This window comes from Ziziphus jujuba, chromosome 3 (assembly GCF_031755915.1).
Source record: "Ziziphus jujuba cultivar Dongzao chromosome 3, ASM3175591v1".
In the NCBI taxonomy this organism is placed as follows: Eukaryota; Viridiplantae; Streptophyta; class Magnoliopsida; order Rosales; family Rhamnaceae; genus Ziziphus; species Ziziphus jujuba.
The window spans coordinates 5,283,640-5,355,728 of NC_083381.1; the positions used below are offsets into that span (position 1 = coordinate 5,283,640).

General features: G+C 31.9%; 2 protein-coding genes across 10 annotated transcripts in view; both read left to right on the plus strand.

Moving 5' to 3' along the window:
• The first annotated feature begins 37,268 nt into the window (after nt 1-37,268).
• LOC107422006 (methyl-CpG-binding domain protein 4-like protein) lies at nt 37,269-44,470 on the plus strand. Of its 5 annotated transcripts, none has more exons than XM_048477476.2 (4): nt 37,269-38,282; nt 42,901-42,930; nt 43,463-43,655; nt 44,079-44,470. In XM_048477476.2, the coding sequence occupies exons 1-4, from the start codon at nt 37,422-37,424 to the stop codon at nt 44,159-44,161; spliced, it is 1,167 nt and encodes a 388-aa protein (XP_048333433.2). In that variant the 5' UTR covers nt 37,269-37,421; the 3' UTR covers nt 44,162-44,470. The 5 variants fall into 5 exon arrangements, with proteins under 5 accessions (XP_048333433.2, XP_048333435.2, XP_048333434.2 ...); XM_048477478.2 differs by having other exon boundaries at nt 37,270-38,282; nt 43,463-43,659; XM_048477477.2 differs by having other exon boundaries at nt 37,270-38,282; nt 44,044-44,470.
• An 11,380-nt stretch (nt 44,471-55,850) lies between these two features.
• The window catches only part of LOC107422004 (uncharacterized), a 16,783-nt gene continuing 544 nt past the window's right edge, over nt 55,851-72,089 (plus strand). The window contains exons 1-11 of one of the 5 annotated variants that reach the window (XM_048476736.2): nt 55,854-56,283; nt 56,710-56,900; nt 56,998-57,058; nt 57,262-57,310; nt 58,574-58,628; nt 58,703-58,790; nt 60,665-60,783; nt 62,486-62,611; nt 64,010-64,103; nt 67,862-68,016; nt 69,582-69,663. In XM_048476736.2, coding sequence (XP_048332693.2) covers nt 56,115-56,283; nt 56,710-56,900; nt 56,998-57,058; nt 57,262-57,310; nt 58,574-58,628; nt 58,703-58,790; nt 60,665-60,783; nt 62,486-62,611; nt 64,010-64,103; nt 67,862-68,016; nt 69,582-69,663 — 1,189 coding nt within the window. In that variant the 5' untranslated portion in view covers nt 55,854-56,114. Of the gene's footprint in view, nt 56,284-56,709; nt 56,901-56,997; nt 57,059-57,261; nt 57,311-58,573; nt 58,639-58,702; nt 58,791-60,664; nt 60,784-62,485; nt 62,612-64,009; nt 64,104-67,861; nt 68,017-69,581; nt 69,664-72,089 lie in introns of all 5 variants that reach the window. The other 4 variants (XM_060815495.1, XM_048476737.2, XM_048476738.2 and 1 more) reach the window with 4 other exon arrangements.

Below are 72,089 nucleotides of genomic sequence, written 5' to 3' on the forward strand. Positions count from 1 at the left end.
GACAATATCGGTGCTCCAGTGTGAGTAATCTTAGGATGAATGATCTCTTGGAAAGCCTAAATGAAAAACCGAATACCATCTGGCTTGTCATAAGCAAATGAGGGACATTATCGGGGTGCTCCAGAGGAAGTAATCCTTGGATGGGAGACCTTTTCTGGGAAGTTTAAACAAAAAATCCCATATCATTTGGAGTGCTGTGGGTAAATGGGGGATAATATTGATTATGTAAGAGAGTAGGGCATTACAGTTTTGGTAGATATTTTCTACAATGGGCTTAATGGCTACAGTAAATCTTAGATGGATAATTCAAGTGATCTTTCTCAAAGAAGTTAGTTGAAAAAGTTTTTGAGTTATTAGATGAAAGGCTTATAATTCCCATAATTGGCTTCTGAAAGTCAAAAAATTCAAAATGAACTAATGTTGTGAAGTTGGATTTTTTTTTTTTCTAATTTGGTTTCTAAATTATTTAATCAAGTACCTTCTTTAATTCATATATGTCTATATCTTCTAAGCTAAAGGAGGAGAATAGTTAGTTGGAGGAATTTATTTCTTCTTTTATTGGTGAGACAAGGAAAAGATTTAATTAAAATGAAGCTAGATTGGAGGCTATTGAGAGATATTGCAATAGTTTGAGTGGGTCTATCAAAAGCTATTTAGAAGCAATTTGGGCAAATGGTTGATGAAGCTAATTATTCTTCAACTAATTGCAATATCATTACTTTGAGAAGTGGAAAGGAAAATGATAAGCCTCCAATGCAAAGCCAAGATGAGTCTTTTAAGAAGAATGATGTTAATGAGTATGTTGACAAATGATAAATATGACTTGTCAATGAGAATGCTAATGCTAATAAGCCTATTATTTGTGACAAATTAATGATAAAAGGCATTCTAAAGAGGTTTTTAAAGAAAAGGAAAACTTTAAGGTTTGTCTGAGTAGAATTTCATTTTAGGACAATCCTCTTTAAGTTACACCTCCATTTCCTTATTAACAAAGATTTCAAAGAAAAGGAATGATTATTCTCAATTCTGTAAATTCTTAGAGATTTTCAAGAAAGTTCAAACGAATATGCCTTTTGTGGAAGCTTTGCAACAAATTACAAGTTATGGAAAGTTCATGAAGGAGATTGTTTTCAAGAAAAGGAAGCTTGAGAATCATGAGATTATTATGCTTATGGAGGAATATGGTACTATTCTTCAATAAAAGTTGCTTCAAAAACTTAAGGATTTTGATTCATTCACTATTCCTTGTGTTATTGAAGGTATCGCAATTTAGAAGTTATTGTGTGACCTTGGAGCATGCATAAATCTTCCAATTTGCAATGAATCCTTGATTGGTTTCAATTCTCCAACTCCTAATTTCCTGTAGAAAGAATAAGCTAGTAAATTAATTGAAGCACCTAAATCACATAAAGTGTTAAAAGTAAAATGACCGATATGATGAGGTATATTAAAACTTCTTAGATTTTGTAATTTTGGTTGAATACTTATTTTAACCCTAGCTTTCTTCACATCCAACAAATGAGTAGTAACCCATTTTCTTTATTACTCAATATTTCCTTAATAAATTTAGCATAACTAGGTATAGATCCAAGAGCATTAGTCATTGGAATATTAATACGTAATTGCTTAAATACATCACTAACTTTTTGAAACTCCCTCTCTAGTTTAGCTTTCTTCAATCTATTTAGGAATGATAGCAAATAAAATTGCTTACATTTTGCATTTTTATCCTTTACTTGTTTAGAAGACTCCTTAGATTGTTGAGAAATGTCATAGGACTACCCCATATCCTTGTTGCTTAGTCTCAGGTTTAGAACAGTTAAGGGCTTTTGCAAGCTATTTTGGTCATTTGAAGATGCATTTCGTTGCAGTTTTATTCTTAAAACTACATTGTTTCGACTCTACTACTTGAAAGGTTGTGGCTTAAGTGGTTTTCGCTTCCAAAATTGGTAACTCTTGGTTTCCTTGGTTCTTTGACATGTCCTGTCCATGATCAGGAAGCCTTTCTTGTTGAATTTGGTCTATACCTAACTTTTTTTCCTCTTCGCAAAACAATAGCCTGAGTTTGCTCATATTAAATATTCATAGATTCTTCTATTAGATAGAATTGTTGAAATTGTAGTTCTATTGCTTGAAGTGATTCTTTCATGACTTGCATACAAGAATTAACAACAGTTTCCATCTTAGCTATAACTTCATCTATCTTAGAAGAATAAGGACTTTAAGGATTGTAAAAATTAAAATTATTATCAAAGTTAGAGTTATAGATAGTGTTTGTCTCATTGAATGATGGTGCTTGTTATTGTTGCTGTAATTGATTTCCTTGCTACCAACCTTGATATCCATGATTGACATTATCATCTATTCACGAGCAATTCGAATTATTGTTCCTCCTGAAATTACACAATTGAAAATAATGATTTCTTAATTCACCCTAAAAATTATTATCACAATTCATGTTAGAAAATTGGACAAATTTATTTTTCACTCTACAATACTTAGTTTCATGATTTCCTCCACATCTTCCTCCACATCTTTGTTATAGCATAGATTGAATCCATAATTTCCATGTAGTGTTCAATAATTTTGTTGATGGTTGTAATTTGGCTACTGCATGGTTACTTTAAAAGACAGCTAACTAAGAAACTCACATAATAATAATAATAATAATATGAAGTTCAAACACAATTTAAACATTTCTTATATTCTAAGAAACAGAAACTTAGAATAACTACTTAACAGTATGCTAAACAAAAAATTTGTACCAACTATTGAATTTTCTATGTAATATGCAACAATGATTATAAAATGAAACAAAAATTGTATAAATGATTTAGATGCAAGATTTTTATCTTTAAATGTGAATGAGCTAAAGTGCAAACTATCTAAATCAAAATTTAACCTCATACTCACCTTCAATTTTAGCATTGACACTTTAAATCAAGCTAAAATTTGCAAAAATTCAATCTCAACAATCATATAAGATGCAGTAAAACACAATTAAGCATAAGAAAGATATAATGTTGATAGACCACAAATTAGAAACTCAATTATAGATGAACTAAGGTCTAATTGCAAAGTAGAAAAATAAAAAATCATGCAAATTTAAGGCTCTATGTGGTAAACACTACTAGAATGCAAATCTAGAAAAAATATTTTCTAGACAAATTTTGAAGGAACTAAGGTGCTGTAACATCAAACTAAACCTAATAAAACTAAGACTAAAATTATACAAAACAAAAATTGCAGCCAAACTGATCCTAGAACACAAAAAAAAAAAACAAAAAAACAAAAAAACAAAAAAAAAAAAACAAACAAACAAACGAAAATTGCAAATTCATGCAATTTGACACTAAGAATGCGACAAACACTTCTTAGCAAGAAAAAATTGAAAATTTTAACATACTAAGCTCTATTGATATGTGACAAACACTAACAAGACTAGAGTACAAATTAAAACTTAAAGTCAAAATCAATTTTCATGCAAACCTAAGATTGAAACCCAAAAATTAAAATTCTACACAAACAACTTAGCATGCAGCAACAAACTTAGAAGGAAGAAAATTTTGAAATTTTGATTGCCAAACACTGATAAGATACAGCAATTGTGTATGCAACAAAAAAATTGATTTTTGGAAAAATAAATATGCAAACCTAATTCTATATGAACCTAAGAAACCCTAATTTTGCAACCAAAGTGATAAAATCCAACAAGTTTATTTCAAATTTCCAGCAACCATTAGGAGCATGAACAAAATTGAAAACTCAATCAAACTAAATCACAATATGCAAAAAATTAAGTATGAACAGTGAAAAATTATAATTAAAAATAATAAATTCCAAAACTTACCCAAATTGAAGCTCAATACCGAAATCATAAATCAAAAACCAAAAGGTCTCCAATTTCAAAGCTTTGTGAGGCAAAGGAAGAAGAAAATTGTGAGAATTGAAAATTTTTCACATAATATATCTATGCATGGATGGCAATAGCGGTTAAATAAAGCAAATTCAGAAACAAAAAGTTAAATCTAGCTACTTTCTTGATCCTTTTATGACTAAATATGCAAAAATAAAAATTAAAGTAATGCAAAAAAGGAAATCTAAATTCAGTAACTATATGGAATTGAAACAAAAGTTTTGCAACAAACTTTCAAATTTCCGAATCCACTACCAAACCAAACTTAACCTAAAACACAACAGAGAAATTTTGTTTTTTGAGAATTGCGGCAATTAATAAAAATCAAACAAAATAATATATTTTTTTTAAGATAGGATTTGGCAACCCAAAAATTTTCAATACCAATTTTTTAGATCAAACCAGAAATAAAAAGAAAGCGAAGAAAATTGAAAATTAAAAATTAAATGAAACAATTAGAACAATTAGAATTAATTCTTAAACAAATGATCAAGCTAGTTTGAAAAATAAAACCTAACATACAATCTAATCCAATTTCAAAGCAAGAGAAGAAGAAGAAGAGATTTAATGTAATAATTAAAAAAAAAAACTACTTTCTCTGGCAATGTTGGCAAAAAATTCTTGTGAGATTTTTATTTATAGGCATTCGAATATTTTAAAATGATTATGAGAGTAACCAAATGTCAAACACATAGAGAAGAGTTGTTTTTATTTATTTTGTCTTGATTACATCCAATTAGTATATTAGAGAAACCATTATGGCATATTAAAATGCCTTACAAATGACAAAATAAAACAAAGTCTTAGCAATAATACTTGTCATATCAGTGGATTAGAGAATACATTACATAATTTGTTAAAAGCATTACCAAGTGCATGGTACCTTGTGCTATCAAATGAAGACGATTCGTTTGCATTAACATTATTGGCTTTATCATCTACTTTAATCTTCATTTTTCCTTTGTCTCCAATTGGAGGCGAAAGAATGATGATTGAATCATTTTGTACATGCTCATCGTCAAATTTCCCATCACCTACCATTCCATTTCCTTTGTTGTTTGCCTATCCAATTGGTGAGTTGACTATCACCTTTTCCATACATGCTTCTTTAAGCTCAACAATTGTATGGATTAAGGTTATGACCTTATCCATAATGTCCTCCTTGAATTTAGAAAACCTTCCTTTCCAATTTTTCATCTCTCCATTCAAAGTTGAAATATCTCTTTTCATTGAGCACATGCCTTCCATCAACAAACGAACAATGGTAGGTTTCCTTCCTAGGTTAACTGTTTGTGTATTATTGGCTGCCTCATGGACTACTCTTGGTTTTACCTACAACGTCATCCCAAATATGTTTGTGAAATGAATAATAATTACATGAAATGGTGGTTAGGTAATCATGATTTTATATACCTCTATTGATTCATCACCATCTCTTTTCTTCAAACATTGCTTGACCATTTTAACCTTATTATCACCCTATGCACATATTGGAGTGATGAATCTATTGATGATTGGCTTCCAAAACCATAGCACATTCATGTAAAATAATTATATCAGAATGAAACACAAAAAACAATCAAATATATATTTTGTGCTACATTTTTTACATCATAATATCACATATGTAATGAAATACACGTTAACTCATTGACATAGAGTATTCATCATTTTAGATATACCTGTAAAATTGGTAAGCGATCAGGAATGTAACATTGGTTGCATTTCTCCTAATACTGTATGCCATGCTCAACTACCCTACTATTGCTTTCGAATATAACAAGTGTTGCTCACCCAATGCAAATCAACCACATTTATGTACACAAAAGAGATGGAACTTAAATTTGTTACCATAAAAAATAGAGAGAACATGACCTTAAAATCATTATCTATGTTCATTGCTTCATTATGTAATCGAGCTTCTAGGTTAGCAATAAGGATTCTTAGTGGATCTATGCCATATTTCTTCTTAATATCCTTTTATGTAAGCTTTATTATGCAACTATCGTAAACTTCACTGCCAAAAGTGTCATTTAACCCCATTAATTGGCACAATACCTTTCATAGTTATTTTGTAATTCATACCATTCAACTTTATTATACTCTTACTATGATGAAATTGATCCACCAACTTATTAATTAATTGGTTATCAATATCACCAATTTTACAATGTACGAATGAAGCAAACCCAAATTTTTTAACAACCTTCTTTTTCACATCATTGAATCATGTGGCAACTGTCCATAAACAATCTGAGCAACATCTTATTTTCAGTGCCCATTTCTTAGGCAAGAAAACTATTACACCTTCACTAGATAATATTATACAATATTTTGCTTTCTCTGCCACATCTAGCTTTCTCCATTTCTCCCTAATTCCCTTCATAACCTAAAAAGCAACCTAAAAAGCATTGATAATTGTAATTTCTCATAGCTGATCAAATTAGTACATATAATAACTATTTAAATAACAAATCTCTTTACCAAATTTTTTAGTCTTCTTTTTTCTTCAAAATTGCTACCTCACTTTCTTGCAAAACAAATATATGGTAACAAAACTATACCAATAGGTTAACTAATCTTCTATATTTTTTCACACGACATGCATTAAGTAATTTATCGCTATTGCAAAATTTGTTTATATTCATACTCATAAAAAATTTATCCAAGGTCTTGACAATTGTTTGACATTGGTGCTTCTTTCGTATTGTCCTTATAATTAGATTCTTCTCTCTTTCTCTTTAAGCTAACATTATCGGTTATTATCTCAATAGTGTCTTCCATTTAACCTTTTCATATATAAGTTAGTTATGTTTTCAAAACAATATCTTACACATGGTTACTTGTTGTTTACTGGTTGTTCAATGCTATAGAATCCATTCATCACAATGCACCATAGCCATGGTAAGCATTAAAATAAAATAAAAAAGCCAACAAGTTATTATAACTTAACTGTTTTTAACCAAAAAATATAACTAGTAATCAATTTTACATTTTTGGCTAAACTCATTGTTACATTTTATAATTAAACTACAACTCTTTAACTAATCGTGCATATTATAAGTACATAACTAAGCCTCTTTCTTTATTTTTTCTCGGCCTCTTGTTGTTCTTTTATTCATCACTATAAACAATCATACACATTAACAAAATGGAAGAATGAGTTAGAGAAAGAAGAGAATCAAATATAAAACATATCATAAGATATGTACCATCTCTATCTATATACGATGTTGAAACCTCTATAAACAAAGCAAGAGGGAGCTTTATTTTTTTATTATTTCTAGTATTTATGTTCACTAGAATAAAAAGGAAAGAAAAAATGCAAATACCCTAACAACATGGAAGAAAGAGTTAGAAAAATATGAAATTAAAATAGAAGCCATACTAAAAGAGATTTAGGCTGTCCATCTAGGAATGCTATCAAAGGCTTGGGAATGATCTAGAAATTGAAGAACGATATATTTATTGAGGCCCAAATCATAAAGGTACTAGAAAAAACTTAAATCATTACAAAATCCAGAAAGATCAATACAAAGAGAAGAATAATAAATAATACAATTAGTTAAATTTTATTTTCACGTAACAACTATTCTCATTCAATTATTCTCTAAGGAAATAAGAATATAATTGGGCGAACCACATTGCCCTAAAATTCTCAGAACAAAATCAGAGTTAAGCTATACCTTCCCTTATGTGATTAACGAAGTTAGAGTTGAGATGTGCCTAACAAAGTTGGAGTTTAGCTACAACACCACCTCTTGGTGGTGAGAATTGAGAAAGAATGGTTTTCTCCTTCCCTATTCAAAAATATAATAGGTTTGTCTCTCTTTAAAAATGAATTTAATTTTTGTTAAGTTTATTTTTCTTTAAGTGAATATGAATTTCAAGCTTTTGCTTACCGATTTAATCAATTCCATTGCAGACCATTAAAAGAAGGGTTATATGCTGATTGGCTGATTTTTGAAATGAGATTGTAACTCTTGTTTTGTAGCATTTTCCTCTGTATAAAGTGAAATGCATATAGATCTTTTTTAGGCAATTATCTTTGAACTAGAAAATTATTTTTTAATTGAAAGCATAAAGTAATACGAATTGTCCAAATCAAGAAATAACTCACCTTCTTTATTTAATGGGAGCTCAAGCAACATTTTTTTTCCATTTGAAATATTTCATGTTCCTATTTGTTGTTATGCCAAAAGATGACTGATAGTTTGATAATTGTATGAACACTATTGTATCCTTAAATGTGGTAAATACTTGTATTATTAGTTTCCAGGTTTTGTCTCATAGACTTTTTTCTTCAATGCTGATTCTTCTTTTGTATTTGACATATGTGATTTCACTTGAGCTTTAAATAATAATTCTAGGTAATTTTGATCCAAGCGGCAACATAGATGCCATATTAGTGGGAAATCTTAGCCTTTGCTTATAATTTTTCACTTGTTTTTCCTTGGAGGCCAAACTATTCTATATTCTTTCTAAGTTTTGTGTAGGTCAATATCTTGCAATTTTTTTGCAATTTTTTTTAGTGTTTCATATTAATCCTTAAAACTACATGCTATGATTTATTAAAAAAGTGGTAAAAGAAATTTGGAAGTGAGCTCTTTTCTTGTTGATTTATGGACATTGAAAGGCTATAAGAACAAATATGGAGGAACTAATAATTTCATTAAGTATATTGAATTTGTATACATACAAGTTGCAATAACTAAGTCAATTCAATGTAACAAAACGATAGATTATAAGATACATATGTATTAAGGATGTATATCAGTTCCAACACTCTTGATTAATAGTATCACTATAGATAAGGCTATATACTATTTTATGGTTTATTAGGTCCCCTCAAATGAAACCAAGGCAAGTTTGTGTCTTAAGGAAACAAACTATAGAAACCACGTTTGCTAGAACACTCTTCACTAGGAATTTAACGAATCTATAATCTGCCTTGAATCACTCAATCACTAACAAAATGAGTATCAATTTCATGTGCTTCATCTGTTGATGGTAAGATTGATGACTTAATACCCTACACGAACATTATCACACCACAAGATGGTTTTCTTAACAACGGGACCTGTAACTCTTGAAGAAAATGCTATATCCACAACAACTGAGCTGCAACATTGGCCAATGCTCGATACTTAGGATCCATGCTAGAATGAGCAACAATGTGTTGCTTTTTAGAATACTAACATATTGATTACCACTTAAATAAATACCTTAGGCACTAGTAGATCGTCAATCATCAATATTATGTACCCAGTCAGCATAAGTGAATCCATAAGGATCAAGATGTGTTATTAGCTTGATTTGGATTCCAAGATGTAGCATGCCCTTCAAGATCTTAACATCCTTTTATAAATAGACCAATGAAAAGTTCTTGGATGCTGAAGATATTAAGTTAGTTTGTTAAAAATGAAAGTATGCTCAGGCCTCTTAACGATTAGATATTAAAGGGAACCAATGGTACTACAGTAGAGTTTGACATTTAGGAAAAGTAGTACCCACCTGACTACTTAATTAGACCAAAATGTTGGCTGACGTCGGACTGGAGTTACAGTGCTCCATATCTGCCCATTTAAAATTTCAAATATATATTTTGATTGAGATAAATAAAGACCGGTACTATCTTAAAAAGTTTGAATATTAAGGAAATATGACAGCTTGCCAAGATGTTTCCATGAGAAAGATGTATGTAGCTTATGAATGAATCAATCAAGATGTATGTAGCCATTAAGGTATGTAGCTTAGAAGGAATTAAAGAAAAGAAAAGTTGTGGAGAGAAAATAATATCAAGTTTCTTTTTACACATGAAGTTCATCCAACCCTCTTAATGGATCAAAAAAGATGTCTTGTAAGAGTCCCACATTGAAAACAAAGATATAGAAAGCTCCTCTATATATAGCCCGCACCTCATTAAAGGAATATACAAAAGTTTGGAAAGTTATTTAAGAGCTTTTAGAAGGCTTAAATAGAAACAAACCAATTTTTGGGAGTTTTTTAAGTTCTTTTAGGGGCTTTAGGATTTTTCGAGTTTTAGAGTTTTGAGAGAACAATTGGAGAGCTGAGAAGTCAGAGACATGGGTTTGCTCGGAGAAGAAGGCCATAGATTGGAGAGCTTTTGGAGGATTTCTTCAATAGTTTTTATTCTCTTCTCTTATCTCTTCAATTGTGAACATTATTGTTTTTAATAATTATGGATATTGAAGTTATTTTGTCTATGAACTAATTTTCATTGCTGGGGCTATGATGTAGCCTTAACTATGAAAGGTTAATTACTTTAAAATATGTTGAATTTTATTTAAGTAGTAATATGTTTTGTTAATAAATCATTGGTATGCTTAGTGCTTTCATAGGCAGGAAGAAACAAATGATTTTAATAACATTTGAGCTTGGAAAATGATAATGTTATGGATCCATAATGATTTATATGAATACATAATTAATTAGAAAATAGTTATGTCTCATGCCATATTATTTGCTTAATATATGCTTAATGAATTTGCATGAATTAATTTATAGGCTGGAAGGAATAAATTTGGTTATGTGAATATTATCAATTGTGAGTGGAAACTATTTTTGATTAATTTTGTGATTAAGTGTGATTAAAACAATTATTAGTTAATTAAATTCACATATTTAAATAATTAAATTGGAATAGTTAGTAGTGAAGTCAAATGTCCAGGTGTTCATAATTATTCTCTTACTTGAAATTGTTCCAATTTTAATTGATTGCTTTTGTTTAATTTAGTTTATTTAATTTTCAATTGTCATCTTAATTTTTAGTTCAAATATTACCAAAACCTAATTGCCTTTAGTACTTAATTCTTAATCTCTTAGGTACGACAGTCCTATTTTTTTCACTTTATTACTTGGAAACAATTTGTGCACTTGAGAGTTGATTTTACACATCACATTGAAAGTCCTTTTTTTGCCAATTACATTCATTTGTGAGTAAGAGCAACAAGAGTCCAAGTCCAATTCATCGCTTTAGTCCAATGTGTGGAAGAAAGTGTCTATTCATAGATAATGGCTCATTCTGTATGATATCAAGATGACATTGAAAAGTTTTCTTCTTAATGATCATAGAAGTGGAGTGGGTTTACACGAGATTCAATGAAGAATTAGCAAGCATGGGATGTTAGCAAAATATTGAATAGGAAACAAGGTTCCGTGAATTATCAATGAGTTGGGAAGGTTACGAGTTAAGGTGGAGTTAGGAAAATTTGGTATTTGAGATGGAGAGGCTATCGTACATTTGAAGAGGACATAAAATGCAGTGGATGTGAATAAAGATTAGGATTTAGTGGGGTTAGTACGTAATATTGGGTTGGCTTCGGAAACAAGTGTCAAATTGGTTGAAAATAAAAGGATCAGATTAGTTAGTTGGAGTAATCATTGTATTAGATACTGTTGATGTTGTGTTAGAGATATTAGGATTAAAAGCAAATGATAGTTATGGCATACTGGACAGAGACCTATCCACTATTGAATATTGATTCTATAAAGAAAAACTTATTGGAAGAGAAGAGTTATTATTAGACAAGGACTGTGTGTAAGGGATGGCATGTGTGGAAGAAAAGGGAAGTTATTTTCATTAAAAATAAAGTTGGGTTTGACATATATATTTTGCTTATCGAAAGACTTTAACTCTTGTATCTTTTATGATTGGAGCTATATCCAATAAAGATACATGTCTCAAATATGGAGAGAAAACTTATTTGCTCTACATGGTCTCAAATATGGAAAGCACTCACCGTGAAAAGAATTTTAAAAATTATAACCAAAGGATTTTAAAATCAAAGTTGGAAGGGGGATTGAAAATTAAGATTTTAGAAGGAAGAATATTAATTAAAAAAATAGCAGTTGAACAAGCTACCACCAATAAAGTTGAGGTAAATTACATTGGGCCAGAAGAGCTAACATTGTTTCAAATATATAATGATGTTTTTGTTCAACACTTCCATTTTGATTGTGTGTGTGTCCATAGAGGTGTTGGAAAATAATACCAAAATTTAATAAAAGTTTTTTAAAGGGCCTATATACACCCCCTCCCAAATCATATTGACAAATGTTTATTTTTGTGTTAAATAAGTTTTCAACCATAGCCTTAATTTGTAAAAATAATTTTGAAACATCATACCTGAATTTGATTGAAAAATCTAGGAGTACCTTATGTAGTCATCAATAAATAGAACATAATATCGACAAACTTCATCAAATTAAATTGATTTGGACCCCACACATCAGAAAAGGGAAGGTCCAAAGGAGTTTAACTTTTAGAGGGAGACTCGGATGCATATAATTTTTGAAGTTTACCAAATTGACAAGGAGAAAAAACTCTTTTTCATTTATATTAAATAAATTCATACGAATTTTATTATAACGTGTAACTAACATCCTAAGAACATAAATTGAGTGATGACCTAGGTGAGAATGCCAAGTCTTATTTTTGATAAAATTAAAGTAAAGTAATTAAAAGGACTTGATTTGTCAACAATAGAGGTTGGTGACTTTATTTTTTGCTAATTCCTGGGAGTTTCATATAATATAAGCCACCCTTAATTATGTGTTGTAGATTTACTTTCTTCAAAACTTGATCTTTCACCAAAACACACATAGAATTAAATTCAATAACTATATTATTATCATAAATTAATTTGGAGATGCTTTAAATATTTTTCTTTATTTTTGGACATGCATAATATCTTTAAAAATAATATTTTTTATATGAAGAATAAATATAAGAAGAGCTAGAATGGATAATAGGCAAACCTTGCCCATTTCCAACTATAAGTTTGTCTATCCCACTATACTTTGATTTTTGTTAAAGATTTTATTAATCTATCATGACATAATTAGTAGCACTATTATCTAGTGGCCAATCATGATTAGCAACAATATTAGGAGAAGAGATATAGTTAGAGGTATTTTGATTTTTATTGTTATGAAAATTCCTATCAAACCTATAGCAACAATTATGCAATGCATGTCTAGATGTTTTGCATAATGACAAAAAAGTCTGCTACGACGCCCTCCATCACCTCTCCTTCGGCCACTATGGCCTCTAGTGCTTCTATGTCCATAAGCTTGATTCCTATTTTCTGTCCATCCAATCTTGCAATGTTGATTATCCGTGCCTTTTGATTTATCATCATCATGGGTTACAGGTGGTATTTCTTTTGTTGTTTGTTGAAGCTAAATTACCTGGCTCAATAAGACTCCTTAAATATCCTCTATATCCATGGGCTTTCATTATGAATTAATATTGTTTATAATAGGATCATATTTTATTGACAATCCTTGCAAAAGATGCATAATAAAGTCATCTTTAGAGATGTGGCGTCCAACCATTTAAGTTGTCTATTAACTCCTCAATTTGAGAAAAATTGGCACTCATAGTGAGAGATTCTTTTTTTGTTGACTGCAATTACAACTTTAGCTGGATCATCTAGGCTTCAAAATGAGTTCCAAATAGTTTTTCTAAAGATTTCTAAAACTAGAAAGAAGTTGCAAAAAAGATTTGGTTATGTAGCTTTGAAAGGATGGAGGATATCATCCAAACGAAAAGAGCTTGATCAAGCCTATGCCATAAGGGACAATCCAGATAGGGTTGGCAACTATCTTGTTATCGTTGCCTTCTCTAGCTATTTGATAAGTGAGATTTTTACTCACTTATTTAGCCCTTAATGAATGATAAATGGCTTAAAGACTCAAGCTTTATTTTATTTCTAATGCTTTTTGTTAAAAATCTTGAAAGGAAGCTTTAGATGGGAGTTAATGGCATACTATTGAGGAAAATGACAAGTTTAGAGCAATTTTGGCAAAAGATGGAAAGGCTCCATGCCATGGTCCATGCTAAAATGGAGTGAACACACGCTCCATGCCATGGTCCACACTAAAATGGCGTATACCTTTAAGCCCCGCACATCAAAATACTCTAGTATTTTTTTTTATTTTATGAATATAAAAAAATAGATGATAAAGTGTCAAAAGGTTGGATCTTCATTCTTGGATAGGGTTTATTGAAGAAAGGAGCAGCTACCATGGTAGAAAAAAGGAGAGGTGAAAAAAGGGAGGCACAATTATCTGGGAAAATTTTAGAAAGAGAAGAAGAAGAGCTAGAAAGGGAAAGCTTATATTGAAGAGGATTGAAGCATTTCAAAACATTGAACCGTCAAGATTCTTCAACCAAATTAGTTTTTTTTTCTCTTCTATCTTTTATTCTCTATTTTTTATTGGGTTTATTGTTGATTATTGAATATTATATCTTCCTTTATGGATTTTCTTTTTTATTTTTGTTATGGTATTTACTATGAACATGTGTAGCTAAATTTCTATCTAGGATTTTGGTGGAACCTCTACTTGGATAATATTTAATTAATGATTTGATTTTTATTTTGCTTTTTATCCAATTTACTTATGTGAATCTTGTATTTATTGTTCAATATACTCTTGCATTTGGGAATTTGCTTGGTATTGGGTAGATTCATTATTTTAAACTTGGGAAGGTTTAATTTGTTGAATTGGTCATTAGATTGACAAAACCTAGGCTGTAGTTAATATTGGAAAATTTAATTAGGATTTAGGTAGCCACAAAAAAGGGGGTTGAAGGCATGAAGACTTAGGAATTTTGGGAAGGAATTTTTAATTTTTATTAAGGACTTACGGATTCTAATTTCACTTTGGAAAAAAAGGATTAGATTAAATTGGAATTTCTCTAGGCTAGAAATTGGGTAAAATTTGGTATTTTGTCAACCTAATTAATCAAATATAGGAAAGGTAGAGGGTACATCAAAATCCTAGGTTTCTAGTTTATTGTAATTCCACTTTAAGTTGTTGAATTGTGTGTTTGTGAGTGGATTCCTTTTCTCTTGTCATTTATTTAGGTTTAATTTACAATTCCATTATTTAAATTTTTGTCTTGTTTTTAATTTCAATTGCTACATTTTAATTGTGTGCCTAGATAAAAATAATTAATCAAAATTTTGGTAATTAGTTAAATATTTAAACCAATCCTCGTGGGAACGATATTCTCTTATCACTCTATTACTTTATATGACCTGTATACTTGCGGAATCGTCCCATCAAGATTTTGGCACCGTTGACATGGATTGAATGTTTTGATATTTTACTAATCTTGAAATTGTATTAATTGTTCTTAATTTAGGCTTTTTATTAGTTTTACTTAATTTTAGTTATTTTTGTCTTTGTTAGTGTATGCGAAGTACTTGAGGTGTTGAGCTTTTACCTCTTAACCTTGAGATTGAACAGGCTTAATATGCTAATCAGAAGCTAATAAGGGAACCAAGGAGTGCTATGGCGAACAACAATGAAAATCCACCTCAACAAAGGGCCATTCTGGATTATTTTTGGCCAATGCCTCAAGAGCATTATTCGAGGATAAGGCATCAACCAATCAATGCGAACAATTTTGACTTGAAACCACCCTTAATCAATATGGTCCAGCAAAACCAATTTGGTGGTGAGGCAAGTGAAGATCCCAATATTTACTTGACGATGTTCTTATAAGTAGTGGACACCATCAAGTTCAATAGAGTTGATGAGGATGCTATTCGGTTGCGTTTGTTTCCTTTTTCACTTAAGCGAAGAGCTTTAGCTTGGTTTCATGCTTTGCAACCCGAGAGCATTTATAATTGGGAAGAGCTTATGGATAAATTCTTGATGAAACTTTTCCCTCCATCAAAGTCCTCAAAGTTGAGAAGCGAAATTAGTTAATTCCGTCAATTGGACTTTGAGTCGATGAATGAAGTATGGAAAAAGTTTAAAGAGCTTCTAAAAAAGTGTCCTCAATATGGATATGCTGAGTGGGTCCTCATTGACATGTTTTACAATGGTCTCAATGGTCACACCAAGACCGTTGTCGATAACATTGCTTATGGATCATTGATGGCAAAGATGGTGGATGAAGCATATGCATTGCTTGAAGAGATGGTATCTAATTCTTTTAGTTGGCCTATTGAAAGGTCAATGGAAAGGAGACCTATCGGTGTACATGAAGTTGATGTGCTTACTAATTTGACAGTGAAGGTTGATGCTATTTCACATCAATTGGCTTCACTTGGTTTGAATGTTTCTTCATCTAGTTCAAGTATGGAGCCAACATCTAGTATGTCTTTTTCGATGGGTGAGCAATCTTAGGAACAATGCTCATTTATGGAACAAAATTGGAGCTATAATTTTAGGCCTAACAAGAATCTTCCCAACTATTACCATCCAGGGTTAAAAAATTATCATAACTTCTCATATACAAAACCAAGAAATGCATTAAATCTGCCACCGGGTTTCCAAAAGCCTAAGGAAGAGAAACCATCCGTTGAAGATCTGATCACATCAATGAACTCATTTATCATGGAGACTAAGGGAAGGGTTAACAAGGATGAAGCTAGGCTAGATGCCATTAAGACTCATTGTGCTAATATGGGAGCTACTATGAAGCAAGTACATCGTCAATGATCCCATAAGGATAGGTGAGTGATCTATCTGCCATTTAAAGTGTAATTTTCATATGCTTGACCTTTCCAATACCAATCCTTTTGAAAATCAACAAAGGCATAAGATTGATGCTAGCTCCTAAATCACACAATGCCTTATCAAATGTGATGCCACCAATATTACAAGGGATCATGAAAGAGTCGGGATCCTTTAGCTTTTTTGGAATTTTTCTTTGAATGATAGCACTATACCCTTCGGTTAGCTTGACGGTCTCATTATCATCCCAATTCCTTTTGTTGGACATCACTTCGTTCATAAAGTTTGCATAACTGGGAATTTGCTCAAGTGCATCAACAAAAGGGATGTTAATATGTATTTTCTTGAAAATTTCAAGGAATTTGGCAAATTGAGCGTCTAGATTCTTCTTTTGAAAACGTTAAGGGTAAGGTAATGGTGTTGGCAAAAGAGGAGGGTTATCCGTAAAAGTTATGGAACATGGACATACCTTTGTAGACTTTTTCTTCTTTAAATCACCATGGAAAGAAAACTCCTCATCAATTTCCTTTGCTTGATCATCCTTAACTTCCTCAATCTTAGATGACTCTTTTTCAACCACTTTCTCTTGAGAGACACCACCAGAAAATGTAGGTCCTTGGTATAATTTCCCACTTCTAAGTGTAATGGCCTTGCATTCTCTTGGATTTGCTTCCGTATCACTTGGAAATTTACCAATGGAATTTTCTTTTATTTCATTGGTCAATTGCCCAATTTGATTTGTCAAGGTTGAAAATTTTATATTTCCCGTTGACTTTGTAATTTTGGATATGGAGGAGGATTGAGAAATTCCTATCATTCGTGGCTGGCCATTCCTAGATACGAGAAAGGCATTGATAGATGTGTCCAGTGGAAACCTTACTTTGAGAGTGAATGGTGAAGAGGTAAGTTTTATCCTTTCTACTATGAAACTTTTGGATGATGTAAATAGTTATGATTGTATTGATTTTGTTGATGCTTGCATTGAATCATTTTTCCATGAGCATTATCCAATTGATCCTCTTGAAAATATGTTGGTGCATTCTAGTGATAGAAAAGAGAATATTTGTCTTGTTGATAATGAAGGTGATGATATAGATGAAATTGATGCTTGGTTTGAGGATGTGCATGTTGAGAAACCTTTAGAACATGATGAATATATTGATGCAATAGACTCATTTGATAATGAGGTTGATGATTGGTTTAATATATCATATGTTGTTGATGCATCTTATAAGAATATCACTTTTATGGACGTTTCTTTGAAAATGAAGGAAAAGGAGCCGGTCCTTTGGAACCGGAGTTGAAGCCTCTACTCAACCATTTGAAATATGTTTATTTAGGTCTAAATTTCTCATTCTCGATGGTGATTTCTTCATCTTTAAGTCAAGAAGAGGAAGACAAGCTTTTAAAAGTCTTGAGAAAGCATAATTCGGCTATTGGTTGGTCAATTGAGGACATTAAGGGTATAAGTCCTTCGATTTGCATGCATAAGATTCTTATGGAGGAGGATTATAAACCTTCTATTGAGCATCAATTTCGATTGAATCTGGTTATTCAAGAGGTGGTGAGGAAAGAGGTGATGAAAATATGGAATGCGGGTATCATTTATGCAATTTTCGATGGTTCTTGGGTGAGGTCGGTTCAAGTTGGTTCTAAGAATGGTGGCATGACGGTAATTAAAAATGATAATGAAGAGATTATCCCTTCTAGGACCATCACCGGGTGGCATTTTTACATCGACTACCAAAAGTTAAAAAGGTGACTTGGAAGGATCACTTTCCACTACCTTTCATTGACCAAATGCTAGATCATCTTGCCGGATATCAATACTATTGTTTCTTCGATGGGTATTCTGGGTACAACCAAATTGCAATAACTCAAGAAGACCAAGAAAGGACAACTTTTACGTGCCTATATGGGACTTCTGCTTTCCATTGGATGCCTTTTAGACTTTATAATACTCCGGGCACATTTCAAAAATGTATGATGGCAATTTTTTTGACATGGTGGAGAATATCATGGAAGTTTTTATGGATGACTTCTTCATATTTGGGACTTCTTTTGATCATTGTTTGCATAATCTTAATTTACTTTTGGAAAGCTGTGAGAAGACTAATCTTGTGCTCAATTGGGAAAAGTGTCATTTCATGGTGAAGGAAGGTATTGTCTTAGGGCATCGCATTTCATTTAATGGGTTAGAAGTTGACCGTGCTAAGATTGCCACAATTGAGAAGCTTCCCCCACTAACCAATGTTAAAGGCATTCGAACCTTCCTTGGACATGCCTGGTTTTATAGATGATTCATCAAGGACTTTTCTAAGATTGCAAAGCCTCTTTGCTCTTTACTTGAAAAAGATGCAATTTTTTTTTTATGCATAGTGTCTTAAAGACTTTAATGTGATTAAAGAAAAGCTTTTGTCGGCTCCAATCATGATTACATCGGATTGGAAGGAACCATTTGAAATTATATGTGATGCAAGTGACTTTGTGGTTGGTACGGTATTAGGACAAAGAAGAGATAAGATTTTTCAGGTAATCTTTTATGCAAGCAAAACACTTAATGAGGCTCAATTTAATTAGACAACCACCAAAAAAGAAATGTTAGTGGTAGTCTTTGCATGTGACAAATTTCAGTCATACACTTTTGGGTTGAAAGTCATTATTTACACCGATCATGCTGCCATAAGGTACCTCTTCAACAAAAAGGATGGTAAGCCTCACTTAATCGTATGGATCTTGCTTTTATAAGAATTTCATCTTGAGATTAAGGATATGAAGGAAAAAGAGTGTGGTGGTGAATCATTTATTAAAGCTTGAAAATCTTCAAGAGGAAAGCGGTACTCATATTGATGACTTCTTTCTGGATGAAAGAATATTGAAGGTGGATGTCAAATTGCCTTGGTTTGCCGATTTGGTGAATTTTCTTGCTTGTAAAGTCTTGCCACTGGATTTGACAAATCAACAAAAGAAGCGGTTTCCTCATGAAGCAAAAGATTACTATTGGGATGATCCTCTTTTATTCGAGCGATGCTCTAATTTGTCATTAGAAGATGCATACCGGAAGAGGAGGTTTCGAGTGTGTTGTTTCATTGTCATACTTCTCCATGTGGTGGACATTTTTGACCTACATGCACTGCTTCAAAGCTACTTCAATCCTGTTTCTATTAGCCTACCCTCTTCGAGGATTGTTATGCTTTTGTTAAAACTTGTGATCTCATAAATATTTTGGAGTTGGAAATTTTCAATGTGTGGGAGATTGACTTCATGGGTCCATTCCCATCGTTTTATGGCAACCAATGCATTTTACTTGCGGGGATTATGTATTAAAATGGGTTGAAGCAATTCCTACCACAACAAATGATGCCAAGGTTATTTTGAAATTCCTTCAAAGGAATATATTCTCAAGATTTGGAACAATGAGAGCGATTATTAGTGATGAAGGCTTTCATTTTTGCAATAAGTTGTTCAACTCTCTTTTGCAAACATATGGTGTTAAGCACAAGGTAGCTTTAGCCTACCATCCACAATCTAGTGGTCAAGTCAAAGTGTCTAATCGGGAAATTAAGCAAATTTTGGAGAAGACGATTGGCACAAACCACAAGGATTGGTCTTCAAAGCTTGATGATGCCTTGTGGGCATACCGGACGACCTTCAAAACTCCAATAGGCATGAGTCCATATCGTCTAGTCTATGGTAAAGCTTGTCATCTCCCAGTGGAGTTGGAGCACCTTTCGTTTTGGGCTATCAAGAAGTTGAATTTCGATTTCCAAGCAGTTGGTGAGAAAAATATTGCTACAACTTGATGAGTTGGAGGAATTTAGAAGAGATACCTATGAAAGTGGGAGGATTTATAAGGAGAAGACCAAAATTTGGCATGAAAAGAACATTTTGAGGAGAGAGTTCTTACCGGGTCAACAAGTTCTATACAATTCTCTTTTGAAGCTCTTTCAGGGTAAATGGAGACCAAGATGGTCAGGACCTTTTCGTATCAATTAAGTGTTTCCATATGGTGCAATTGAGCTCCAAGGAGATGATGGAAGATTATTCCAGGTTAATGGTTAACGGATCAAGCATTATTTTGGAGAAGATGAGCATATACAAATACGAGATGTGAAAAAGCTTGTCCTTAATCTTGATGTATCTTATGAGAAGAATTTGAAGCTTTCAAGGGACTGTGCACATGTAAATGAAGAATCATCTTTGAAAAATTGAACTCAAAAGAAAAAGAGTTCCAAGAAGAGGAAGAAGAATAAATCAAAGAAAGAACATGTGAGCAAGATTAAGCAAGAATTGTCCAAGCATGGAGATATGGAAAGGAAGAATGGTGATTTTGTCAAGCACTCCATTGGAGAAGAGGAACTTCAGGACCCAACTTAAGCAATACTTGGCTACGTCTAGCTAGAGATGTAAAACCAAGTGCTTCTCGGGAGGCAACTTGAGTTCTTTCTAACTTTTTCACTTTTTCTTTTGAAATTTTTAAATTTTATTAAGCCATAATTAGATTTAATATGCTTATTTTAATGTTTTAATGCTAGTTTTATTATATTTTTCCTTGCATTTTTTAGGATTCTTGATGATTGGAGGTTAAAATTTGTAATCTTGAAGATGTTCTCATATTTTGGATTAGTTTGGAGCATTGGAGTTCAAAGTGAAAGAATTGAGTGAACGCTGAAGAAGAACTATGCAGATGGGTCAACTTTGAAATTTTTTTAAAAATCGTAGAAAATGAATTAGGAAGTGGGCAATATATGGATGGAAATCTGTGGATGTCTAGTTTTAGTATAATTTTACAAAACATCATTTGGAGGTCTGTAGAGAAAGATATTTCCATTTACTTGACCAATGTGCAGTGTAGGAAAATTTCAGCGTGGACCTTGGCATATACCACCCAACTTTATGCCTCATTCAAGCCACAAAACAGAGAGAATGGCATGTCCCCATGCCATCTGGGTCCACCCCACTCCATGCCATTTTTCTTCATTGCAGCAAGTCCATGCTATTTTGGTGTGAACCACTTAGCCAACACACCAAGCAACTCCAATCACACTTGAAGAGACCATGTTTCAGTGTGTACCTCAGCATGGACCTCCATGCTTCATGCTTCATTCAAGCAACCAAAATAGAGGAAGTGGCATTGCTCCACACCATTTTGGCATGAACCACCCCATCCCACGCCAAATGGAAGATACACGCAAATAGCAACTTAAATTCAACAGATTTGTTGGCATCAGTTCATGCCACATTGGCGTATTCAATGGCAGCTTCACGCTAAGCTTCAACGACTTCATAGCCCAACTGATTTTTTTTTTTATTTTTTTTCATGAAGAAAGAACACCTCTCATAGATTGGCTGGCATTGTCCTGCGCCATTTTGGCATAAATTTGCAATGCTCCATGCTAGCTCTCCAACGACATCCTTTTGTTATTTTAAGAACTAGTATTGATTCCGTGCGATGCATGGTATGTATAACTGCAATAGATAATTTTGAAAATTAATTATATTCAAGTCGAATCAAATTAATTAAATAAATAATTTTTATTATAACAAAAATTAAAATTAAAAAGAAAATATTGCTCAATAGTTATATATTTGATTGATTGGAAGTTAAAGATCATTTGTTTCATTACTTATTTATAGGTGAAGACCTTCAAACCTGATAAGGATACAAATATTGTTCTGAAAAATAAATATAAATTTTTATCAATTCCTAAAATGAAGCAATCATTCCAAATTAAAGTCTTTTTCTTCATTATTTGAATTAACTTGAAAATTGATCATGTATGGTCACACCCCTCTTTTAAGAAGATTAAATAAGGAGATCAATTTCATTATTAAAATCTATATATTATAATATTGAATCATCATAATTAACTTCAACTAATTAATTATATTATGATATTGAAATCTATATATTATGATATTGCAATTAATTAATTTACCTATTAAATCCCAATAATATAATTTAATTATATTTATTATTGTTATTATTATTATCATTATTATTTACCATATAACCTTATAAGGTAATTTATTTATGATTATATATATTTTATTAAGATCAAATAAGAAGATCAATTTTATTATTAAAATTTATAAATTATGATATTGAAATTTCATTTATTGGACATATATATGTACATGTATTAATGTATGGAATCTAATTATTAATTACCATATACAAAATCTTTTTATTTTACAATAAAATAAATATAATAAACTAACAAAGATATTAATAAAAAAATTATAAATCTATTTTTAATATTTTTTATTCTGACTATCTTTTTTTTTTATTCCTTGCAAATAATTAATTTTTTATATTAAATCATTATAATATAATTTAATTATATTTATTTCTATTATTATTATTATTATTTACTTTTTACTTTAAGGTAATTTACTAATGATTACATATATTTTATCTTGTAAGATAATATATTATTTTATAATTAAATAAATATGACAAACGAATAAAGATATTAATATATAAATTATACAAATAAGAAGATCTATTTCATTATTAATTAGCGAACATAAAATCTTACTATCTACCAATAAAATAAATATAGCAAAACAATAAAAATATTAATATATAGATTATTATTTTTTAAAATATTTTTTTATTATAACTATCTTTTTAGACATGTTTTGATTCTAGAATTAAGAAAATCTATTTGAGAAAATCATCCATTATCACTGTATAATTATTTTTAGACACATGGCGCATACGCTTCTTTTTTTAATATATTATATAGAAAATAAGATCAAATAATTTATTTTGAAATAAATCTTATTTTGTTATGTTTAACAATAATTATTTATGATACTATATTTTTATATCCTAATAAAAAGATATCTTTATTAATTTTTATATTTCCATATAACCAATTTATATATGTAAAAATATTTAAAATATATTTAATTAAGAAAACTATTATATGCAAATACATTTTACGTATTTGACTTATTTGGTAAATAAAATAAAATCAAATATTTTGTTTATTTTAAATTTATTTCAAAATTATTACCATATATCACTTTATCAATTGTTTGATTGTTATATCAAATATTGATTTTATATATATTTGGATATAAACATAAAAGGTAAAATAATAAATAAAATAAAAATAAAGAAGGTGTTTTTGAAGACAATTTGAAATAAGTGTATCATGACACGTGATGCATATGCTTTTTCTTTTATATATTTTATAAATTATCGTCATTTTTATTTTTTCTCAGTAGAAAATCATTGCCCTTGTTTCCTTATTAACCATTAATATTTTTATTTTTTAATATAAAGCATTAGCCCTTTTTTTTCCAGGTAATTTACCACATATGCAGAAAATTAAATAAGTTCGTAAATTGCCAGAGAATTAATTCCATTAGTGAGGCCATAAATTTATGAATAGCCTGATTTGTCCCTTCTTTCCTTTTTCGGAGAAGTTGTTGTTTACATCTAAATTGTGTTTATGCTTCACTCCAACATACACCATTTTAAATAGTTAAATGCGAAGATAGCTTAATTTTCATACTAATTACTTAAATTAAAATATGCAACAAAAATAGAAAAACTTATTATTATTATTATATTGATTATTATTTGGTTTAAAAAAATAAATATATGTAACTTTACTTGAAAAGACCATCATATTCATAATTGTAATTATTAAAAGTGTGACTGTGGATGCCATTTAAATTAATAGATGGAAATTATGCTACAACAACAAAAACAAATATTATTTTTCAATAACAAAAACAAATGTAGAGAATAATTATATTAACGAACCACAAAAAAAAAAATATTGTCTGCCTAAAAAAACCATATTGTAATTTACACTAACTAAAATAAAAACATTATATTATTTCAATCCTAATAGAAAAAAGCATAATGATAAAAGAAAAAAGAAAGTATAATATCTAGGACAGACATTTAATCTCCGTAAGTTGCTTTTTGTTCAATAAAGTTATCTCAAAGTCAAGGAATTCTCATACCATTTGATTGCTAGAACGATTGTATTGCTTTTTCTTGCATGCCGTCAGTCTAAATAATCTCCTGCGTCTTCTCATTTTTATCTTTTTCTTATCCATCATCTTGAAAAAATTATAGATAAAGGTGAATCAATAAGCAAGGATTCTTCATCAGAAGCATCTTCTTCTTTGTGAAGTTTTTATGTCATATCTTGATTTAGAATCATCGATTTCTTCCAAAAATCCATAGCATGGCTCACATACATGCTTATGATTAACATGATCATGTTTAGGATCCAAAAAAAAAGAAAAAAATTTTGAAATTAAAGAATAAAAACCAAAAAAAAAAAAAAAAAACTTAAACCTAAAACAAAAATATGAGAGAAATAAAAACTAACAAAATATTGAATACCAAAATTTTAAAAAACCAGGAGGTGTCACTTACTAATTTATAACCAAATATGTTTAACTTATTTAGTAAATAAAATCAAATCAAATATTAAATAATAGTACATGCAAAGGAATATTCTCTAAATCTTTAATTATATATATGTTGTACATGTAGGGACCTATATCTTTAATTATGATTACACAAACCCATAAATTTATATTTGGTAAATAATATCAAATCAAATATTTTAAAAATAACAATTATATATATATATATATATTTGGTTATATCCATAAAAGGTAAGATAATGAATAATAAATAAAATAAAAATATTTCAAAATTATTACCATATGTAATAGAATTATATCAAAATTTAATTTTATATATATTTAGTTGTATCCATAAATGGTAAGATAATGAATAATAACTAATACATAACAGATAATAATAATAATAAATAAATAAATAAAATAAAAATATATATTTTTGGAGGGAATTTGGAAGAACGGTGTGCTAACACATAGAACATACGATTCTTCTTTTATATATTATATAGATTTTCATGCCCAAAATCAATCATGTGCAGCCCATGTGCTTCTTTAAATTCATTTCAATTTTACAATGTTCCATTAATTTGACATGTGCAACTCACATGCACTCACCAAACACTAAAACTTCATTTCCTCTTCCTCTTCACCGATTCCTACAATCACCCATTCAAATTTTATTTTTTTATTCATTTTCTTTTTCTTCTTCTTCCTCCTATTCATGAATACCACCTCCATAATTTCCATCTTTCTTCACCAAATCCATCATCAATTCTCACCAAATTTTCATCAAGCTTGGTAATGCTAACTCAACTAAGGAACATTGTCAATCAAAAGGTTGGAAAAATCAAGTTTAGGGGTGAATTTCACTCACCCCCCAAGTATGTTTTCTCTAACCCTTCTCTTTAATTTTAAACATTGGGGACAATGTTTAGTTTAAGTTTGGGGGAGGGAATTCAAATTTTAGAGCCTTTTTGAAAATTTTTGCTTAATTGTTGAAATTTGAATTTCTCAATCATCTTGTTAGAATTTTAAATTAGGTTTTAATATATATATATATATATATATTTTGGAGAAAAACTTTGAAAATCCATAAAAATTTGAAAAATTCTTTTTTGAAAATTCCAAAAATATTGCACTTCCTTTTATGTTAGATTTTTATTTAAAAAAAACAAAATCCAAAAAATATTTTAGTTGTTTGTTTTTAGTAGTTTTTGGTTTTGGTAGATAAAATAATTGGCCAATGATGAATAAATTAATAATTGGATGCATTTTCTTGTGATAATGGATTTGTAATTTGTTCATTTGATTACCAAAAGATACACTTGGATGTTGTTGTTCTTGAGAAATTTGAGCACTTAATGATTATTGGCACAATATAGCTTGTACTTTGATGAAAATTTGCATGGTTAGGGTACATTATTGGATTAGTTTTAGAACTTACACAATTTCAACTCGAGGCAAAATCCTAGTTTTATGTTGAGCTTAGGAAATACTTTAGGCCTTTCTTGTAGAGTTTAAGCCTTTTTGAAGCTAACCCTATCATTTTATATTCCTAGTACCCTTTTTGAGCCTTATGATACACATAGAGATACATTTAGAGCCTTTTTGTTGATAAACCATATTTACCAACCCTTATGAACCTAATTAATATTCATTATCCCACCTTTTTTCATAATTAAGGAATCTTAGTATTGAAATGAAATGATTTTTAGCTTGAGTATGGTTTAGGTGAGGTGAATGAGCAGTCTAAGTTTGGTGGAGGAGAAATGGAAATTGGATTTTAGTCTATTCTTCCTATGAGGAGCTTGAAGGTAGCTAAACAAGTAAAAGTTCAATTTTGGGGTACAAAGTGAAGAGTGATGAGAGGGAGAGTGTCTTTGAGTTCAAATAAATAAATGAAGTCCTAAACTAAGAGTTTGAAAACTCAAAAAGAAATGGAATTGTAATGTAGCTATTTCCCTCTTTAATTTAAAAAAAAATAAAAAATAAAAAATAAAAGAAGAGGGTAAAAAGGAAAAAAAATAAAAAAAAGAACAAAAATATGAAGAAAAAAAAAGCAATGAAAATAAGGGATTAGCTTTCCAATTTCTAATTTCAATACTTTTGTAATATTTCTAATTTTAATACTTTTGGGACTTGTATTAAAAAAAATAAACTTAAATATTTAGAGAAAGCTTCATTGGTGAGAAATATATTTTTCAACAAGGCAGTATAGGTTGATCATGATTAGTGAAGAGTATGAGTTGAAGTAAGAAAATGGAAAACTAAGGGTAAAAAGAGAGTAAAGCTTTGATTCATGATTTTTAATACTAAGAATCCTTCTTGAATATATATATCATTTCCTTTTTCTTTCTATAAAATCCCCACCTCATAGCCTTTTTATTACAAGCTTTTAAAGTCCTTTTGATCCTAAGCTTGACAATAATACTACATTAGTGGAGAGTATGAGATTGTGTTTTGCATATGAAGCTAAGCTAATTTTTAAGTTGTGGAAATTGATTCAATTCAATTTCTTGTTATTGAATGCCTAAATCTATTCACACACACACCTTGAGAACAATGATTTATAGTGAAAATAAGGTAATTAGATGACATATTACTTTGAAGTTCTCATATAGAGTTGCATTTAATTATTCCTAAGGCCATTAAATTATAATATCTACCTTAACTTGGATTTTGATATTTAGAAATTAATCTTTAATTTTGCCTTTTATATATTTAGTTTTAGGAGTGCCTTTTCATATAAATAAGTGTGTTTTTTTTACTTGACGACAACCAATTGATCAAGTTTGAAGGAGTTTGATAAGTTAGATTTTTACTCACTTATTTAGCCATTAATGAATGATTAATGGCTTCAAGACTCAAGCTTTATTTTATTTCTAATGGTTTTTGTTGAAAATCTTGAAGGGAAGCTTTAGATTGGAGTTAATGGCATACAATTGAGGAAAATAACAAGTTTGGAGCAATTTTGGCAAAAAATGGAAAGGTTCCACACTAAAATGGCGTGTACCCCTGCTCCATGCCATAGTCCATGCTAAAATGGAGTGAACCCAAGCTCTATGCCACCCTCCACGCAAAACTCCATGCTAGAAGGCCTCATTCCATGCTAAGCTATGCTCCACGCCACCCTCCACTCCAAGGTCCATGCCATCCTCCACTCCAAGGTCTATGACAAGGTCCACACCACCCTCAATGCTACAATCTTCAAGCTAACCATCAATTTGTCTCTTCACAAAGAGAGTGGCATGGATTCATGCCAAAATGAGGTGTACCCTTAAGCCCCATGCATCAAAATACTCCAGTATTTTTTTATTTTGTGAATACAGAAAAATAGATGATGAGGTGTCAAAAGGGGAAGGATTTTTGATAAAAAAAAAAAGAAGGGCAGATCTTCATTCTTGGATAGGGTTTGAAGAAAGGAGCAGCCACCATGGTAGAAAAAGGGAAAGGTGAGAAGAAAGGCACAATTATCAAGGAAGAATTTAGAGAGAGAAGAAGAAGAGCTAGAGAGAGAAAGCTTAGATTGAAGAGGATTGAAGCATTTCAAGACATTGAAGCATCGAGATTCTTCAACCAAATTAGTTTTTTTCTCTTCTATCGTTTATTCTCTATTTTTTGATTGGATTTATTGTTAATTATTGAATATTATGTCTTCCTTTATGGATTTTCTTTTGATTTTTGTTATGGTATTCACTATGAACATGTGTAGCTAAATTTCTATCTAGGATTTTGATGAAACCTCTACTTGGATAATATTTGATTAATGGGTTGATTTTTATTTTGCTTTTTATCAAATTTGCTTTTGTGAATCTTGTATTTATTTTTCAATATACTCTTGCATTTGAGAATTTGCTTGGGTATTGAGTAGATTCATTATTTTAAACTTAGGAAGGTTTAATTTGGTGAATTGGTCACTAGATTGATACAACCTAGGCCCTAGTTAATATTGGAAAATTTAATTAGGATTTGGGTAGCAACAAAAGAGGGGGATTTAAGGCACGAGGACTTAGGAATTTTGGGACGGAATTTTTAATTTTCATTAAGGACTTATAGATTCTAATTTCACTTTAGAAAAAGGGGATTAGATTAAATTAGAATTTCTCTAAGCTAGAAATTGGGTAAAATTTGGTATTTTGTCAAACTAATTAATCAAATATAGGAAGGGTAGAGGGTACATAAAAATCCTAGGTTACTAGTTCATTGTAATTCCGCTTTAAGTTGTTGGATTGTGTGTTTGTGAGTGGATTTCTTTTCTCTTGTCATTTATTTAGGTTTAATTTACAATTCCATTATTTAAATTCTTGTCTTGTTTTTAATTTCAATTGCTACATTTTAATTGTGTGCCTAAAAAAAATAATTAATCAAAATTTTAGTAATTAGTTAAATATTAAAAACAATCCTCGTGGGAACGATACTCTCTCATCACTTTATTACTTGATACAACCCATATACTTGCGGAATTGTCCCATCACTATCTCCAAAACTTCTCACAGTGGTTCTTAGATTTCATCTTATCATTCATTGCTAGCATCATGTGAGACTTCCATAGCCAATAATTGTTGTTTTCAAGCTTAAAAGGAAATTTATAATTTGGAAAGGTGACTTGGCTTAATTGTGGGATTTTAGATTCAGATATTGGAAGGGCCAAAGACTTTTATCTTTGATGGCTTTGATACAATGAAAGACTATATGAACAAATATGGAGGAACTGATAATTTCATTAAATATATTGAATCTGTATATATACAAGTTGCAGTAACTAAGTTTATCCAATGTAACATAAGGACAAATAGCAAGATGCATATATATCCTAAAGATGTATATTAGGTTCAACACTCTTGACTAATATTATCACAATAGATAATGTTATACATTGTTTGATGATTATCAAACACATTTGAATGAAATTCACCTAAAAAGATATAATTTCAATCTATACGGAGCTCGTCTACCAAAACTAGCATTCTATATGATAAAAATAAGGGAAAATTTTCATCTATATAGTCCTTAAGGTTTACCATAATTCAATTTTGGTTTTTCAACTTTCATACATTACAACTGCAATCTCTAATTTAAATAGATATTTATATAATGTTAGGAAGGATCCTACATGGCAACATACATACCCCTTTTGATTTAAAAACAGAATTCTAATGGTCAAATTTAAGAGAAAAAAAAGTGACAAAAATTTGAAAAAAGTAGCCATTGATCAGCAGCTCTATTCTTGCCTATGTATTACATACAAACTGCTTCAAATCCATCTTATACCACCATCTACAAACTTGTTGATTACCACAAAGAAAAAAAAAAAAAAACCAAAAACCATGTAGAAACCAAAACAAAACCTACATCAAAAATTTGCACACAAACTCCACCTTATGCTACGATATAAACCTGCACATAAACTCCACCTTATACCACCATATAGACTTGTAGACAAGCTATACCACATTGTTTGCACCATATACAAACATACTTCCTATACCTTATACAATATACAAACCTAAATCTCACCATCATAAACCTTACCAGCTTGCATGCTTACCACCAATTAAAAAAAAAAAAAATGAAATCATCTTGAAATCAATGGAGGAATAATGAAGTTTAAAAATAGCATCTGCTACTATAAAAAATATATATATTAAAAAAACAAAAACCAGTCATAAAGATATTAGAGTTTAGTACAAATCCATTGAAATTATATTTTTCTATAATAATGGAAAATGCAATTTCTATACATTTTGGACTCCTAATAGAGAAGAATACAATGATGATACAAATTATCAAGAGAGGAAACAATGCTGCCAGCAAGGTGAAAATTTATCCCAACTCCAAATTCAAGCTCTAATAGTAGGAGTACAAAATTTAGTGACAATGCAAAGTGGGAAAGATGATGATGTTGGTCGGTATAATATTTCTTGGCATAACAATTGCTATATTGATGATAACAGTAATGAAATAAGTGTTATATAATGTAAATACCATGTAATTTTAGTTATAAATAAAAGAACTGTCATCCAAAATGTCAATCCATCAGGTGATGATACATTCATATACGTGCATATACATTTATTTACCACAACCATATAAAAGTTAATGGTGACTTTACAATAATGCACCAAACCTATACCAATGGCACTTGCACCAAATAGTATAATTTTATACAATTTGCACCAAACAAATAGGGCATAATGTTTTTTGTACTATCTTCAAAAATAAGGCATAATGCTATAATATATTTTATATCCTAAAATATATCCTAAAACACATAAACAACATGCACAACTGGCATTCATAGCCTCCTAATTCAAAAAATGAAAACCAACCTAACTTGCCAATAATTATCGTTACCTAAGCAAAACATAGCTACTACTTGACTAAACTACACCTTTTTATTCTCTCTGCCTATGAAATTCAATCCAAGTGTTAGTGGCATGCTTGGTTTAACATATTGTAACCTATCTTAGATACAAATTTCAAAAATTATTATACATGTGCCAGAAGAAAGTACTGAGGTTGAACCTCTTACAACTGAAGATGTTGCTGCTAGCATTGAAGTTGTTGCTGCTGCTATTGCAGTTACATTGCCAATATCTTGACCACTTCCAACTTGAGTATTAAGATATAAGTCATGATTTTATAGATTGTATGCTTAATTTAAAAATACTAAATAAACTAAACAAAAACTCATATAAATTATTTACTGAAGCTACTGCTTTTGTAGTTCCAGCATTCCCTTGCCTTTGACCATATCCATCCTAAGTAATAAAGCATGATGTTAAAGTTTATAAGCAAATTTGTTTGTTTTTTAATAATTAGAATAAGCATATGAATTCATAACATCACCTTCCTACTTCTTGCATTTTTCTGTTGTTTTGTACCTGAAAGTATAATCTTTTATTATGGCCAAGACCCTTGCAAATCTCACAACTAAGTGTAAATTATCTTTGCTCCCTCAATCATTGTTGGATTCCTTTCTTCTAGTCAATTTTGGCCTACCAAGTGGCCTTTTTACTTCATGGTGGTAATAAGTCATCCATTTGAACTTCTTGCTACTAAAATTCATCAGGTACAGGATGGATCATGTTATCGTAAGTGGCCTAATAAGCTTTCTTGGTCAAGCTCTTTTCCACATATGCAGTTGAATCACCTTTTTCATTGGCAATGCATGCCAATACCTGCTTATATAGAATTCTACTGATCTACTAGTCTCCATAAACACAGGAAAACTTATCCAAAAGAACAATAATCACCTTAATATCCTTAATCTCCTCAAACTCTTCATTGTCAGCCCATCTAACTTTGCAATTTCTAGCTTTCCTTTTCAATAAATTAAGGCTATCTTGCAATTTTCAAGGAAGATCAGTGTAAATAAGGGCTTTGATATGTCCCTTATAGAACCTTTTCATCATTATTCTCCTGATATACTTAAGCAAAAAAAAAAAAAAATGGTTTATTCTATAACCGTTCAATTTGCTGTTACATGACTCGGTCATATTATTAATGATTTGGTCAACCTGGACATTAATATCAAAGCATGCCTTGCCAGTGGAGAGTAGGAACTGTCATCAACCAATCATAAGCAGCAACTAAAATTGTCTTAATTGCTCCATGTTATAGGTGAACTCTTGTACATTTGTTGCCTTACATTTAGTCCAAATTAGGTTTTTCATTTGCAATTTGCAATTTTGAAAACTTAATCTTGAAATTAGCAAATATATGCCTAGCACAATATCTATTTTTATCCTTTGGAAATAAACGAGTTAAGGAGCTCGATACCCTTTTCAACCTGTCTATCATAAATGTAATAATCCTTCTATCTATCACATCAATATGATTTGCAGTAACTCTACAAGCCAAGACTAATTACTCAGGTGTTTAGCCTTATAAATGACAGCTACAATTGGAAACAAACTATTGTTTGCATTCAAGCAAACAGCAGTTAGCAAAATTGTAACCACTCAAACCACCCACATCTGATATTGTCCTCTTTGGGCCTGGGGAATTCTCTTACAACCCAGTCTCCAAGGTTTTGTCAAAAAATTAGGTTTTTCATTTGCAATTAGCAATTTTGGAAACTTAATCTTGAAATTAGCAAATATATGCCTAGCACAATATCTATTTTTATCCTTTGGAAATAAACGAGTTAAGGAGCTCGATACCCCTTTCAACCTATCTATCATAAATGTAATAATCCTTCTATCTATCACATCAATATGGTTATGCAGTAACTCTACAAGCCAAGACTAATTACTTAGGTGTTTAGCCTCATAAATAACAGCTACAATTGGAAACAAACTACTGTTTGCATTCAAGCAAACAGCAGTTAACAAAATTGTAACAACTCAAACCACCCACATCTGATATTGTCCTTTTTGGGCCTGGGGAATCCTCTTACAACCTAACCCTTAAGGTTTTGTCAAAACGCGTCGTATAGGAAATGTATCCACACCCATTTATATGGCATTCTTCATTCCCCTTTCCAACCGATGTGGGACTTCACAGTCCTCCCCTCTTGGGGCCCAATGTCCTCACTGGCACACCACTCCAGGTACCAGCTCTGATACCAACTGTGACAGCCTAGACCACCCGCTTTCGATATTGTCCTCTTTGGGTCTAGAGAATCCTTTTACAATCCAGCCCTTAAGGTTTTGTCAAAACGCATCGTACAATCCAGCTACACTTATATGGCATGCTTCGCTTCCCTTTTCAACCGATGTAGGACTTTACAAAAATCCCTCCAAAAGGCCCTTTAAAATGACACCCATCAAGACCAAAAAATGGTTTGATTCCATTCAAACAACTTGATTTTTTAGCTTGAAAACTAAGAAAAAAAAACCTCAATATAGAGGGTTTTCAGAAAAAATAGGCCTTATTGACTTAATCGATGCCACTATTCCAGAATTCACAACCTTAAGTACATTAGCATAATTATGTAACTTCGGATAACACTTTGCATGGTCAGCACCAAGTGTAACGAATGCAATTCTCTTACCCTATACAGTTTCTGTTTGTAACATTCATCCTCAAACCTTTTCATCATGTCCTCAGTAATTGTTTTATACTTTGCATCTGGATTTAATCTAAACCAATCCCTAAACTGACTGGCAATCCAAGTATTTATAGCAATTGGATTCTCTATGACCCTCTCATGTATGTGCTCTTTAAAATGAGTTTTTATCTTAAAAGTTATCCTATTATACAACGGAGATGCATGAATCCTCTAATGACAACTCACAGTGTTCCCATAACATGCAGTAACCTTTATGTTCTAATTTCTAATTTTTATCAACCTAAAACCCTCTTGTACAACATAAGCATTCAAGACTTTTCCAAACTCCTTCATATTCTCAAAAACTTGAAATAATGCCACTTTGATCTCCCTATTAGCTAAAGTTTTCTATGCATTTCCACTCATTCCTTTTGATAACTTTGCAACTGGAGTCTCATCCTTAAAGTCAAACCCAAATGGCAAATCCTCACCATCTACCTCATAATATGATAAATCTACCTCACTGCCACTTCCATTGCTATCAACACCATTGTCTACTATCACGTTCTCATCTTGTCAGCACCATCATCATCCTCATCATCATCAATCCATTTAAAACTTTTATGTGGATCAAATTCCTCATCATTTTCTGCATCGTCTGTAGCTGGTTCATTGGAAATGTATTCATGTTAAGGGATACGTTCTTTGTTAGATTTTGGTTTAGGATTATTAGGCATGGGGTCAAATGATGGTATAGGAGGTTGTTTGTGGTTGGGGATGGGTTGAAATGGTAGCATAGCAATTGCTTCATGGTTGGGGATGGGTTAAGAGTACAGTTTAGGGGGTAGTGCAAACTGTCACGTAAGAATCTGATCAAAACCCCATGCTAGAAGTATAAATCCACATCTAAATTGATCATTTATATACATCTATCCATAAACATCTTAAAAACATCCAATAACTCATAATCAGTTTCAATTTTAGCTCTCTCTCTGCTTTTCCATAGTAACCTAACATATACATTCATAGTTTCTCCTTCCTCAAGTAGTAGACCTACACTAACATTTTAGTATCTGCCCATAGAATTATATGGCTATATCCATCCCAATCCAACCAAAAATGTTCAAGCTTATCTCCTAAATAACTAATTTTAAGCTCTAACGATATTGTACTGTAAAATAAATTAAACCGAAACAAACAAAACAAACAACAACAAAACAAACTACAACATGAACATCCTCCTAACTTACATTATAATATAAAAACTTGGCAAATATCAAGTATTAACAACTTTAATACATAACATACAACATAATTTTCAAGAATGTTTAACATACATTAATAAACTTTAAAATATTAAATTAATACACTTAATATACATCACAGCAAGACCCTATATTAACATGCAAACAATTTTCAAGCTATTTGTGAGGGAAAAAAAAGTATTTTACCATGTTAATTAAGTCCAAATTGGAACACAATAAATTTCCAAACATTAAAGCAATACAAAAACCTCCCATGCAACAAAACCTTTGGATTTTCTTGTAATTCAATACAAAGATATTTTACAGCATCAATGCATTACGATTTATGCTTTTCTTATAACACAAAAAAGCATAACTATATATGCATGTAAACCTCATAAGACAAACTCAAACAAATTCATGTATTCTTCATCCAAAAAACAAAAAAAAACCAAAAATTAGAATCATATATCACATTCTCAATCATAAAATCAAATTGATAAGCAAATATAATTAACAAAATATGCTAATCAAAACAAAAGACAAAGTTAAAAAACTTATAAAGTAATCAATTCATAACACAAATGTAATAAACAAACATAACTAATAAAATATGCAAATTCAAACAAACTAAAAAGTTTCAGAATCATATAAAGTATAAATTCTATACAAAACATGCATTATTACTAATGTGCATTGTGAAGTAGCAAATGATAAACTATAAATATGCTTCATTTACCAAATAGACTATATCAAACCCATACAAAAACCTACATTATAAACACTAAGCAAAAACAAACTAAATAAAGAGAACAAAAAAACTAATCTTTTTAGCTTTAAACGTGACCCTTTTAGCTTCAAATGTGTCTTATGCTAGGTTTTTTTCCCAGCAGTAAGGTTCAAACTGTGCACACATCTAACAAGCTAGAACTATGGTATCCAAATTTCAACAAAATTTAGTAAAAAATGTGCAAACAGATAAATCAGATTTAAAGAAACTAAATCAATTCTGAGCACACATTTTACTTGAATTAAAGTTTAGATATTTTGAATCAAGAAAAAGTTTTGATTAATGGCTTTTGTTTATTTTGATTTTTAAAAACCTAACTAAAAAAATACTCACATAGTCAACAAAAAAAAAAAAAAAAAAAAAGGGGAAAAATTCCAAGCTTCCTTGAAACAATAAAATGTTCCAAAGCATATGCTAACACGTTGATTTAAAAAAAATGAAAAAAAAAAAAAAAAAGAAATAGAGAAACTCTAACCTTGATCGTTCATGGATTTAAGCCGCCATTTTAAACCCACTTGAAATTCTTCAACAAACTCCACTTATTTCCACTTCTTTTACAATCTAAATCTACCCACTTCTTCTTCTACCTACTCACAATTGTACCTCCTCTTAGCCTAACACACATGATCTGGAGGGCAACGAAGGAAATTGCACACCATAGGAGATGGAACTCTCAATTTATGGTCTGTTTTAGATATGGTATGCTTGCTCCTCAAGCTTTACACACAGTTCAAGAGACATCGATCAGATATAAAAATATATACATAAAAAGATGAATTTACCCTTCATCTTTTAACTATAAAAGTGTGTAATTAATAGTAAAGGCTGAAATTGTAATGTATAAAAGTTGGGAGAATCAAAATTAAATTATAGCAAACTCAAAAAATGCAATTGAAATTTTCTCTTAAAAAAAGTGAAATTGTATATGAAATAAAAAATACACAAACTACAAAGACGAAATTTAAGCAAGTTAAGATATAAGTGTAAAGATAAACATTATCTTAGAATCTAAAGATTGATAACTAAAATGGTCCCAAAAAATAATATATAAACCTAAAACAATAATATTAAATTTATCAAAATATTTATAATATTTATCAATCAAATGATATAAAAGGTGATATAATAAAATTTAATTAACTTTATTTTTTAATTTATTTTACTATTTAAAAATTCATTTATAAATATATCGGTTAATAATACATATCACTTAATAAATAAATAAATTTGAAGAATAATTTTGGCACTCATAACGTTAACGGAATTGGAAAGAAATTAAAATAAAAATGAACAATTAACTAATACGGCAAAGGTTGTACAGCACAGCACCACTGCCAGACACGTGCAATATGTTTGGGTTAAAAAACACGTGTAATATGTGCGCATCTATCGCTTATTAATGATCTCTGATACTATTTCCATTTTTTTTAGTTTTTTTTTCCCCAAAAAGAATGCTTTTTATTTTGGGTAGAGAACGAAAGAAAATAAGTGAAAAACTGACCAGTAATGGCAATACCGGAGAAGGAGAAAGGGTGCCTCTGAGAGGTAAATTGGTCGAAAACAAAATCTTTTCTGATGTCAAAAGAGCTAATAACCGAGAAGAAGAGGAAGAAGAAGGACAAAGGTTTGGTGGTTTCTCCGTATTTCAGCAAAGGCAATGAGAGGGAGAAGAAAAAGAAGAATCCAATACCAAAACTACCCTTATCCACTTGCAGTAATAGGGTTGTAGTATCTCCTTATTTTCACAAAGTCGAAGCGCCAATTGGTTCAGATACTGTAATAGTAGTAGCCAAGAAGAAGAAGAAGAATTTTGTTAGTGGGGAAGACAAGGATTCCACTGGCAAGACTAATAAGCGGAAGAAACGCAGTGTTTCGACGAAGAAGGAAACAGAAAAGAAGAAGAAGAAGAAGAGGAGGCCAAACGATGTCGTTGTGGGGTTGGAAGAAAAGGAACCCAAAATTCCCCAAGCGAAGAGCTGCATGAGCGATGGAATATTTTTGAAGAATAAGATTAAGGATATTCTTTCACGGTACAGGTACAAGCGGCCAAACCACTCTGTTCTGACGAAGAAAGAAGAAGAAGAAGAAGAAGAAGAAGAAGAAGAAGAAGAAGAAGAAGAGAAGCAGCGTCGAAATCAGGATGAAAAGGCGAAGAAAGGAAAAACCCATTCCAAAAAGTCGGAGAGAATTGTCTCCCCCTACTTCCAAAAAGAGGGCAAAGATGTGAAGAAAAGAAAACCAAGAAAAACTCCAGAAAAAGCTACCTACTTGTCTGCTTCCGAGAAGAGAAATGAGGCTTACCGGAGGAAAACCCAAGACAACACATGGAAGCCTCCTCGATCTAAAGATGATCCTCTCATCCAAGAGGACCATGCGCATGATCCATGGAGGGTGTTGGTTATTTGTATGCTCCTCAATAAGACAAATGGCTTGCAGGTCAGCTCCTTTTTCTTATATTTAGATATATATATATATATATATATAATTTTTTTTTCCGCTTTTTATCAAAATTTTAATGTTTTTGACTCTTCATTGTGATGATGATGCAATTGAGGATTACATCAAATAATTTTGAAATCTGGGTTGTTGAAAAGCATTATACAGTTTCATAATAATGGATTGACTTATTGTATCAAATGCTTACTACTACGCTGAGTTACTAGTTTGAGTAATCATCTGCTGTATTTATTGTCAATTTACTTGAGCTTTTACATTGATATTTTCTGCAGCTTGCTTATCATAACTAGAAGATCGATATTTTTATTTTTTGCATCTCTTCATGGTTAGTTATTCAGTTGCATTGTAGTAGACTTTATTTGCCATCAGTAGTCATCAATTAAGGTTTTTGGTGCTTATGTTAAATCAATATGCAGTAAATAGTGGCTAGTTGGTGTTGTAGAAGTAGTTGAAGTAGCAATGCCAATAATGGTGGCAGTGGCAAAAGTTTTTGTGGTGCAACGAGGATGCAATGTGATATATTGACATTGGCAATGTTTGTTGATTGTGAGTAGAAATGACCATGAGGATAAGTTACCATGGGCAGATTATATGAATGTGGAAACTCATGAAGAAACCTTATAAAGGACAGAAAAGAATGCTAATTAAATATAGGAAGCTTTCATATTATATGTAAACAACCATGATCTCCAAAAGCGGTAAAAATTACCTCTCACAGGAGAATAGAAATACTGTATATTAACTTCACTTGGTGGCTGTGTCTTTGTCCTTCCTTATGCTTATGCTAAGGGGGGGGGGGGGGGGGGGGGGGTGGGTTTGGTGAATTCTGCTTGGGGAAATCCATTACAGGACAATTGTGTCTTTGTCCGAACCGTGTTAAACTAAGGCCCTGTTTGGCATAGCTTCTGAAAAGCTATTTTGCCTGTTAAGGTTCAAATGCTGCTTCTATAAGTGTTTGGACAATTTTTAAAGTGTTCCAGGCCTTTAGAAGAGCTTCTAACCAAAGTTAGTAAAGAATAGCTTCACAGGAAGTACTTATGAAGAAGCAAGACCTATCCCAAATAGGATCTATATGTTGATGTGTGCAGACATTCCATAGCTTCTGGTGAAGTGTTAGAGAAGAAGAATTTTTTTTCTACAGAACTCTTGGATCTTTTTATGTGGGGTTAAAACTTGTTTTGTCCAAAGGCTATAATCAAGTTGAAGTGGAAGTTTACACAGCTTTGGGTGATCTCCCTGGTTTGTCAAGATAAAGATGAGCTGCATCCCTATTTGAACTCTGAGTCTAATTCTCATCATATCCTGAGTCGATTGGAAGGTTTCCTTGCATTTTTAAGAGAATGCAGTTCCGCTGCTTACAAGCTGGCCAAATTAGGACTATGCTAGATGGACTTTGTTGAGCTGCAGTCACTGTATCCCTCATCTGGACATACACTGAAGAAGTATTTGTCAGGGTCTACAAGTCTAGAAAAGTTTCTTTTTCGGTTTTTGGGTTTGGGGTCAATAACAATCTGTTATACCAATTTAAGAAAAACAAAAAAGTAACAAAAGAAAAAAGTGCAGGATGAGTTTTTAGCATGTTTTATTTTCTGGTCCCAAAATAGTCAAACTTGAAGTTAATTTTTAGCGTTTTGCAAAATTATCAAAAAATATAAATTTAGAACTATCTGTATTGTATGTGATTGACTTCTTTTCTGGTTCTGCTAAAGCCTCCTTATAGATTCCCAATTATCATCTTGATTTAAAATTCAAAAGGGTGTAAGGTATGCATGGTATGCTGACATGAACTTTTGGATGTCATCGCAATAGGGTGAGCCATGCCGTCCTTGTTTGTTTGTTTTCCTTTTTTTTTTTTTTTTTAAAATAATTTTTCCTGCTCTGAGATACTAATTTGAGTAATTACTGCTTATCATATCTAGAAAATTGGCATTTCTGTTTCTTGCGGTCTCTCGTAATAGTGGCTAGGTGGTGTTGTGGAAGCAATTGAAGTAGCAATGCAAATAATGGTGGCAGTGGCAACAGTTGTTGTGGTGCGACAACAAGGATGCACTGTGATATGTTGACAGTGGCAATATTTGGTCATCGTGATAGTAGAAATGATCAAGAAGATAAGTTGCAATAGGCAGCTCATATAAATATGGAAAATCATGAAGAAAAGACAAAAAAGAACATAGGAAGCTGCCATGTTACATGTGAACAACTGCAATCTCCAAAACTGGTGAAAATTGACTCAACTTGGAAAAGAGAATTAGGTGAAGTGGGGATTAAGAAAAAGGGAACCAAATACTGTAAATTAGCTTTGCTTGATTCTGTGCCCTTTTCCTTCCTTTTGCTAAGGAATGGGCTGTTGTGAACTTGGGGAAATCCATTACAGGACAATTGTGTTTTCCTCTTGACTGCGTTAAACTAAATGGTGATGGGTGTAGAAATTCTATCATAAGACGTATAGCTTCTGGGAAATAATTAGAGAAAAGGAAATATTTTTTGTGCAGAACTTTGGGGTTTTTTATGGGGTGTTTAAAAAGGTTTTGTCGAAAGGCTCAGCTTTGGCTATCTCCCTGGTTTGTCAAGACAAAGATGAGTTGCATCCCTATTTGAACTTTCTTCTAATTCTGATCGTCCTGAGCCAGGATTGTAGCTTTACATTAGCATTTTCACTGAGAATGCAATTTTGCTGCACACAAGCTGGCTGAATTTGGACTATGCTGAGAGGGGCTTTGTTGAGGTGGAGTCACCTCTTCCCTCATCTTGACATACTGAAAGACAATTTGCTTGGGGTCTACAAGCCTAGAACAATTTCTTTTTGCTTTTTTGGTTTTGGGTCAATAAAAATCCATTCTACTATATTAAGAAGTGAGAAAAAAAAAAAAAAAAGAAAGTTTAAAATGAAGTTAACTTAATAGGGTTTTGCAAAATCATCAGACAATATAGATTTAGAATCGGCCATTAAAAAAAAAAAAAAAAAAAAAAGGAATAGAAGAAAAATTGTACGATGAATTTTAGCATGTTTATATTTTTATGTCCAAAAATAGTTTAAATTGAAGTTAACTTATAGGGTTTTGCAAAATCATCAGACAATATGGATTTAGAATCGGCCATATTGTATGTGATTGAGTCCTTTTCTGGGTCTCCAAAACCTCCTTAGAGACCTCCAATCATCACCATGATTTAACATTCAAGGTGTACACAAGGTATACAAGATTGTCTTTGCAGTAGGTTGAGCCATGTCCGCCACATTTCTGCCAATTTCCAGAAAATTCTTCATGATTTTGGCATGGAATGTATTTGTTTTGTCAAAGTTTATGCAGACTGAGGTGCCCATGACTTAGATTATTATCTCCTTAAGTAAAATAGACAGATCCATTAAATCGATATGTGATATGTGTTAACATTAGAAATGCAGTTTATTGATACGTATAGTTATTAAACATTTAGAAGACTTTTCGCTGAAATGCAATTTATAAATCAAAATATTTATTAGACATCTATAATGAGTTAGGATAGTAAACTGACAAAAATTAGTATTTTCTAGGAAATTTACTTAAATTTCAGATTAAAAACCAGAAAAATAAAAAGAGAAGGGGAGACTTGTTGATTTTTGGCACAACAAGACATTGTGTATTTTCTAGATATCAATATAACCTGATTCATAAATAAATAAACAGAAAGAATTCTTACTATTTAATTTAAAGAATTCTTACTATTTAATTTAACTATTGTTTTTGGACATATTTAGTTTAACTAGTTGAAGAGCCGGTTTTGTATTATCTATAAATCTTTATTAAAGTTTTTTTCCCCCAAAAAAAAAATTCTTTTAAGTCATAATATTACTTTTTCACATTTAATTTTTAGGACTTATTATTAGTTGAAGTTCAGTAGGTTTCTCTTTAATTTTAGTTGCTTCCTGGATTATATTTGTTTATATATATTATTCCTTGTTCAAGGTTCAATAACATGAAGAATACATTATGTTTAAATTCTGTCACTTGGTCATAAGGATAACTTTTATTGATATTGGAAAGAGGATTTTGTTTGACCTTTGCTTTTGTGTATCCTGCCAAATGCAGGTTTCAAAGTTTTACTTTCAGTGGGGTTTGAGATTGAATTAGATGTCTGGCTCTGTGTTGTAAACATGAAAGATCAGTAATTGATGTAGCTGTATGCCATCATTGTTGAAGTTAATTTACTATTGTTCTACTTTTAAATTAAACTTTTGTTCCCCCTTGATATGAACGACATTTAGGTTTGGTTTAAAGGGTTCCTTGGCCTGGCATGAGGCTCTGGATGTGGAAAGAAACCTAGGTGATTTTACATGGAGATCCATGAGGAAATTAAAAACTTATGTTAGGCATAAGCTTTGAAAGTAGTTTTATTATTTCTATGATGCTTATTATTTTTTAGTTTCCTAGTTTAATTAGGTTTCTTTATTATGTTTAGTTTCCTAATTTTAATTGGTTGTTTATTATAAATAACGCTCATTTAGGCACTATTGTTGATTATTTTGAATTAACTTGTTGATTTCTCTCTCTAAATTCTCTGTTCTTCTCCATTTCTTCTATTTCTTGGTTACTGCACTACGTCAATTTTTCTAAACAAGCGCTCAATCTTCCAAGATGTGCTCTTACAGGTAAAGGAAGTTCGGATTGATATTGGTTGTGATGACTGGTTATGAATTAATTGATAAGTCCAATACCAGTATCTCAACTCCAATATTACTTTGATATAGCTAGCTCTTTTTGGCACTTTACTATTTCCCAACTGCTCCGGCCATTTACCATTATTGCTTCTGTGAACAGAGTAGCTAAATAACTCCCAACATGTTAGATACAATTCCAAATTGGATAAAATAAAATTGGATTCAAATAGGTATACAAAAAGATTCTTTTTGGTACTAACAAAATATTAAAATTTAGACGTAAAATGAAAAGAAGAAGATTTTGGTGATCATTTTTAGATCTGTTGATATGTCAGAGGTTGCTTCATCTCCTTTGTGTTGATATAATCATTACTATTATGGTTAAACACCTGGATAAGTTGTTTTAGATATTTGGTTGAGTTAGTGATGGGGATCCTTGGGTGAATAAAGTATATGTGACTGACATTTGTTTGTACCGATTGGTGTGATTCAATTGCATAAAGAAGGTTATTTCTACTTGCAGACAAGAAAGGTTATATCAGATCTCTTCACTTTGTGTCCCAATGCAAAAGCTGCTACTGAAGTTGCAACAGAAGAGATAGAAAAGATTATAGAATCACTTGGTCTACAAAACAAGAGGGCAGTGGCGATAAAACGCTTGTCTCAGGAGTATTTGGAGGAAAGTTGGACCTATGTGACTCAGTTGCATGGTGTGGGCAAGTAAATCACAAAACTTGAACTGGTCAATTTTTGTTCTTCTTTTCCTAATATTTTTGGGGTTCTAAAATTGGATGCTTGTGGAACCTATGGAACATAAGCTGCATTACGTTTGATTGTCTATTTCTCACTAAAATACATGCATGATCCCGCACCCCCCCAAAAAAAAAAAAAAAAAAAAAAAAAATCCATGATCCAACGAAATTTGAACAGTCAATTTTATCATATTAGTAATTGAGATTTTGCCTAGTTCTACTTGCACGAGTTGGTGCCTAAGCCTGCAGTAGTCCTATTTCTCTTTTTACTTTCCCTGCAGGTCAGAGCATTCTTAAGTTATATCTTGCCTGCTGTACTATCCTTTTTCTAATTTTTTTGTTGTTTCGTTAGGTATGGAGCTGATGCATACGCAATATTTTGTACAGGAAAGTGGGACCAGGTAAAACCTAACGATCACAAGCTGAATGAATACTGGGAATATCTCAGGGGAATTAGTAATACACTGTGAAAAGCAATTTTGTCTAAGAACACGGACGTATGTAATTGAGAACTAGTTTCCATGCTTTTGGGGATCAATGTTTTCAATTATATGAATTTTGGAACATTTTGTATATGGGAAACAGCAGTTGTATGCTGTTCAATTTTGTAAATGAACATGGCTGGAATCTTGCTAGAAACAAGGTAGAAATTTGTAATTTAGGGTATGATATTTGGGAGTAATTCGGTATGTATTGTATGCGCTCATGCAGTACTCTTAGCTAATTACAGCTCTCTACTGCAAAATAATAATAATTTCGCAATTCATCTTGAGATAAAATCATGTTGTCTTTAGATTATCTATTTCAGTATGGTTTTTTTTTTTTTTTTACAAACATTTTAACAAGCGGTAAAAGTTATAATAACGAAAAAAAAATACCACATATCAATCATTTTAAAACCATATCAATTTATGTTTATCATATTAAAAATTTATTAAAAGAGCATGTAGTAATAAATAGTTCAAACACTATATGACTTTTTTACCTTAAATACTCTACTGTTTGGTGTCTATCCACTATAGAATTTGCTAAATATTTTAAGAAAAATTCTAGTTAGACTCCCTTATGTTAAAGAAAAATACAAAATAGAATTTGAGATTTGAAAAATTTTAACCATCACTCTTATGGAGTGATTTATCCATTAAATATTTTTTTTCTACGTGGCATATTGCAATAACATTATATCTTGTATTATTAGTTGATGTAATGAGTAGGATTAAAAAATTAATAAAATTTGAAAAAATATTAAAATAATAGTTAGAGACTGTTGAAATCAACAGCTATTAGGTGAGGAGTTTCAATAAACACCCTTTGGAAGACAAATTTTATTCAAAAACTAATACTCTCATATAAAACCAACACCATTCTTTCAAAAATGTAGAAATTTCAGCTCCTCTATAGATCACAAAACCTGCTCATCTCTAAAATCCCTTTCACTTTATCAAAAGACCTTCTTCTCCCAAACACACGAACTTGCAAAACACTTATAAAATCCCCTTTATAGCTAACTTACACAACACCTGTAAAACACACTCCTCCAACCAAAACTCATAAAACCTGCACAAGTCACAACAAAATCACAAACACAAAACTTGCAAAACTTATTCAAAAATGACATAACCTGATACGAACCTAGAGTGACTTGCCTCTAAAGCTGTAACAATGATTGATTTGGACCGTCTAACTACAAGTTATTGACGGATGACCTCGATCCTTTACCTATATTTGATGTAAGAACTTTGATATGGTGAAAAAGCCACAATAGAGTATGGAATAACCTATTAATAAGTCAAATTTGAACTCTACAATCAAAGTTTGAAAAGTTCAATCTAGTTTTTAGAGAACCAAGAGAATCACTCTCACTTTTTTAATCAAAATTATAATCTGCCTTTATTCATAACGTATATGCCTTTAAATAGGCAAAATAAATTACAAAGCTTTCCTAAACTAATATGGCCGAAATTTAGATTTAGGAAACCTAATTTGGTTAGGTTTAGGAAACCTAATTTAGCTAGGTTTAAGAAACCTAATTTGGCTCTTAGTTTCCTAATTTAAATGGCCTTTAATTCCTTGACCAGTCAACTGTAACAAAAACAGGAAAGTAATTTAAAAACCTAATAAATCTAAATTAGAAAAGTAAAATAGGCAACATGCCCAAATCCAATCAAAACATAAATGGAAATTTAATGTGTCCTAACTATAAGATTTGGCCAAGCTTAGTTGCATGCCATGTAGGCGCATATCACATTCCACGTGGAAAAAGTGCCATGTCACCATATGATGCCACATCACCATCCATGTCATCGAAACTTGCCATGTCACCATGTTGTAGGATTCCATGCATTAAGCTCTTTTTCAGAGTGGCATCCTTCGTCCTAATCATATGGACAAATTATGATTCATCTTCAGCAATGAACTTGCTTCCTTGAGATGTGAACACATCCTGAATTAAACCATTTAGTACTTCTTTAAATCGTTTTGCTCTAGCTCTGATTATCAGCCCCGTAAAGATTTGAAGTGGCTCTTGACTCCATCATAAGTGCTCATAGTCATGTCCTCATCATAACCTTCTCATCTACACTTAACAAAACCTATAAAATTCCAACTCAAAACTAAATTATAGAAAACAACTTGAGAAGCTGTTGATCATATAATTAATCATTGAAAATGCAAGCATCAAGTGGTAGGGGTGAAGTTAATAGAAGCATAATCAAATTTGAAAATAGAAGGTGCAATAATGGCAAAAAGGCAAGGTTAGAAATTAGAATGGGTTGCCCGGGACTCGACCAACAATCCGTCAAAGCTTTACTTTATTTGCTTACAAACAAAGTCCCATTACTACTCTTTTTAGACACTAGATCAAAGGAGTTTAACATGGTTGATGATGCAAGTAGCAGGCGGAGGCAAACAGGATACACTCAAGCAATTGAAAATCAAAGGCAGAATGACATTAAATCACTAACTGTGAGAATAACAAATTTAGAAGCAATACAAGGTGGATTAAAGATATGATGCTTATAAATACACTGTTTTTTAGTATATCAATTGTTATAATCACATTAAATATCATGAGTCTGAAAATAAATTAAAGTTTAAATGAAAGAATAACTTCGATACAAGTAATATATAAAGTGTCTAAATATCTCATTAAACTCATTAGGTGCATAAACTGATTACATTTCCATCATTAATCCTAAACATAAGAAAAAAGAGAATGCAACCTCAAGGTGATAACTGTTATACACAATTTCCATGTGTGTTGTGCCTCAAAAAACAAAGATGACACAGTCATATATGATGTACACATTCATATATACTAAACCACCTACTTACAATATCATATGCACAAAAAGATAAGGTATTACATTTCATGTTAAACACAGTCTATCTTGTTGAAAATCATTGTGTTAAAGTAAATACTCCATTGCACTCAATAAATAGTTTGCCACTTCAAGATGTCCAAGTAAATTGTATTCTTAAATGTAACAAAACATAATCTAACATAAAATACTAGTTAATTGTATCCACCTGATGACAAAATAATTGAGGTCTCATACACCTTTTAATAGTGTTGCTACTATCTTTGCTGAGAAGAAGCCCCTGGAACATTTAAGACCGATGTTAATGGATTGCCACTTTCATTATTCCCCTAAATGTAGGAATATTATAGTTAAAATATCAATTAATAGTTATTATTTAATTTAATGAAAGTAAAAAATTAAAAGACTAATTAAATTACCTGCACAGTTCTTTACTTTATTGCATTTCCAAGAGAGCATGTTCTCTTGTTGTGGCCAATGGTTTTGCGTATCCCACATTTAATGGTGAAAGATCTTTTCTCTTTTAGAACTGGTTCATCATGTGCCCTCCTTCTCGTAATTTTTGGCCTTCCAAGTCTCCTGCCATACATTGGAGGTCGCACCCTATCCACATCAACTTCTAGCCATACTATCTCATCCAATACAGGGTGAATCATACCACTGTAAGTCTGAAGATAAGCTGCCTTGGTCAAAATCTTGTCAACATATGCAACAAGCTTCATCCTCGTATAGTTGATAGTTGTCATGGCACGCTTACATGGTATTCCAATAATTTGTCAAGAATCACGTCCACATTGGGCTTTGTTCAAATGTACAAGAAATTCCTTTGTCTCATCTAAAAGCTCATACTCATCATTACCATGCCAAATAACATTTAAATGTCTTCTTGCCTTGTGATTCCTATTCATCTTAATTTGGACATTCGATGGAACATCTATAGTCCAAAAAAATGCTTTCCTTTCTTGTCTCTTGAATCTATCTATCATTTTGCTCCTCAAAAACTCAAGCAAATACAAGATAGGTTTACTCCTATATTTATTTATTTGACTGTTAAAAGACTCAATCATATTGTTGGTCACATGATCTGTTTTAGCATTTTCATCAAAAGCATATATGCTCCAATGACAAGCAAACACTTCCATAAGCCATTTATAAACAGCTAAACTAATATTCTTGATGTCTTCCATGTTTTTCTCAAATTCCTTTATATTTGTAGATGTTATTGCTGCCCAGAACATCGTTCTTACCTTCACTCCAAGAAATTTACCTTTAAAATTGGCAAAAATATGCTTAGCATAAAAATTTTATTTATCATTTGGAAAAATCTCATTCAAAGCTTCTAAAATCAATTTCTGCCTATCAGAAATAAAAGTAATTTCATTTGAAAAAATCTCATTCAAAGTTATCAAAATCTCTTTCTACCTATCAAACATAAAAGTAATTTTTCTAGTTTCATTCACCCTAATATGCTCATTTAATAAATTCAAAACCAGCTCCAACTATCCAGGTTCTCACCCTCATAGATATATATTGCCACAGGAAATGTACTGTTGTTAGTGTTCAAAAATACAATAATTAGCTACATACCACTAAATTGTCCCTTTAAATGGCACCTATCTAGACCAATGAATGGTCTACAATCCTTTAAAAACCCATCCTTCTATATAGGAAAACTAAAAAAGAACCTTTGAAAAGTGGGATTCTCAGACAAATCATTTCTCTTAGATAGTGCTTGGAGCAGTGTACCAAGGTTCTTAATCCTTAAAATATTTCTGTACTTATACAGCTTTGCGTAACTCTCACCATGATCACCATTTGTCGTGGCCAATCCCTTGTTTTTAGCCCAATATAACATTGATTTCTTAACCTCCACTCCATATCTTAATTTAACATTTGTAAACATCTGAGTGCATCTATGTTAGGATCAAGGTTTAAAATATCCGATATTTCCTCGAAACTTCTTCGATATTTCCATTTTCTGAAGGAGTCGAAATAAAATTTAGATTCGAAATGAAAATGGATAAAACTTCCATAATATCCATGATATTTTTTAATTTTTTTTAAAAATTCATAAATATTATTGATATTTAGTAAAAGAAAATTATCAAACTAACTTCATTGCTATTTTTTTTTTTACCCTTTAATTGTTTTTTAGACATTTAGTAATATAAACAAAATAGAATGAATTGAATTAAATAACATTAATAAGTTCTACTTATTAAATATTGATAGAGCAAAAATATAAAGATTGTGAATTAAATTTTTGAACCTGATAAATCTTATTGCCGCGGATATCGGTTTTATAAATTTAGATAAATAGATGATGAAATACATACATGTGAAATAATAATATTTGTTTGAAAAAAAAAATTCCTAACAATTCACAAGTTTTGTTTTTTTTTTTTTAACATTTTTGAAGAAGAAAATTGTTCAAAATATATTTCTTATAACAAGTTTTATTTTTCAGTTTCTTTTAAGAAGAAGACAATATATCATTTACTGGTGAACAATATTATATACATATGACACAAGATGAAGATCATGGGAGTAGAGAAGTAGGTCAAGGATTTGGTACTGTTGGAAAAGACTATATACATAAAAAAAAAATCTATAATGGAGATGTCACAACAAGAAAAATATTCGATTTCTACGAATTTTGGATCTATGAGGGTTGAAAGTCATTTTCATAACCCTTATTTAATGGATATTTATGGAATGTCATCAAGTAGCAACTCATGGATACCATCGCAAACTAAAGCATCAAAGAGTAGTAGTTATGCACATAGTCAACCAATAATGCAATATCCATATAGTTGGCATATTAATAATTATATGCAAATTTATTAGGGAGATACATCTTTTCATAATTACTTCTCACATTTCACATCTCAAAATCAAAATGAGGAAGAAACCGATGATTTTCAACCACCCAAAAGTTCTATGTGATATTAAGATGACATTTATGAACCACAGTGCAATTGTAATAATTGTTTTATATATTTTAATTAATAAATAATTTTATCATATATGTATTTTTTGACATATTTTTATAAATCAACTCACTAAAAAGAATATAACACCATTCAATATTTTAGCAAGTTTTATAATCAATTTGATAATTGATAGATTAAATAAGCTAATTCTAAAATTTCAATAAAAAATTTCATTTTTTAAAACAAATTTCTATCTTTTTTTTATAATTTTTTATTGATATTTGATATTTTCTAATATTTCCATGGAAATTTTTGTATTTTAAACTCTCGATGTTTCCATCGATATCGATTTTTTGAACCTTGAAGATGAAGGATACAAAACCTCTCATTTTAATTTGTTGTTGCTTTGCACAGAAAAAGAAAAAAGAAGTAGAAGAGGCCAATAAATTGACTAGTAAGGAACAAAGAAACAAATTGATTGTGAATATGATTGTAGGTTTAGATTTTTTTTATTGTTGCACATAAGAAAAAATAATAGTAGGAATTATTGAAGATGAAGAGATTTGGGAATTTTGGGAATTAATGTTGTAGTGTAAATTATGGATTTAATTTAAAAGGGAATTAGGGATAATAAAATGTGGTGTATGTATTATATTTAAAGACAAATTAGGTATAAATGATTGATGTAAAAAGTAGAAATTAAAATAACAAATGAATTTGTGTAGAATATAATATGGGTATAAAAAATTTTATATGAATAAAACTATTCTATTTTGAACCATATTATAAAATAAAAGGAGAAGGATAATGATACAGGAATACCTATAGGGGCCATGCAAACATGGACTGAGTCAGTGGGATTGGACTAACATGGAAAGAGTCTAGGGTGTATAGTTGAGTCTATTGAATTTGTTAGTGTATTGTTTAAATTATGGGGTCATGGGTTAAGTTTGTTAGCTTATTTTCTTCTTAGTTTGTTTCATCAACTTATAAATAAGCCTTGTAGTTTTCCTTTTAAGGGTGTGAATAAAGTTTAAAGCTTTTCCTCCTCTCTTTGTGAATTTCCCTCCCTTGCCTCTTCTTCTTCTCAGATTCTAAGTTCTTCCTTTCTTTTCTCAATTAATCTACCTTAATTTCTATTGTTGTTTGGTATAAAAGTTAGCCAATCCATGGAGACCCGTAGTAAGACTATCAAAGCCAACAACAAATTCAAAACCAAACTTCAGGAGATGTTGGCCAGACACGATGCATTGTTTCAAACTCTCTTGATAAAAATTCAGTCCTTATGTGTCAGTGAAGGATCCATATCACATGAATGGGATGATAATTCATTTGTTATGACAGAGACATCTCAAAGCAAGATTGGAGAAAGACAATTGCAATAGCACCCCAAGCTAGTCTTTCCCAACTTCGATAGGGAAGATCCAATAGGATGAATATACAAAGTTGAGCAATGCTTTGAAATTAACTTGGTACCTTCCTCCCAACACGTTCAAATGGCAGCTTTTCACCTAGATGGTTTGGCTTTACACGTTCAACACGTTTAAAGGACCTTTCACTTGGAAAGAATTCTTGAGAGTGGTCTTTCAACGTTTTGGTTCAGTGAAATATGAAGATCAATCCGAATTACTGAATAGGTTGCACCAAACTACCACAATGGTAGCCTACCAAGCCGAATTTGTGAGACTCTTACAGTGTATTGATGGCCTCCTAGAACCTTTCTTCATTGGAGCCTTCATAAGGGGGCTGAGAGATGAAATATGCATTGAGATAAAAATGAAACAACCATGATCGTTGGCAGATGCAATTGGCATGGCCCGTTAGGTTGAAGAAAAAAAAGCCTTCCAAAGAAGAACATTTATATATCCTAAGCAACCTCAGTAGTTACCCAGGCTAAAATATCCTCCAATACTTTCGCTTGGCATTATAAGAGTAGCACCACTTGTGAGAAAAATGGCCAACATACTAGATTAGCCGATCAACAATACGCATAAATTGTCCATGCAGAAGGCACAGAAGCATAGGTCTAAGGGGCTTTGCTTTTATTGTGATGAGAAATTTGTACTATGATATAAATTTAAAAAACCACATTTCTTCATGATCGAAGATGTATATTTTGGCAACGGAGATGACCACGACAAACTTAAGGTAGAATCTGAAACCAAGTCTCAACCTAAAATTTCTTTCCATGCAATTTTAAGGATAACCAACCCCTATGCGGGTCCAAGGTAAGATGAATAACCAAGAAGTTATGGCTTTGACGGATGGGAGAAGCACTCATAATTTCATTGATCAAGCTTTAGTAGTTTGATGGAGATTACCAATTGTCAAAGGACCCTCACTTTAGGTGGTGATGGTCAATACAATGAAGATAGCTTGTCAAAGAAAGTGCTTGGGAATGAAGCTTGAGATTCAAGGATATAAGGTACGCTCTGATTTTGACGTTCTACATGTAGTAGCTTGGCAAGCAGTCTTAGGAGTTCAATGGCTTGAAACCCTGGGGCTAATTGAATATAACTATAAGGAAAGAACCATGAAATTCACTCAAAAAGGGAAGGAAGTAGTAATCAAAATTTCGAGGAGCTTACCCTTGCAACCTCTATTCGAAAAAGACCTTATATACCTTGATGGCATGGGGATTTTTTTTTTCCAATGACCATGCACAGTGAAGATTCAGGGGACAAGCATGCATCAGAAATAGAGAAATTACTGTTGGAGTTCGACCATGTCTCCCAAGAATTGACTTCTTTTCCATCATAGAGGAGGCAATACGACCATAGTATTCCCATTCAAGCTGAAAGTAAACCTGTAAGCATGCGACTCTACCGGCATCCATATTACCAGAAGACAGAGATAGAAAGAATTATGTGGGAACTTTTGTAATCTAGATTAATTTGATCCAATAATAGTTCATCTAGTCAGAAAGATAGATGACAATTGGAGATTTTATGTGGACTATAAAGACTTAAACAATATCACAATAAAAGAAAAGTTTTGAATTCCTACTATTGACAAGCTACTAGATGAATTGCATAGGGCTCGATACTTTTCAAAGCTCGACCTTCACACCGGATACCACCAAATAATAGTCAGAGAAGTAGATAGACCTAAGACTGACTTTTGAACACATGATGGGCATTACAAATTTGTGGGAATGCTGTTTGGGCTCACTAATACCCTGCCACATTCCAAAGTTTATTGAATGACTTATTTCATGCACCTAAGAAGATTTGTTCTCATATTTTTTGATGACATATTGGTATACAATAAAACATAGGAGGACCATCTTGAGCATTTGCAAACTATACTTTCAATATCATCATCTAACAATTTATTTGCCAAGAAATCCAAATGTCCTTGTGGTGTAGATTAGGTTGGTTATCTAGGTTTTGTGATTTCAAGAGATGGTGTACGGCTAGAGACCGCCATGATACAAGTTGTGCCAAACTTGCCACAACCTACCATCGCTTGTGAATTTTGTGGGTTCTTGGGCTTGTTAGGTATTACCAAAAATTTAGAAAAGGCATGGAGGATTAGTTGCCCCTTTCACTTGATTGCTTTCCAAAGAAGGATTTCAATGGACTCCAAAGGCAACCATGGCTTTTGAAGAATTAAAGAAGGCATTGGTCTCTCCTCTAGTGTTGTAATTGCTAAATTTTTCTCAGCCTTTTGTGATAGAGAGTGATTCATATAATCAGGGCATAAGAGCTATCTTGTTACAAGAATAAAAACCCATGGCCTACTTTAGTGAAACTCTTAAACAGTCATATCACTTACTATCCACATATGAGAAAGAGATGATTGCGATCATCAAAGCAATCAAAAGGTGGAGACCTTATCTTTTAGGGAAGCCTTTTGTGGTGAGGACTAATCAAAGGAGTCTTAAATTTTTATGAGAGTAGATGATTACCATGCTTGCCCAAACTAGGTGGTTACCAAAGATAATGGGATATGATTATTATATCCAATGTAAACAGGACAACGAGAATAAGGGAGCGAATGACTTATCTTGCAAGGTTGAATTTCAGTTTTGTGCCATCTCTTCATCTCGAGCGAATGGTGGGAAAATTGCAGGCAGAGGTGCAAAAGGACTCCTATTATATGAAACTTATGCCTGGAGAGAAGGTTAAGCTATAGGATGGAGTTTGGTTCATAAAGGATAAGGTTTGTTTGAAACCTACCTTACCTATAATTCCTTCCCTTCTGACTGTGCACTCGTAATTCTTATAGGTAAGTACTTTAGGTTCGAGCGAACCCTAAGCCATCTTAAGTGTGATTTCATATAGCGAGGCATGAGGAAATCAGTTAAAGAATTCGTTAAGAATTATGATTCCTATCAAAGGTATGGACTAATCTATGGATTTCATGGACAGTCTACCGATCTCTCATGGCTATGATTCGATAATGGTTATGGTTGATCGTTTGTCCAAATATATACATTTTGTTCCCTTCTAGCATCCCTATACTGCTCCCATCGTATTAAGGGCTTTCGTGGACCATATAATAAAACTTCATGGCTTGCCCCTCTCAATTGTGACTAATCGAGATAGGATCTTCATGAGCACCTTTTGACGAACTCTCTTCCAATTGCAGGGAACAATGCTCAAGATGAGTTCAAGTTACCATCCTCAGACAAAGGGGTAGATGGAGGTGCTTAACGATACATTGGAGCGATGCTTGCACTGTTTTTTCATGGATCAAGCTAAAAAAAATGGTAGGAATGGCTTTCATAGGCATAATTTAGCTACAATACTTCAATTCATTCTTTTCCCAAAGTATCACCCTTTGAAATTATTTATGAAGTTCCTACTCCATCTATGTTGCCCTATGGAGAATTACCAAGGTTCAATTTGCTGATGAGTTGTTAAAGTAATGTGTGAATTTATTAAAAAAGCTATAGACCAATCTAGCTTTAGCCCAAAGTCGAATGAAGACTTAGGCAGATCATGGACGAGTTGAGGTGAATTTCAAAGCTGACAAATATGTTCTTTTAAAGTTACAATCTTATAGGCAGCAATCAATGTTTTTTCAGAGTTATCACAAGTTGACTCTAAGGTATTATGGGTTGTATCAAGTTTTACAAAGGATTGGGGTGGTAGCTTACTGTTTGAAACTACACAGGGGTCACAAATACACAATGTCTTCCATGTTAGTGTGACCTATAACTGTGGAAACTCCTCCACCATCGATTTCTAAGTAGGAAGAAGAGTGTGAATGACGACCTATAGCTATATTGGCCATTAGCGAAGTGCAAAACGGCATGTATAGGCCAAGTGAGAGGTTTTTATCCAATGGTCAAGGAAGTTGGAGGCGGATGCTATTTGGGAAAATAGATAAAGGCCTGCTCAACGTTTTCCGGACTTCTTTCTTAAGCTAAGGAAGTTCTAAAAGGGGAGGAATGATACAAAAACCTTTACAAGAGCCATGCAAATGTGGATTGAGTTAGTAAGGTTGGATTGAGATGGGTATATTGTTGAGTTTGTTAAGTTTGTTAGTGTATTGCTTAAATTATGGAGTCACAAGTTATTTCTGCTTAGTTTGTTTCATGAGTATATAAATAAACCTTGTAGCCTTTCTTTTAAAGGAATTAATTAAGTTTAAATTTCATCCTTTCTATGTGAACTTCCCTCCCCTACCTCTCCTTCTTGTAGTCTAAGTTCTTCCTTTTTTTTCCCAATTACTCTACTTCAATTTCTATTATTGTACCATATAATTTTATATTTATTCTAAATTTAAAAAATGTAAATAAAATATCTAAAAAAAAAAATTCAGATACTCAAAAAAAAAAAGAAAAAAATGTGGGGGCCTACGGATGATTCGGAGAATTGTACTTTCAGCGACGGGACACACGAAAATGGTGAGATTGTTATTTTATTATATTTGATTTTAATGGATAAAAATCGGCTATCTCCATTTTTTGTGGTCTAACCATTTTGACCTTATAATTTTGTTCTTGTATCGGATTATTATTATGCACACGATAGAAGGAAGGGGCAGGCCTCCAATCAAGCGCAGCTAGGTCTTATACCATTACCTCACATGACAAGCGTCGAGTATTTAAAAAAAAAAAAAAAAAAAAAATTCATTGCAAAGAAATGTAATTATGGTGACTCGCACATAGTCTAGGTAAAATTTGCCTGATTCTGGGCAGCGAATCCGACATAGAAGAAATGTCTGCGGTCGAGCTGAGAGACTGTATCGAAGAGCTTCTGAGCTTCACTCTACAGTCTTATGTCAACGATACCCTCGAATTCGATCTCCGCTTATCCAAGTGCTTCTGCTCACAGCTCCTGTCGCCCGAACCATCCGACCAGTTCCCCTTACCACCAGACTTCAATGGTAATCATACTCCACTGTTTTCCCTTTGTTTCCCAAGAAAGAAAATTTCCCGAGAAAACGGCACTGATCTTCTTAAACTATTGAGTTCATCACATGTCGATTAAGACATTCTTGAAATGCTTCGTTTTCCATATTTTGTTGAATTGATACTGAATTTCTGATTATCAAGAACTCTGAAGTCAAAAGTTCTGTTTTGTTATTTGTTTTCTTTGGACATATCGAGCTCCTTAGCAATGTATGATCAGGGTGTAGTTTTATTTTAGGAATAGTTTGTAAATAAATGGTCATAAAGAGTAAGATGTTTCTGCGTAAAATTGGCTGCTTATATTCAAGATTCAGTAAAAAGCATGGTTTTCTGTCATTTTATTGGATGATTATTTGGTTAAATTGAATGGAAGTATTTATTTCGTTGTACTCATTTTGCAGAATCTCTTGAAGGTGTACCATTGTATCCCTTATACAAGCGTCTGGCTTTAGCCTTGCTTGAATCCATGACTTCCGGAACATTTCATAGGACCTATAACAAAATGACACTGATTAGTGTTGAAGAGTCATTGAAGCAAAAAGAAAGTGAATGGCAGAAACTCATTTTAGAAAAGGCATCTGAAATAGTCAATGTAAATTATGCCCGATAGTTTTTTCTACTACGTTGTTCTTCTATATTTTAATTAGAACAGTCTCATTGTTTAATAGAAAACTGCTGCATCTGATCAGATTTTAAGGACTGTTGACTTTGAACTTGATGTACAAGAACCATTTTTTTCACAACTGAAAGGTATAAAAAGTCTCTCTCTCTCTCTCTCTCTCTCTCTCTCTCTCTCTCTATCTATCTATCTATCTCTCTCTCTCTCTCTCTAAACAGGACTATCAAAATTTTCTCATCATCTTTTCTTCCTCATCTCTCAAGTTGTCACTTTGAAATCGTATTTGAAGAGAATTTGATGATAGAGTATTTGCTGAATAATTTGATATATGTAGATGGCAAGAAAACAATTGAAGGAAGGTGTGCTGTTGGTAAATACACTAGGTATGAATGACTATTCCAATTTCCTATATATCAGTTGATAGGAAGCTTGTCTATAAATCTGATATAAGTATGTTTCTTGGCCATGTTTTGGCCTTAGTTTCAATTTTATACTGTCATAAACTTTATCTATCATCTATTGAGAGGACTGTATGTGTTGATTTTGGTATTTGACACGGATGCTATTAGTTTTATCAAAATACTTAAATTCATAGCCAATGATACATGTATAGCATGTTTCTTTTGGAAGTATTATTCAAATTTGGTATGATAAAGCAATGGAAAGGTCCAAAATGGATGCCTTAATTGGACTGAGTTCACTTGTCTATTGCTGTTGTTGCGAAGCATAACTTTTCAACGAAGAATCTTATCCATGCTTGGTTAGTGTATATGTTGTTGGGGTTTTTGAATTGGTTTGAATTGATAAATTATTTGCCTAGTAAGAGTGTTAAACATGTTATAGCAACAAAGTCAACACTCTTGATCAGCTTGCCTACCTGAACTGGCAGGTACTCAGCCTGTATTTTAGACAGTCTGTTATATATGTGAAAGAAGTGGTAGCTGAATGTACGTCAATTATGATAGGTCAAATTGGCCTGAATTCCAAGAAATGGGTCTATTATAATTTAATAGAATTATTGAGTGGATTATATTTATGAAAGTGTAAATTTCAATCTGATATTAAATTGTCCATGAATTATGATGGGATAAACCCATAATATTTTGATTTTTGATAAGTGTATTGATGGTGAGCCAGGAAGACTGGATGTGCTCTATGTAAACATGATCTCAAAAGAAGAAAATTGAAGAAAATCCATGACTAAATGCTGTATGAATGTTAGAGAAATCACCTTTTCTTTTTTCTTAGTTTTTTATTTGTTCTTTCTGCATTTCCTTTTTCCAATTTTTTATTTTTCTTTATCTTACAGTTTTTGTTTGTTTCTATAAAAATATATGTTTGAGCCATCTACATTATTTGGAAGTTACAATTTCATTGGCAATGCAAATTAAAGTGAACGAATGCTAAACGTGAGTTCATGGTCCCAATTTTGCATTTCAATAAGCTTTGATAAGTTCTTGAACCAGTTCTTCAGATCTATGAATAGAACTTGTCCTTTGGTCATTCAGGATAAGTTTATTTAGATTTCCACATGATTAAATTTTAGTCTTGTGAATTTAAATAGTTGTTTTTGTGATCAGGTTATTTTTTTAAGTCTGTTTATTTATTTACTTTTAATTCTCTTCACTTTTCCTTTTTGGTTGCAGAATTGGATCAGGAACTTTACTTCTCCTCAACAAATGTATTGTGCTTCAAGTTCAGGTGCCAATGTGTGTGTGCTCGGTTTGTTCTTCTCTATGTTCTTATGGCTTTGCTTTAACTTAATGAATTTGCAGGGTGTCCACTGGTATCCTTCATTTTCTAATATGTTGGAGGCAGAGAGTCTTGGAAAAGTCCTCCCAGGAGTAAAATCTGTTGAAGATGGTTGTTTATTTTTTAATTTTTAATTTTTAATTTTATTTTATTTATTTTTTTCGTTTGGGATAACTTTCCTGGTTGTAAAATAATTATCATCTTAAACACAAGCAAGTTGATAGCATTTGATATTAGCTTTTGAAATTATGCTTCTTGTCATGGTAGCTAAGGGCCTTTGAGAAATAATCAAATGTTTACATGCCACAGATCATACTTTTGGTGAAACTATAGTTTAAAAGATTAAATATAATTTTAGAATGATAAAGCAGTAATAATAGGAACTTGAAGGGAATGTCAGGCTTGAAAGATGTGAACTATAGATTTGCTTCATCTGATAAATTGCCCCATCATAAATGAATGGATTCTAGGGGAAAGTTCCAAGCTGAGTGAAAAATTAGAGGGAAAACTGGATTGTCACAGGCTGGTGTTTTTCAAGGAAGAATGGGAGATTATAAAAGAAGATGGTTATTTGATTATTTTTTCATGCAAAACTCGTTTCCGTGCTATCATAGATGGTGGTCAAAATTTGTTATTTGAGCCTTTGGACTTTGTTTGGAAATCAAGTGTTCCTTACAGAGAAAGTCTTTGCTTGGGTGGTTTTTATAGAAAGTTAAATACTTTTAGAGGAAAAATCCATGATAGGCTATGTCACCATCTTGGTGTGTTTTGTGTTAAGAGGAAGAAGAAACTATAGAACATTTATTTCTTCACTGTAAAGTTACAAGAAGTTGGTGGATTAAATTGTTACAAGAAGCTCGTGTTTTTTTGGGCGTTTCCTCAATTTTGTGGGTCATTGGTGGTGGAAAAATCAATTGATTTTGGTTCTTGTAACTTGGCCAAGGTGTTGTAGAAGTCTGCTGAGGGTAATTTGGATTGAAAGGAACAACAGAATATTTCAAGACAAAGTAATGAGCAGTGAAGATCTTTTTGAGATAGCTAAATACGTAGCAGCTTTGTTGGTCTCTACAAATAAAGCTTTCAAAGATTTCCGTTTTTCTTTGATTGTTCTAATTTGGAAAGATGTCATGGGTGTTTGATATGTTTTTAAGTCTTTATCATTCACTTAATGATATTATTATATTTTTCTTTTGTTGTTTGTTTGTTTATTTTTTATTATTTATTTATTCATTTATTGGTTTCTCTTTTGAGGATTTCTTATCCTCTGCTTTACCTTTTTTATTGATTTCCTATCAATGAAAGGTTGTTCCTAATGAGAGGAAAAAAAGAAAAAAAGAAAAAAATTGTATCTTGGAAAAAAAGATATTGTGCATGAAGCATGAATTGAAGAATACAACTCTTAAAAAATTAGTTCCTAAGTGCGCGATGCTTTGTTAGCATGTAATGCCTGTGGTCCTGTTTGAGAATTCATTTATCATTTGGTGCACCCTTGCATCCTTTAGTAACATTTTTGTGACCCTTAAACCACTCGGTTTTACTGCCCAAGGGATATAGGCTTTTAACTATTCTGAACCAAAGAAAAAGGTGATTAAGTGTTGTCATAGATATTTCAAATTCCATGTAATGAGACTGAAAATTGCAAAGAGATGAGAAATACACATGGAAGAAATGCAGAGTAAATCAATGCCTCTTCTTTTCTCTTGGCCTCTATTGTAATATGATAGTTTGGTTTTGGTGGACTGTATAGCATATCCCATGTATAAATTTCATATTTATTTGAATTGGACATTTTAAAGCAACTTTGTTTCAAGTCTTGGAGGTCTGCAGGAGTCATTTTTATTTTATTTATTTTCTTAAAACTTGTTTTTCTCTTACCACGATCAATTCTCTCTATGAAAGTCTTTTTGGGTTGAATTTTAATTACTGACACAAGAAAGTGAAGAGATTGTACATTCATTCTGTACCTTATGGCTTGCATCTTTCAGGTGTACAAATCTACAGAAAGTTTTATACAGAAGAGAAGGAAAGGTTAAATGGTGTTCTTGCAATTAGCATTTCAAAAGCAGCTCTGCAGCCTTGTATTTCTATGGCTAGCATGTTCTCTGTGAGTATAATTATTTGCTTTGTTGAGTACATTGTTTACTTATTATTTCTCGCAAATGTTTAAGCTCTTAAGAAGTGGACCTAACTATGTATATAACACTATACATATTTTATTATTCCCCCTTATGAATTTATCTGTCCAATAATGGACATATTTGCAACTCGGGTAGATTAACAAAAATAAACACAAGAACTGAGACTGTTAAGCTTTGATATTATGTTTTACCACTATTACCAAAAGCTTAAACTATTACAAAGTGGAAACAACTATATATTTCAAGGCACCACATACATATACTTTATCGTATGTAGATTTTGATGGAGAACCTGGGAAAGAGAGTATGAGAAGTAAGGAGAGAGAAGGAGAAAGAGAACAAAACTTGGGGAAGTTAGTTATGAAATTCTATATGCAAATGCTGTTATATCTTTTACTATCACAGCTGACCCTGTTTATAAACAAAGAAACCTAATTAATAAAGAAGTCAAATAAACTGATATTTATTATAAATATCCTAAAATAAAATGTTATTACCAATATTCATGTGCCCAATCGTATATTTAGACTCACACAAACAGAGGAACGATGATAAATAATTTAAGGAGTAAATGGGAATTAAATATGTTTACGTAATGGTGCTTACGAGCATTGGCATATGCTGGCCCTGCTAAATGCTGCCAATATTGAAACCAGAAAGTAATGATTAAATGCATTGTTTGTGTAAATATTAATTATCTTCTGAAATTAAGGAATAAAGCTGTAGATGTGGAATCTGGTCTTTGAGATGATATAAAATTATATCTAGTTTGTAGAAATCATTGAAGCGTCAAAGTTCTTAAGCATAGTTTATATATGCTTCCAAAGTTTAGAAGTGATAACAGTTTCAGTTGTTATGAAATTAGATTTTTTAAATTGGTCCAAAAATATGAGCTGCGATCAAATATTGTGACCTTCCAGGTCTTCAAATTGATACAAACTAACTACTAACCTTTGGAAATTATTTGGAAATGTATGGTCATTGTGAATTTTTATATTGATCATATCTTTATCTGTTGCATGGTACCTGTCTCACATAATTTTGGATCAGCAATCAGTTTTGATGGACCAAGAAAAGTTTTTCTCAACGCAGGTGTTCTGGCCTGAAAAATGTTAGATTGTGGGCTGGATCTGAAACTGAATGCCAATTTGCCATTTTGGGGAAACTCATTATATTTGCATTTTCTTTCCTAGTAGAAGGGACCTAAATCTATGACAGTGAAGGAAATGCCGTAGTATGCATTCACATTTGATCATGTTATGTGGCAACCTCTTTTTACCATTTGATGGTTACCAGACATATCTTTTTATGTGAGCTACATATATCTTCTGAGTGATCATAGTGCTTAACATTAGTTGCAGATTTGCTTTTCTAGTTTTATTTATTTATTTATTTATTTTTATTTTTATTTTTTCCAGTTAATGATAGGTTGCATGCACTTAAAATTTTAAGCTTGAAGGTAAAAAACCTCTTTTGATTGTGATGACCACATTATTGCTTGTTAGTATTTATGCATCTTAGGTTGTAAACTGTGTTTTTACATGCTCAAGAATTGGATAGTCACAATTGAACATATGCTCTAATGTCATGATGTACAGAACGTGCCTTATGTTACATAAGACCTTTTGATTATGTGGAACAGTCCTGACAGGTTCCTTGTTTCATCAGGCATTAAACTATGAGGGTCTTCAAGGTCTTCTTGGTTTGACAAGTACCAAAGGGACAATTGAATCTGCACTTCCCCCACCAAGATCAATCCTTTTCTCATCATTTATGCTGCCACATAAACCAGTTGTAAGATAGTGGCTGGATTTGTTCGCTAAATTAACCTTTCTTTTACTTTAATTCAGTTTTTATTTTTTTTGCCCTTTGTCTATAGACATCTTTGAACTGCGCAATTGAGATATTTTAATATATAAAATGATCTTAAAACAACCAGACAATATTTACTTTGTTGGGCTTGAACAACTTGTCCATGGTGATATGAATAACACATTTACTAAGAATAAGAATATCATGCACGGTGCAGCACGAAAAACAGCCACAAAAGTTTGGTGGCTCTGTCTAGTGTAGATGAAGAGCTTGTACACACACACACACACACACACACACACACTATGTATACACACACACACTATGTATATTGATGGGGACACATTCAGATATGATCTGATATTATGTGGATTAGATGATCATAATTGAAGTTTATAAAGTCTAGATAAAACATTTTATTTTCCTTGGTGGTTTAAAAAAACTTCAATTGGTATGACTTCAAAAGCTTGGACTTGGTTTCTGAATTAAGGTAATGGCAAGAATTAGCTCCAAAGAGGTCATGGCTTCTATTGAAGGTTTAAGAGTTAAAAAATCAAGCACACTACAAATTGTCTCATTACTGATTCCGAATGTTTAAGAGCCTAATCTAGCTATTATCTCTTCCAGCACATAAACTGTTATGATTTTGTAGGAGCAAAGTGAGTAACTCATTAGGAGCAATTCCATTAGCAAGCAGAACTGGAGCCGTTTTGGGTATAATTTCTTAGAAAGAAGCCTATTTTGATTGTTCCACATTACTTTTGTGAAAAATAAATTATTGTTTATTGATGAACAAAAAATCTTTTCCTCCTATAATTTCCTGTTTAGGAACATGCTTTATTTTATAGGCTAACACTTTTGTTTCCCTCATGTCCCTACTCTTAATTGCAAATATACAAGCTGTTTGCAAATGTTTGTCTTAATTTTGTTGAGGGTTTGAACTCAAGCTAGCATGCTTGGTATCCAAGTTGGGTTTGAGCCTTGACGTATGCTCATTTAAAATCATGATTGAGCTTGAGCATTGGCATACTCGACTTGTTAATGTGTGAATAAAATAATATGTAATTATATAGCATACTTTACAAAAAATTCAGTGGTTGAATTAGAGCTTGCTCAACCTTTAATCTCGGTTAAGCTCTTGAAAATTAATTGAGTAAAACTGTTTACATATCTATATTGGATATCCTTCAACTAAGCTTGCGCTCGCTCACTTTAGCTGAATTAAGTTCTTGGTCAACCTAATTTTTACAAGCTCAGCTTCAAAAGAAAATAATTTAGATCTACTTCACTCATTTCTAAATTAGTTTTTTATATCAATATCAACGAGGAATTTTGTATTTTGTTGACTATGAATTAACCCTTTCTGGCTCGAGGTAAAAGGTAACGAGCAGTACATTGACTCATGGAGCTCGAGCCTTGGCAAAGCATGTCCATAGGAGTAGCGACAAATTTTGGGGTGCTTTTGTTGGAAGTGGTAAGTGCCTGTTTGAAAGAGTTAACTATACTCGCAGGTCTTTGTGTCACACCTGTATTTAAAATATTTTAATTGATTTCTATAGTTACAAAGGAGTAAAACTTAAACATGGATAATGGAGAGTAATGACATGCTATACAAAAGTTTTATTTGCAGAAATTGCTGCCAGCCAGTCACTTTAGATTATCAATAATGTAAAATGTTTCTTTCAAAAATTCTGTTTATCAATAGTGCATCATTGCATCCCTCTCTATCTTATTTTTCTTTCTCATTTATTTTATTTTTTATTCTGAGAGGTTAAACTGAAGTGCTAATTGTAGGAACTTAATAGAAATTGTAAATTAATTAGACCTCATTGATGGCTACTGTAAATTTGCTATGATTGTTTCATACCTGGTTTTTTTTCCCCATATTTTGTATTTTATTTTATTTTAATTTTGTTTCTAATGAATTGTTTAGAAGCCACATCGTTGCCCTTTATTTGATTAAACTGGAAGTGTTTTTTCTAAGGGTTTTTGATTGACAAAAAAAATAAATAAAAAGAAAATCAAAATACGTATGATGAGAGGGAATGATTCTATTTTCGAATATTTAAGAGATGAGGGAATGTAATATCGGTATAAAAAAGAATTAATAATAATAAAAAAATTATCAAAATTACAATAATACCATTATTTGGTTGTTCTAACATAATTCGTTTCAGTGTAGAAAAGAATAAAGCTGGAGCATAGAGATTAAAACATGACCGGCTTGAAACAAAAAATTGAAGACATTATGAGGGAATGGCTTTGTAACTTACTTGGTCATCAAAGCTAATATAAGGAGTGACTTTTTTTCGTTATCAAATTATTAAATCAAATAAAGTGGCCAAGTAATCAACCTTATATGCTAGGTGAGCTCATGGAATAGCATCTTGTATGCGGTATGAGCATAACTGAGATAATTCCAAGTATATGGATATACCATCATTGATATTACCACCTAAATTAGTATTCTAAACCAGTCACAAATATAGTAATGGACTTATAAAGTAGTCTAGTCTAGGTGCAGATGATTGCATTTTTAAATAATGCAAATTAAAACAAACACCTCAAATGAGTTCGACATGGAGCTTCCGTATATTGACTAATCATACAATAGCACAAGTCATAATTTTGTCCAACACTGCTCATCTTTCCCACAAATAAATTTTACTTCAGACTCCGTAGGTGTATCGATAGGTTGAGCTCCCAAGAGGCACTCTTAGAAAGATCAATAACATATTTGTGTTGAGAGAGTATGGCAAATGAGAGAATCAATGACTCAAGCTGAAGCGGATTCAGGGATTGGGCTAGACATGCTATTACCTTCATTGACGGGTAGCAGTCAGGTATGTACTGGTAGTTTTGTATCATGTTTACCTGGTGCACCTAATTTGGATTGCCTCATTTCACCTAGTTGTGATGTTTAGTTTGATTGGTAGCATGATTACATTTGCACTTCTTGTTACTATGTCTGATAGAATGACCTACACCATGACTACCAAGAAAGCAATGACCTCCACAACCACCATAAAAAATCACCATGAGAAGTATACCATGACTTATGCTGCCAAATACTAACATACAGAAGCTTCTCTCGGTTTTAGAATTTGAGCTTTGCCCCAATAAAGACCTCAGTAACTGCGGATAAGCATTAGCAGTGGTAGGTAAGATCTCACAAGCCAAAATTTGATCTTTAAAGGCACAAAAAGAGGATTCTAAACTATATAACAACAAAGCACCAATAAATCCCTTCCAGTGATGTTTTTTGTTAATCTATGTCAAGTCAAAGACAGATTTGTTGATCTCAGTAATTTTTAAGTGTGTTATAGTACTCAAATAATGGTTTTCTAAATTGTTTAGCAGTGAAAAACTTAATCATAAAAAATAGTTCACAAACTGGGGATGCATTTCTCTGATGTGAGAGTGGGTCTACAAGAGAGTCCCAAATAATTTTTTATTAGTCGCACAATTCAACTGTAATAACAACAAGATGTTCCATGCTGTACCATGACCATCCCATTACAATGGAAGCTCATGGTACTTTGCCCATTGAGGAATCTTTACACAGTTTGTGCTTAATCTAAGTAATTAACACCATTTGATTTCTTTAATGTAACTAAGATCCTAGGCATTCATCATCCTTGGTGGGTTAGGTTTTATCTTCGGCCATAAGTTCAAAACTTAAAAACCCATAGGGTGTCAAGTTAAACTCAAAAACAGAAAACATAAAACCATGCAACAAAATAGTTTTAATATGCTCTAAAGAAAAAATCTAGTAACCAAAAATCTAAATCCATTGTCAAAACAGACCCAGTTCTGCAGAAGAGGCAAAATCCATCAACAGAGTCCAAAACTCATAAAAAAGAGACCCTAATCTGCATAGAAGATAAACTGCAGCAACCAATGGTCCAAACTAGCAGCCAAACACACCAAAATCTACATAAGAGACTATCATTATATTAGCCAAAACGGCCTATCATGACCTCCTTAAGCGTCGTCACAATCTTTAGGTTGTATATTTGGGAAAATGAAAATAAATAGGGGTTACAAATATATTGATGTGTTTGGCCAAAAAAATCTGAAGATATATATTAAAAAGCCAAAAAAATTGCTCAAATGATATCCCAAAAAAAGAAAAAAAATAAAAAAACAGAGGTTGTAATTCGTAGAGAATCAGAGGATTCAAATATTCTACTTTTCATGGGTAGTGGGTAGTTGTCCAAACATAGTAGAAAACTATGGAAACTGTAAATAGAAGAATCGAGACAATTTTCTGAATATAGTCTACAGAGTCCAAAACTCATAAAAAAAAAAAAAAAAAAAGAGACCCTAATCTGCATGGAAGATAAACTGCAGCAACCAATGGTCCAAACCAGCAGCCAGACACACCCAAATCTACATAAGGTACATCATTATAAAGCCAAAACACCCTGTCATGACCTCCTCAAGCCTCGTCACAATTTTTAGGTTGTGTATATCTGGGACAATGATGGAAAATAGGGCTTACAAATATATTGATGTGTGTGGCCAAAAAAATCTGAAGATATATATTATAAAGGCCAAAAAAAAAAAAAAAAAAAAATTCCTCAAATGATATCCAAAATAAATAAATAAATAAAATGGAGGTTGTTATTCGGAGAGAATCAGAGATTCAAATAATCTACTTTTCATGGGTAGTGGGTAGTTGTTCAAACACAGTAGAAAATTATGGAAACTCTGAATAGGAGAATCGAGACAATTTTCTGAAAATAGTCTAGTAATATTGATGATATTCTCTAATCTGAGTGAAGATGCACACTTGATATGTTCCTGACCAATATGACATGGCTAATTATTCTTACTTGTTCATAACTGAAATATTTTGCAAATATATAATTGTTTTCAAGAGGCTGGCAGTTATTACTTATGGGCTTAAGTAGATTCATATACATGTAACAATGGTCTTTGTAGATTATGAGGTTTTTTCAGCTTCTTAGTTATCAACGTATGCTAAAGATAAACAAGTGAATAAGTAAACAAAATATTATAACCTTACATGTCTCACAGTGCTGATTTCAACAACTTTTATGATATTTCTGTATTAAACTGTGCTCATTGCTTTATTATTTGAATAGGAAGTTCAATCCGGTACATTTATCTTGATGATTATAAGTTTTTATTCATGCTATGTATTTTCTTGCTAAATCTTGAATTTCCTTAATGGACCATTTATATTGTGCTTTTTGTTCCATGCAGACTCTAATAAGAACAAGCTTGCTTTAGATGTCATCATTCACTTGGTGACAAATTGCTGCTGGTTAAATGTGCATATTGTTCCACCACATGGTGAGGTCTTTGAAATAAGGGTTGCTGATGGATATGGTGCACGGTGGTCCAAGGATGGTAGCCAGGTATTTTTATGTTTATTTGTTTTCTTATATACACATATATTTTTACGTGTAAAAGTTTTATTTTATTCAAATGTTATTATCAAATAAAAGAGCAAATGGCAACATAATTTTGATAACATACAAAGCTACCATCAATTGCAAATGTTAAAATGTTAGAAAATGAATCCAGCTATGTAAAATACAGAGGCGGCAAAACTCAAAGTTAACAGCATTAAGTGCATAGGTTAAGTTACCATGTATTGTTTGGAACCTGTCACAATTATTATCTAATCCTGTAGGAAAATTATGAGGAAACGTCATTCGCTTTAGCTGCTTAGATATCATATAATGAGAAGAAATATTTAATATTTATAGAAAGGAGGAATTGGAAGTTTATTGCCATACAACATTATTCTAAAATATTTGGTTTTAGCTATCGAACAATGATTTCTCACGTTAGGTTTAGGATCCTGCATCAGCATGAATCAAACGAAGCCCACGTTTGGATTCTTATTCCTTGTCAAAAAAGATTAAAAAAAAAAAGAAAAAGAAGAAATAAGGTACACAAGCCCCTTTCATCTTTCTAAATTACAGTCTATCCATACCAGATTATGTTAAATAATGGTCCATTGGGTTCTGTTCTAAATATTGTGTATGATGATGTAGAAGAAAGGTAAGAGGAGAGGAGGAGGAGGGGGGGGGGGGGGGGGGGGGGGGGGGGTGTGGTGGAGGGGGTGGTGTGGGGGAAAAAAAACAGAAAGAAAGAAAGAAAAAGAAAAAGAATTGAAGATAAAATGGAGGGTCGAAGATACAAATTCCCTTATTTGTTTGTGATAAAGATTCGGGTGGAAGATACAAATTCCCTCATTTGTTTGTGATAAAGATTCATCTTTTAGACATTTTATTAACCTAGGCTCGTTTATACAAGCTAAATTTCACGTATTATTCAAGTTAATGGTAATTATTTCAAGTTTGGTTCCTTCCATGCTTACTAACATGGTTTTAGAGCAACAATGGGAACCCAATTCTATCGTGCCCAAATATCTGCTGCCAGCCTTAACAACATCTACAGTTCTAAACCCTAAAAGGCTGCTATTATTTACCCTAATTTATTTTATTCTTTTTTACCGATCATTGTTCCCCAGAAGGTTCCTATCTCTGCAACTCTCTCCTCGTGAATTTTCTCCCTCTGTTACATCTATTTATTTTTTTTTTTTCCTAGATCTGCAACACATAATCATAGACTGAACTGTCCACTACACCCTGCTGTAATTGTCTGATGTATGTATGCAAATACTATTCTGCATATTTCCTGCAGAAACTACCCTAATGAATATCTGTTCTGCTCTTTCTTCCCCAGTACCATTTTGTTTTGTTTTATTTTTTTCTCTTTCTATTGATGTTATTCTATAAATCTTGCATTGTGGAACGAAATGATTTCAAAGTGTGTAAATACTCGTATGGAACAAAATGTTAATATTGATGGACAAAAAATCTCAAAGTTTGTTAATAATAATAAGCGAGATTGAAGCCCAGCAGGAAAACCGGTATATTAAACTATTATTATACCGTATATTACCTTTTAGGTCAATGAAGTTAGTTTGTTTATGGAATCCCCCTTACAAATTCACTGGGAGGCAACATGCAGAATTCTCAGGTATCTTAAAGGTACTATTGGTTTGCAGGTTTTCTGCAAAATGGGATTTTCAAATGTTTTGGAAGCTGTTTTGGTGTTGATTGCTCGGATTCTATTTCAAATAGATGATCTACCATTGGATATTGTTCCTTACTGTGTTTCAACTTAGTTGCTTGGATGAGTAACAAACAAAATGTTGTAGCGAGGTTGAGTGCTAAAGCTGAATATGGGGCAATAACTCACATCACATATGAACTATGTGAATGAGAAATCCTTTGCAGGAACTTGGATTGTGTCTTTCTATACCTATGGTTATTCATTGTGATAATTAAGCTGCAGTATGTCAATTGTGAAGAACAAATTGGCGATATCTTAACTAAGTCCTTAAGCAATGGGATGTTTGATAGTTTTTATTTCAAGCTGGGACTACTCTAATCTATATGTTTCACCTTTAGAGGGAGTGTTAAAGATAGGGGTTTTTAGTGATTTCATATTTATGTTTAACCTAGGCTTGTATAAAAGCTAAGTTATATGTATTTTTCAAGTTAATGAGAGTTATTAGAAGTTTGGCCCCATGTTATGTTTCTAACTTTTAGGGTTTTATGTCATCAAGGTGGTGAATTCAACAAAAATGGCATATGGTTGGTGACGTAGATTGATTTAGGAAAGTAACAGGAATTAAAAAATTATAGATTGATTACTAGCATCAAACTAGTAGATTTTCAGGAATCACTTCTACGATCTTTAGACATCTCATCAAAGTTTTGGTTTGCATCTCGCAAAACCTGCATATCTTCATTACCATTGATACTCTCTGTGTAGAATTTTATTTTTTATTTTTATTTTTTTCCCTTTATGTAGAAATTTTAAATACATGAACTTGAAAACACATAGTAAATGTGTTATATATACCAAGAGATACATAGTTAACTGTGGTATTATACGTGATACATGTATAAAGTATCCATGTGATGCATAATGGACTTGAAGATTGTTTTACTGCCCACTTGAATGAGGTTTGTGTGCATGAATTTGGATAGATTCGTGAACATTAATTAATACTGAATTTGGATAGAGTCATTAACATTCATTAATACCAAGTTGAATGGATGAACTTAACATTAAGGGGTAAACTTGAGACTCTTATAGACCAAGGAGGTGCTGCTGTATCACAGATTAATCTTAGACCCAAAATAACACTACCCATCATCACCTAGAATCCTAGATAATGCCCAATCAAATTTTGGGCTTTAGAAATAGGTTTCCCTTTTATTTGATATGTTTCAATGGACTGCTTCCACTTGCCTATATTAGTGGTTTAAGATGTCGAATCTTCCAAGAAATTCTTTTGAAATCAATTAATAATGTCAGTTACAGTAACACTTCTTTAATTGACTACTGTATTCAACTTCTTTAATTGACAACTGTACTTGGCTTTTAAACCTTCTCATTTGCTTTGGAAAGCTAGTGTACTAAAATAGCTTAAAGTTTTCGTTTGGATTCTTGGGCATGATAAGCTTAATATTCTGCCAATATGTTACAACGAAGATGTCCATATGCTTGCATGTCACCATATTGGTGGGTGATGAGTTGGAAAAAAAAGGAAGTCCATAGATCACTTAATCTAGACTGCATTATGGCTGCTAAGTTCTGGTATTTCTTGATTGAAGAAATTGGGATTTTATGGGCATTATATTAAAGTTTTCAAGGTGGCTGAAATTGGGATGGGGATGGCTATAATATTCGGGCTTCTTTTGATGTGTCTACTGCAAAGGTGTTTATGCATATTCTTAGCTTGAAATCATGGAATGTGTGGGCATGCTAATGGGAGATTCATTTGAATTTTAGGATCTGGTAGTAGCAAAAGTTACCATACACCAAAAATCATGAACAGCTGCAATATCAAGCTTCACCATTGTGTATAAAATCATTGCTGATTACTAGAAATTTAATAAAATGAATCATGTAATCATAGGGTTAGAAGATGATATCCCAACCAAAGATGGCAATGAGGGTTGTGTAGAAAAACTTAATTAGATGACTCAATTTGATCCTATTGTTATGTTATACAGATATAAGATCTTTTAAGTGTTGTTCTTGTTGTTTGTGCTACATTAAACCTACATTTTCTTGTTGTTGCTTCAACACATTAAATCTGTATCTGTTTAATTGCTGCTTTGTTTGTAGCTAAACTATTGTAAATAATATATGCCCTATGCATTATATTATAATATTCCTAAAATTAGAGCATCGTATTGGTTTTTTATTTTTTAACTTTATTTTGCATAAGAACATAATTTTGTTGGTTCTCTTGGTCTTGGGACTGACTGCATTGTTTTGTATCTGACATACAAAAGTAATGGCGTTCGTGTGTAAATAGGTATGATTTTATATTTTCAAAGTTTATTTTATTCACCAAGGGTGAATGATATTGATATTTATTCTTGGTATACTGTGA

Excerpts from the sequence above, each read along its gene's own strand:
- LOC107422006 (XM_048477474.2), top strand. The coding sequence starts at position 37,422 with ATGTCAAAAGAGCTAATAACCGAGAAGAAGAGGAAGAAGAAGGACAAA. Across the intron at positions 38,283-42,900 it reads ATAAGACAAATGGCTTGCAG|CGCTCAATCTTCCAAGATGT; the intron begins GTCAGCTCCTTT and ends TTTCTAAACAAG. Across the intron at positions 43,660-44,043 it reads CAGTTGCATGGTGTGGGCAA|GTATGGAGCTGATGCATACG; the intron begins GTAAATCACAAA and ends TTGTTTCGTTAG.